Here is a 72089-nt window from a genome sequence, read left to right on the forward strand (position 1 = left end):
GAGAGCTTTCTAACTTTTTGATATGGGTATTTAGTGCTATAAACTTTCCTCTTTACATGGCTCTGAATGTGTCCTAGAGATTCTGTTACGTTGTGTCTTTTGTTCTCATTAGGTTCAAATAATTCCTTGATCTCTGTCTTAGTTTCGTTATTTGTCCAGAGTGCATTCAGGAAGAGTTTGTTTATTTCCATGTAATTGTATGGTTTTGAGTAATTTTCTTAGTATTGATTTTTTTATTGCACTGTTGTCTGAGCAAGGTTGGTCTGATTTCAGGTTTTTTTTTTTTCTTTAAATTTGCTCCAGATTGTTTTATGCCTGATTGTGTGCTTGATTTTATAGTATGTGCCATATGCAGGTAAGAAGACTGTATATTCTGTTCTTTTAGGTTAGAGAGGTCTATCAATGTTTATTAGGTCCATTTGTTCAAATATCCAGTTCAGTTCCTGAATATCTTTGTTTAGTTTTCTGCCTTGATGATCAGTCTATTTCTCTCAGTGTGGTGTTGAAGTCTCCCACTATTATTGGGTGGTTATCTAAGTCCCCTTGTCGGTCTCTAAGAGCTTGCTTTATAAATCTGGGTGCTTGTGTTGGGTGCATATGTATTTAGGACAATTAGGTCCTATAGTTTAGAATAACTCTTTGCTATTATGTGACATTATGTGATGCTTCACTTTGTCTTTTTTGATCTTTTGGTTTTGTTTTATTTAAAGTCTGTTTTGTCTGAAATTAGAATAGCCACCCCTGCCTTTTTATGATTTCCATTCACTTGACAGATTTTTCTCCATCCCTTTACTTTGAGTCTATGGGTGTCATTGCACGTGACATGGATCTCTTGAATACAGCATACCATTGGGTTTTGCTTCTTAATTCAACTTGCCATTCTGTGACCTTTATTTGGGGAGTTAAGCCCATTTATATTCAAAATTACTATTGATATGTCTGGATTTGATCCTGTCACCACTTTGTTAGCTGGTTATTATGCAGACTTGTTTGTGTGGCTGCTTTATGCTGTCACTGTTCTATGTTACTGTGTTTTTGTAGTGGCCACTAATGGTCTTTACTTTCCATATTTAGCACTCATTTTAGGACTGCTTGTAAGGCAGGTCTGGTGTTAACAATCCTCCTTAGCATTTTCTTGTCAGAAGAATCTGATTTCTCCTTTGCTTATGAAGCTTAGTTTGGCTAGATATGAAATTCTTCGTTGAAAATTCTTTCCCTTAGGAATTCTGAATATAGGCTCCCAGTCTCTTCTGGATTGCAGTTTCTGCCATTGGTCTGCTGTTAGCCTGATGGGGTTTTGTTTGTAAGTGACCTGCCTCTTCTGTCTAGTTGTCTTTAACATTTTTTTTCTTTCATTTCAACATTAAGAATTTGATGATTATGTCTCTTGGGGGTAGTCTTCTTCTGTAGTATCTGACAAGGTTTCTCTGCATTTCCTGAATTTGAGTGTTGGCCCCTCTACCCAAGTTGGGGAAATTTTCATAGCTGATATCTTGAAATATATTTTCCAAGGTGCTTGGTTTTTCTCCCTCTCTTTCAGGAACACCAATGAGTTACAGATTTACCTAAGTACATATTTCTCAGGGGTTTTGTTCATTCTTCTTTGTTGATTTTTAAAACTTTTTTTCTGACAAAGTTATTTCATACAGTCACTTTTCAAGTTCTGAAATTCTTTCCTCAGCTTGGTCAATTCTACTATCAATACTTGCAATTGGATTAAGATACTCTTCTAGTTTGTTTTTCAGCTCTGTCTGGTCATTTTGCTTCTTTCTTATAATAGCCATTTTGTCTATCAGCTTCTGTATTTTAAAATTTGAATCCTTACATAACACAGAGAGGGTCTGACTATCTCCTGCATCTCAATGATCTTCATTGCTATCAATATTCTGCATTGTATTTCTGTCGTATCAGTCATTTCAGCCTGGGTAAGAAACATTTCTGGTGAGCTCATGCAATTATTTGGAGGTAAGGAGATACTCTTGCTTTTTGAGTTGTCAGAGTTCTTACACTGGTTCTTTCTCATTTGTGTGGACCGCTGTTCCTTTAATCTTTGAAGTTGCCGTCCTTCGGAAATATTATGCTTTTATCGTTCTTCATGCCCTTGGGAATTTGATTATGGTATAAGGTGGGTGTGGTTCACTGACTTCTATTCTAGTCTGCTCCTGGGTCTTAGAGAAGCCCCCTCTGATTACTGTCTCCATGCTTGTGTTTCTATTGTAGGGTATTCTGGTCAATGAGGCTCCCTCAGGTAGGGGCTGCAGTTGGCATACAAATGGCATCCTTGCCAGGTCAGCCCCAATGTGCTGTCTGTGTTCTTCATAGGGAAACAAGGTCTGTGCCTGCCCACAGAGTTCAGGTTGAAGCAGGACTACTGAGGTAGAAGCCATAGCAGGTATGGCCCATCTGGGTATGAGAGGTGGGATGGCTAGAGTTGCCCCCACACCATCTGGGTATTTTTAGGGAAACAGGAGGTTTCACCCCTTGGCAAATGTAGGCAGAAGTAGCACCACGGGGCTAGAAACTCTAGCAGGTATAGCTTGCCTGGCTACCAGTGGTGGGATGGGTGGGGAGACCCACGCTGCCATCTGGGTGCTTCCTGGGAAAACAGGAAGCTCTAAGTCTTGTTTTAAATAACTACACATACTAAAAGCTACTAAGGATTAAATTTTAGCTTCCTATTCAGTGAATATTTTGAATAAAATTTTCAACTTTAAATAAATTTCAACTGAAATATAGGTGTTGCCTTACATAATGTTAAATACCACACATGGTTCTTTAGGTTGATTTATAAAATAGTTTTTCCAAGGACAGACATTTCTAAAATGTACCTGATAATGGGCATCAGAGTGCAAAATATCATCATATGCAGAATTTTGTTTTGTTTTGTACAAGAACTACGTAACTAAAATTTTGTATTTTAATTATATTCTGTCTGTATGTGTATGCATAAGTAAACTCAGATAACTACAAGTTCTATTTCAATTGGTAAAGTATGACAGCTAATAATAACCTTATGGTAGCATTCAGAGTAATGGCTAAGGTTTAGCCTTTGACAGAATAAATTTTTAATGACTTCACTTTGATTTCACAAATTGGATTTTAAAAATTAACCTATATCAGGATTCCACTGACTTTGTATTTGAAGTTATCTGATGACATAGATATACACTGGGATCATTTTATTATCTATGGAGTTCTGTTAGCATAGCCACGTGTTCATGGTTATTTGATTTTTTGTAGTGCATAGGAAGTGCATAGGAAAACTTGAAGATGAGTATAACGAAAACAATTTTGGAAAGAAATCTTTGAATGTAAATTTGGCTTTCATAGGGAGGTGTGTAAACACACTTTCAGCAGTTACTCTTGCTAAATTATTATATTTGGGCACACATTTTTTTCACATGTCAACTAGCTTTATACTGATTGTTCAACAAATTCAAGTCCCAGAGTTCTCTTGTGCTTCATTGTGTCACCAATGTGGATGGCAAACGTGCAAGATGAACATTTTGTGTGATTACATTTTTGATATCAACTATCCTAAACAATAGAAACTCAGAACTTATTTTTCCTTTGCACATGTACTTGTTTGGGCTTATTGCTGTTGAATTTTTTTTTTTAAATAATACAGAGCAACAAAGACAAATGCATGACAATATAACAAATGTAGAATTGTAGTTTTGAACCACAGATGACAAAAATGATCATTATAACAAAACATCTGGACTACTATGTGTTCTACTGCAGGATTACTCTTTGTATAATACGTGTATGTAAAATATAGCCAATAAAAATTGACAGAATTTCTCATTAACCCTGGTAGCTTTTGGTATCTTCTAACTTCAGCAAGGGTCGTGGCACACTGGCTGTTTTAAAGTGGCCAGGAAGGATAGCCACGTAGAAGAGTGTACCTCATTTTATTAGTTAGCATCCTGTCCTTAAATATGTTGGGTCTTTTGCTTCTGGAAAAGGTCCAGAAATTAAAATTGGGGTTTTGGTTGTCTTTCAGACCGAAATGTGTTAGAATTCAATTCTCTACCCATGAGTGTCTCACACAATACAATAGAGACACTATCAGAAGATGAAAGTAAAAATTAGAGATATGCCAAAACCATCCTAAATTAATCCATCCTAAATTAATGCAACTATTGATAATGATTTTAAACAACAAAAAATCAGAAACAACTGCTAAATGCACCATAAGGGTCTTGGGGACAATAAATATAACCTGGATATCTCCCAGGGAAACCAACATTTGGTCACACACAATATTGGGAAGTTCTTTACCATAGAACCACAACTAAAATGGTCACCTATTTAGAGTTCTGTTGATTATTCCCATTAGTTTGGGCAAGTTCATTTATTTCTATAAACTCATAAAGTTGATATGAAGATTGAGTTCTAGGACAGAGAAAAGCTCGAAGTCTGATAGCTAGAAATATTAAGAGTAAGTATCTAGATGGATTTTCAGTGACCATAAAAGTTAAATAATCTCATTTTTAGTCCAGTTACACTTAGGTACTTTGAGTGTATTTTAATAAATTTAATCTGAAATCACAACTAAAATTCTTATATCACAATGAACACACTTAAAAATGCTGAATGTATTTAAAAATAGAAAACACACTGAATTAAAGATTACTTGGATATTCAGTTGCTTGCTTAGTGATTGAGGTGTGAAAATGGAAAACTATGAGCAGTAACAGAGAGGTCCCTTTGCCATTAACATCTGTTACAGCCACAGTTATTAATATTGTTACCATTTTTCACAGCAGGAATGGTTTCCATCTCCATTTTACATTACAACAAATAATTTGGGAAATGATTAATGAGATTTTTAATTATAGATTGAGTTTATCTTAAAACAATCTGTGCCACTACAGCTGGAAAGGATCAGGCTTTAATTACAACCAGGAAAAACTCCACAGTGAAACCAAGCATGTCCATTTTAGGGTGCACAGACCTTCTCCATGCCTGCCTCACCTTCACACTTGACTGCTTACCTCCATTTTTTAACACATGGTGCTAATGAGGCCATGGCCATGTTTTCACTGCCCATATGTGCCAGTTAGCTTCACTGTTCCAGTGTTACAGATTGTTTTCGTAAACTTGGGCTGCCAACTCAACAATTTCTCCACTCATTCACCAGGGGATCTGGCAAAAAAAAAAAAAAAGAAAAAAGAAAAAAAAGAAAAAGAAAAAAGAAAAACAAAAGCATGGGTTATCTGTTGTAAAGTTCAAACAACAGCTGACTGCTTGGGGATAAGGTTAAGAAGGCTTCTCTTGAAAATCATAGTCTTCAAAATGTCATGTTAATTCAGAGGCTTCCTGTGACTTGATTACTTTTAGTTTAACTTTAAGAAATAACTATTTAAGGAAGGCAGCATAAAAATAACACTAGATCAGGAATTTGAAATCTGGATTTTATTCTGATCTCTTTTTCAAATAGATGCATGACCTTGAACTGCCATCAAATTAGCCTACGCTCATTATCTTTTGCAAAGTGTGAAGGTTGCCTCACATAATTGTCCACCGAGCAAGCTCTAATAGTTTATAACTCTATAATTCAAGATGCCAAGCATTGGAAGCATTGTTTGATGATGAGGCTTCAGGCTGGAAAGGGGAACTGATGCATCTTAAAAACTCGAACTGTGTCTCAGGCAGATGGTTGTTAGTTGTTAGTTGTCAGGATCTCTTGTTGAGCAAAGATGTGCTCCCACAGACTTACAGGTGCTTCTGTTTTGTAGCACTGGTTTTGCAGTTTTGTTACTTACAGGAGGAGTGCAAATCAGCCATCAGGTCAGGGGGAGAAATACATGATATTGGTCTTGATGAATTTGCTCACTAACTATCTTTCCTCTGTTTATCTCAGCAGACTTCTGCCCGGGGTGTGGAATGAGTACATTCTTCCCTGTCAAGTCCTGGCAATTATTTTCCACCATGAGCACAGTGCTCTTTTTAGCTTTGCATCACTGAGTAACGGTAAGGAGACAAGCACTCTGACAAGAAATATCCATCCTTAAAACCGTCTATTTATTTGTACCCAAAGATATGTTGTCGAGGGTAGAGGTTGGTGTCAAATCTTCTGATATATATGTGTGTATACACCCATACACACAGACACACACAATCTAGTAAAGTTCCTGTTTCCTAACTTAAAGAGGACTATAACTATATTTACAATAGGGTCTAACATAGGGACTTATTTCTTTTAACAAATATAGGCTAGATAAGAATTAGAACTAAGTTGGTAAAGCAACTCTTCTTGAGGGAATTAAATTATTATACCTAATAAGAAGCAAAGTATCCATTTTTACTATATCCATAGTAACTACAATGGGAGGGATAGAGTGGGAATGTTTTTATTTATGAATGAATAAAGTTGCATGGATTACAAGTTGAGAAATAACTCAAACTTGATGTTAAATATCAGTGCAAACAACCATACAGGCTTCAAAAAAAGTGTGCTAGAATTAATGAACGTGAAAAATAATTCAGCTAATCAGCAGTTTGATGGGTTTAGAGCAAAAATTAGAGAATGGAAGAAAGGGTAAAAGTATTGGAAAAACACAGTAAGGAATGTAAGTAGAGTGTGAAAACTGCTGCGGAACAGATTGCTGTTATAATTAGAGACAACATTTCACTCTCCTTTAAATACAAGTCCCTGGAAATTGCTCTGAGTGAAGGAAGGGGAGGCACAGCTGTTTGAGTGTACAGCTGGTGGGAAAGACAAAGACTAGAGTCAGTTAGACATAAACCAGTTAAAAAAGAAACTAGCTAAGTAACAGTAACACCTGGCTTGAGCATAACGACAAATATGCATTATTCTTAAGGAAATAAAACATAGAGGGTTTTTATGGAGAATAAGAAAATTTTCTTGCATGTAAGACTCTCTCCAACTAGTGGCTCATGCTTATAATCCCAGCACTTTGGGAGGCCAAGGTGGGTGGATCACCTGAGGTCAGGAGTTCGAGACCAGCCTGGCCAACATGGCAAAACTCTGTCTCTACTAAAAATACAAAAAATTAGCCTGGAGTGGTGGCACGTGCCTGTAATTCCAGCTACTCAGAAGGCTGAGGCAGGAGAATCGCTTGAACCTGGGAGGTGGAGGTTGCAGTGAGCAGAGATTGCACCATTACACTTCAGCCTGGGCAACAAGAGCGAGACACCATCTCCAAAATACATATATTTGGAGGGTCTCTCCAACTATTCATTGTACAAAGAGGTAAAATACCTAAATCTGAAAGAACAATATATATTGAAATATTATGAGACTAATAGCATTAATTGTAACGCTCACATTCAATTGTGTCCTTTGTTTTACATAAATCTTGAGAATAAGTGATCAAATACTTGGTGATTAATAAAAACTCTTCTCACTGTAATAGGCAAAAGAATATTCAGTAGGTGTCCTGGAAGGATACTCCACACACCCAATTACTGGTCTCACCCTTCCTCTGTGCATTCTTCAGAAACGTGCACAGACTCAACCTACTCATTTTGTCTTGCCATAAAAGTGCAAGACAAATGAGAAAAATGAATATGTACACTTTTGGTTTACAGCTGACCAAAATCTCAGAAACACCAGGATTGGACAGCTTGTTCTCTCATCTTTTAATGTTATCTAATATTAACATCTACATCAGATATTTTTTCGTAGTACACAGCAAACAATTCCTACCAGTGCCTTAGCTGCACAACTGTGCAAGCAGACCCATCCTGTAGATATTCTTAAAGAGGCTGCTATGATATTTGCCAAGAACACATTATCCTGTGAGTGAGGGTATTGTCTGAGATGAGATAGCAACTTTGTGAACTGACGCATAAGAATTCACAGACCATCTCTGTTTCACCTTCTTCTGATTATATTCACATGAAACCGAAGACATTTGATGATTCTTACCTCTTCAACACAGACAATTTTCCCTTTTCTAGTCTTCACCTCATTCTGCTAGGAAAAAAAAAAGAGATGTACAGAGAGGCAAGTTGTCTGATGAGATTCCAAATAGCCAAGATATCTTTCGTGTGTACCCCTTCCTCTCTAGTTAGTGCTCCGTGGAATATTTATACCTCATCATCATGAGAAAAGGAGCCAAATCTTTTCTGGTAAGTTAGAGATATTTTTAGTCAGAGTTTACGCTGTGTTTTACTAGCTCTGGTTTAATCAGTAGTTGTTGATAAATTTAGTGTGTAAAAGTAAGAGATGTAACAATCCTCATTGCATCACCCCTTTGCTTATATATAAAACAAGTATTTGTCATATCTAACTTTATATTTAAAGAGTCAATCATTTGTAAGAGTGTCTTGACTACCTATGCCAATCAATAAAGTGATTCTATTTTTATTTTGGAGGATATGGGTCACACGAGAAAGAATGAGACCAAATTTCTGATAACAAAGGTTAAGTATAATCTGAATACTGTTATTAGTTCAACAAGCAAGGTGACTCAAACAGTGTTTGCAAACAAAAAGCTTTTTGCTCATATTTCTTAGAAATTGTTTTACTCATTCATCAGAACAAAATTTTAGGTCAATTTCATAGTGGAACTTCTCTGAAGCCTTGGATTTGATATCATTATCTCCTATAATTTCCCATAATATTTCATATTTATTGATGACATGTAAGCATTTATTTAATAGCTATATTTCACATTAGAATATTTATGTAAAAACAGAGAAAATATCTATAGTGTCTGAAAGGACATGGCACATATTAAAAGCAAATAAATATTTACAGAGTATTGATTATTTTTTTATCCACCCATCATCTCCACAGATACTGCCTGAGCATCTGCCCTTGCACAACTTTCATTCTATGAGAAGGAGTGACAATAAAACATTTAAGTCAAATGTCCAGTTTGTAAGAAGAAAAGAAATGTTAAAGAAAAAAGAAAAAAAATAGAGCAGGGTGAGAAGGATTAGGACTGTTGGCATGGAGGGTGGGGTGGCCTAAGATAGGTTTATTGAGAGCATGTGATTAGAATAAGTCCGAAGGAGGTAAAGGAAATTTCCCTTGAATTTCTAACTGAAAACTGCTCCATACAGAAAAGAGTCAGGAAAATGCCTAGGATGTTCAAGAGACAGAAATTACTTTTGCTGAAACAGTACCAAGAATCCAGGTGCATTCTTATTTTATTTTCCCTTCCTAAGGAGTCATCGTATTTTTATTTTTTCAGAATGGCTTTACTGATTACCCATGAATTATTTTCACTGTTATGAAGACAAGAATCCAAATACTGTCTTTTGACACCACAGATCTGTTTTCCAACAGAGACATCCCTTCCTTCCATCTGAAATAACCATGGAGAAAATAGAGTTGAGATGTAATAGAGCTTAAAATCAACTTTATTAAATTGAATTTCTCCAGAATTGAGAAGACATCTCACTTTTCCTATAGCCTTCAGGTAAACACTTACAAAGAGGTATTTTAATAACCACTTAGGCACACAAGGACAGCTCTTCAGGTGGTCTCAGAGAGGATAAAAAATTGCATATGTCATCTGCCAGAACAGATACTAAATTACCTTGGCCTACAGAAACTTTCTATTTGCCTAGAAGGTATTTATTTTCCCACTTGAGGTGTTGGGAAAACAATAGCCTAAACTTCCTATGACAGAAAATACATCAGTGAAAACTCAGTGTCTCTTTAATCTTTTATTACATACTCTGTTACTGGTGGCCTAAACTTTTTGTGACAGAACATACATCAATGAAAACTCAGCATCACTTTAATCTTTTACTGTGTTGTCTGTTACTGTATCTCTGTGATTACTGTTAGCATATCATGATCATTTGTTCATTTTTCTTTGTATGCATGTTTTTTACGTTTCACACAGTATATTCAATCAAAATAATACGTAGATCACATAGGTTTAAATTGAATGCTTTCTGAAGCTTGTTTAGTCTGTACATTGAATGCTACCTTCATAAGTGCCTTATTTTTGGTAACATTTCAATATAATCAATCTATCAATATTTGTTAACATAATAGAAACTATTTGATTAACTGTAAGTATTATTTCACAACCATATCTCCCTTTGACTATTTGTGTTTTTGCCTTAGAAAATTTGTTGTAATTTATGCTAAAATAGGAAAAAATGAACACAACAGTATAAGCATTACCCAACTCCTTTTGAAATTTAATTCTTATGTATAATTTTATGTACATTTTATTTTACATAAAAATGTTATCTCCTGTAGTGACTTCTTGAATTAAGAGTGAATACAAAAGATTTAATATGCCTCTAAGATTTTTATACATTTTTACTGAATTGTGAATGCATTGAGCAATATTTACCATATCAATGTTAGAAATATCTTAACATTATGTTGAGGAATTGATATTCATACATAAAAAGAAAAATGAGAATATGTATAAATATGGTGTGTATACATGTTTGCATGTGTCTAGATTTGACCAAATATATTGTGAAATTAAAAATTATGAATACATTTGAGAAACAATCTGATAAAGAGAAAAAATACAGTGATAAGCCCCTGAACAATTTCAATTATTATGTTGAAATTTTCCTTTTCAGTGGATATAAAAGAGGCATTAAGCAAAATGTCTCCTCCTAAATTGTGTCAAATAAACCAAAGTTCACTTTGGGAGGAAAGGCAAGTATGGCCAACATCTTATTTAGTATTCAAACTGTGTATTAAACTGTGGTTTACGAACTTGTTTCATACGATGACTTGTTTTTTTTTCTTGAAACAAAGTCTCACTCTGTCTCCCAAGATGGAGTGCAGTGGCGTGACCTTGGCTCACTGTAATGTCTGCCTCCCAGGTTCAAGCAATTCTCCTACCTCAGTCTCCTGAGTAGCTGGGACTACAGGTGCCCACCACCACGCCTGGCTAATTTTTGTATTTTCAGTAGAGACAGGGTTTCACCATGTTGGCCAGGCTGGTCTCAAACTCCTGACCTCAAATGATCCACCCACCTTGGCCTCCCAAAGTACTGGGATTAGAGGCATGAGCCATGGTGGCCAGCCTCATATGTGACTTCTAATTAATTAATACGAACAAAATTTCTGTCTACAATTATTACATAAACATATAATTTATAAATGGAAAGACCTATAAGGGTGTAGCTATTTAAATGGTTTTTAAATATGTTTTTTTATTTGTCAGTTTATGTTATAAAATCTAGGAACTGACAAATTGTATAATTTAGCCCTACATATCCTGTTTGACTTCTGTCTTCAGCAAAAGTATGTGACTGTCTTCCTTCAGGGCCCATGTTAATAATAATTTAGAAGTGTTTTGTGCAGTTCTGATCCGAGCACCATGTATAGGTTCATTTCTTCTATAACACTTGAATTCAAATTTGAGAATCTTCAGAATTAATCAGGTAATATTTATAGAAATATCACTATAAAACCTCATACAGACATTTATTATATAAAATATATTTTTTTCTAAAAAGAATAAACAAACTGAATTATGACCAATAATCCTGGTGAGTTACTTTAAGTTGAATATGAACTGAATAAACACATAAAAGTAATTTTTCATATTTCAGCTTCATTGAATTAATGGTATTTCTTATCTGTTCTTGGAAAAATATATGTGTTTATAAAATTTACAAAATTAAAAGTCCATCAATATTTGTTAATATATAGAAGATTATTTTATTAAATGAAAATATTATTTCATGAATACATCTAACATTGAATAGCTATGTGTTTTTAATTTGGGACATACATAGTCATGTGTGGCAACATAGGAAAAAGTAGAACATGTATAACTTATACCTCCTTTCACCTTTGTGTTTTGTCATCTCAATTTCTAACTTCCATAATAAGTCAATAAATATCTGCAGTTGTCATATCAGTTAGAATTACTTTCAGTTGAATGAACCAGTAATTTGGCTACATCAGGATATTTTTTCTGTTCCATACGTAGTATTGAAGAGTATTGAGAGGAAGTATGGCAAGTCCATTATATCCTCAGTTACCTTAACTGTTTTTAACCTTCCATTCCACCTTCCTTAGCATGTAGCACTCATTCTCATTCTTGCAAAATGGCTTTTACATCTCTAGGCATCATACCTGTGCTCTAATTTGGAAGATGAAGCAAAGGAGAAAGGCAATAGGCAGAAGATACAAATGCATGTAATAGTTCTGCCAACTCTAACAAGCTAGAAGTGAGAGACAAAGCAAATTTTATTATATGAAAAGCATATACAAATACATATTTTAAAGTTTTGTCTATATATATAGGAAGATATTCTTTATACTATATATACCTTCTAGTTTCCTTTTGTGGTTAGAAACTGGAGATTAAATGTGGGTGATTAACAGCTGTTTAAGAGGAAGTGATAGTTTTTGCCAATAAGAGGATTACTGTAAAAATTTATTTTCCTCTTGGCTGGAGTCTTTTAGATTTACAATATTTTCAGATACTTTGTGGCATTCGAGTATATTCAAGTGCACTTTTTAATTTTAGTACTTGCTGTTTTTAGAAAAGTTTTAGATTCACAGCAAAAATAAGAGAGAGGCACAGAGATTTCTTATGTCTTCTCTGTTGTTACACATGTATACCCTCCCCCATTATCAACATTCTGCACCAGAGTGGTACACGTGTTGCAACTGATAAACCTACATTGACATATGATAATCACCCAAAGTTCATCGTTTGCATTAGGGTTCACTTTAGGTATTGTACAGTCTATGCAAGTGCACTTTGAAGAAAGCATGGGGTTGCTTACAGGATTCTATTAACATAATGAAGGGATTCCACTTGTGTAAATACAGCAGAGGGATATTACATTAGTCTCATTAACCCATTGAACCTCTTGGTGTTTCAACCCAACTGTAACAAGGCTTTTATGGAGTAGGGTAGACCGGAATGTTTGAGTGAAAATTAATTGGCAACACCAAAACATGCCAAGAGATTCTAAGTACATAAAACTAAATGTCTTTTGAAATGATTGTACATATGTCTAACTTTTTTTTGTTTACGTGCAACGGCAAACCTGTGAAGATATTTAAATTTTAATTTTATTGTTAATTTTTAGGAACACATAGTAGTTGTAAATATTTATAAGGTACATATGATATTTTGATACAAACCTATAAAGTATAATGATCAAATCTGGGTATTTGGAAGATTCATTTTCTCAAACGTTGATCATTTATTTATGATGGGGCATTTGAAATCTTTTCTAGCTATTTTGAAATATAAATACATTACTGTTAACTATATTTCCCTAATTGTGCTACCAAACACTAGATCCCTATCCTTCTATAAAACTTATTTAAATTCAATAGCTTATTGAAAATTCTAGAAAAATATCTGCTTTGTAGTAAACACTTGATGAAACGTAGTTCACTTATGAAACAAATAAATCATTTTCTTTAAACAACAGAATTCATTTATATACAGATTGTTTCTTTACAGTGTGGGTAGAAGCTGCCATTTTATAATTCACTGGTTTTCAAATTTTGGGAGCTCAAAACCCTTTCAAAATAATAATTTTATGCAGACCTCCAATGTAGCAAATGTTCCAAAAACTGCTGTAATTAAAACAGAATTCTCCAGAGCTCTGCTCCCTCTGCCTCTCAAGCCATCCCTTGAGACTTCTGAGGCAACTCTAAATTGCTGTAGAATTCTTGAAAGTGTATTGAATCTAGTAAAACAGGCCATGCAGATAGTTATACTTCTAGTTTAATATAACCTTTTCAATTTGGAATAAACTCATTTATCTATATTGTAGATTGTCAAATGATAATGAATTATGAACAATAGTTACTTTTTGTTCATTTTAAAAAGTAATTTTATTAAAGTTGCTCATTGTAATATGTTAAAACTTAAGAAAACTTTAACCTTGTGAGAAATAAGTTATTGAATGAGGCTATTAGTTTGAACCCCTCTGTCTTCTAAGTTATTACACTGTGCCATTCCCTACATTCTTTCTTTTGTGGTTACCTCTGTTTTCCTCATATACTAATCTGGGAATCAAAATGTCTTTATTTAATTATTTTAATTTGGATTTTTGTCCAACATTTAAAATCTAGATTAAGTGACAGAAACACATAACTTTGGATAATTTGGAATTTATGTCTGCGGCAATTTCAGCTATCAGAGTGCCAAAATAGCAGTAGTGGCTTCATTTGATCATAGTTCCTCTGGTATGACCTTAGTTCTTATACACTATCCAAGTTTGGCTTAATATTCCTCCCATTCTATAGGATCCCATTCTATTTTATCCCATTCTATAGGTTGTCTGTTGACTCTGTTGATAGTTTCTTTTGTTGTGGAGAAGCTTTTTAGTTTAATTAGGCCCTATTTGTCAACTTTGTTTTTGTTGCAATTGCTTTGGGTGTCTTTGTCATTAAATCTTTGTTAGGTCCTATGTCCAGGATTATAGTTCTTAGGTTATTTTTCAGGGTTTTTGCACTTAATCTTAGCCAAAAGACCAAGAAGCAATCTCCAGGGTTTTTGTAGTTTTAGGTTTTACATTAGTCTTTAATCCATCTTGAGTTGATATTTTTTAATATGGTATAAGGAGGGGGTCCAGTTGCAATGTTCTGCATATGGCTAGTTGGTTATCCCAGCATCATTTTTAAATAGAGAATCCTTTCCTCTTTGCTTGTTTTTCTTGACTTCATTGAATATTAGATGATTGTAGGTGTACAGAATTATTTTTGGGCTCTCTATTCTGTTCCAGTGGTCTATGTGTCTTTTTTTTCGTACCACTTCCATGCTGTTTTGGTTACTGCAACCTTGTAACATAGTCTGAAGTTAGGTAATGTGATGCCTCCAGCTTTGTTGGTTTTGCTTAGATTTCTCTTGGCTATTTATGCTCTTTTGTGGTTCCATATGAAGTTTAAAATAGTTTTTTCTAATTCTGTGAAGAATGTCATTGGTAGTTTGATAAGAGTAGCACTGAATTTGTACATTGCTTTGGGCAATATGGCCATTTTAACAATATTGATTCTTCCTGTTAATGAGCATGAAATGGTTTACCATTTGTTTGTGTCATCTCTGATCTCTTTGAATAGTGTTTCATAATTCTGAATGCAGAGGACTTTCACCTCGTTGGGTTAGTTGTATTCCTAGGTATTTTATTCTTATCATGGCTATTGTGAATGGCATTGCATTCTTGATTTGACCATCGGCTTGTAGGTTGTTGGTGTATAAAGGTGTTACTAATTTTTGTATATTGATTTTGTGTCCTGAAACTTTGCTGAAGTTATTTATCTGCGTAAGGAACTTTTGGGCAGAGACTGTGGCTTTTTCTAAGTATAGAATCATATTGTCTGTAAACAGGGATACTTTGACTTCCTCTCTTCCAATTTGGATGCCTTTTATTTCTTTACCTTGCCAGATAGATCTATCGAGAACTTCCAGTATTATGATGAATAGGAATGGTGAGAGGTCATTCTTGCCTTGATCTGGTTTTTAAAGAGAATGCTTCTTGCTTTTGCCTATTCAGTATGATGGTTATGGGCTTGTCATAGATGGTTCTCGTTGTTTTGAAATATGTTTCTTCCATGCCTATTTTGTTGTGGGTTTTTAATATGAAGGGATGTCAAATTTTATCAAAAGTCTTTCCTTCATTTATTGAAATAATTATATGGCTCTTGTTTTTAGTTCTCTTTATGTGATGAATCACATTTATTGATTTGTATATGTTGAATCAACTTTGCATCCCAGGGATAAAGCATACTTGATCATAAGGGATTGTGTTTTTGATGTGCAGGTAGATTCAGCTTGCTAGTATTCTGTTGAGGGTTTTGCATCTATGTTCATCAAGGATATTAGTCTGACATTTTCTTTTTCTGCCATGTCTTTCCCAGGTTTTGGTATCAGTATGATGTTGATCTCATAGAATGAGGTAGGGAGGAATTCATATTCTTTCATTTTTTTGGGATAGTTTCAGAATGGTACCAGCTCTTCTTTATACATCGGGTAATATTCGGCTATCTGATCCTGGGTTTTTCTGGTTGGTAGGCTTATTATTACTGATTCAATTTCAGGACTCATTTTTAACTTGTTCAGGGATTTAATTTCTTCCAGTTTAATCTTGGTGGTTGCATGTTTCCAAGAATGTATCCATTTCTTCTAGGTTTTGTGACTTGCATGCACTGAAGTGTTCCTAGTAATCTCTGAGGACTTTTTGTATTTCTGTGTGGTCAGTGTTAGTATCCCCTTTGTCATTTCTGATTGTGTTTATTTGAATCATCTCTCTCTTTTTTCTTTATTAGCCTATCTAGTTGTCTATTTATCTTATTGATTCTTTCAAAGAACCAGCTCCTGGATTTGTTAATCTTTTGTGTGGTTTTTTGCATCTCAGTTTCCTCCAATTCAGCTCTGATTTTGTTTTTGTTTTTGTTTTCCTTGTCTTCTCCTGGCTTTGGGATTGATTTGCTCTTGTATCTCCAGTTCCTCTCAGTATGATGTTAGATTGCTGATTTGAGATCTTACTTTTCAATGTGAGTGTTTAGCACTATAAATTTTCCTCTTAACACTGTTTTTGCTGTGTCCCAAAAATTCTAGTATGTTGTATCTTTGTTCTCATTAATTTCAATACATTTCTTGATTTCGACCTTAATTTTATTGTTTACCCAAAGGTCATACAGGAGCAGGTTAGTTAATTTCTATGTAATGGTATGGTTTTGTGTGGTTTTCTTAGTATTGATTAGTATTTTTATTATGCTGTGCTCTGAGAGTGTGTTTGGTAAACGAAACTCTGAGAGTTATTTTGCTTTTGCTGAGGATTGTTTTATGTATGATGATGTGATCAATTTTAGAGTATGTGTCATGTGCAGATGAGAAGAATGTATATTTTGTTGTTTTGGGGTGGAGAGTTGTGTAGATGTCTACTAGGTCCATATGGTCAAATGTCAAGTTCGGATTCTGAATGTCTTTGTTTAGTTTTCTGCCTCAGTGGTCTGTCTAATACTGTCGGTGGGGTGTTGAAGTTTCCTATTATTGTGTGGAAGTCTAAGCCTCTTCATAGGTCTCTAAGAGCTTGTTTTATGAATTGAATACCCCTATGTTGTGTGTGTGTGTGTGTGTGTGTGTATATATATATATATATATATATATATATATATATATATATATTCTGGTTTGTTGTCTTCTTGTTGAATTGAACTCTACCATTATGTAATACTCAACTTTTTATTTTTTAATCTTTGTTCATTTAAAGTTTGTTGTGTCTGAAATTAGAATAGTAACCACTGCTTTTTTATATTTTCCATTTGATTGGTAGATCTTTCTCCATTCCTATATTTTGAGTCTATGGGTATCATTGCATGTGAGATGGGTCTCCTGGAGACAGTATACCATCAGGTCTTGCTTCTTTGTCCAGTCTGCCACTGTTTGCCTTTTAATATTGGGGCATTAATTTTGTTTACAGTCAAGGCTAATATTGATATGTGCAGATTTGATCCTGTCATTATATTATCAGCTGGTTATTTTGCAGACACGTTTGTTTGATTGTTTTATAGTATCATTGATCTATGTACTTAAGTTTGTTTTTGTAGTGGTTGGTTGTAGTCTTTCCATATTTAGCACTTCTTTCAGTGCCTCTCTTATGACAGGTCTGGTAGTAACAAATTCCTCTAACATTTGCTGGTCTAAAATAATATTATTTCTCCTTTGCTTATGAAACTTAGTTTAGTTGTATATGAAATTCTTGCTTGGAGATTCTTTTCTTTAAGAATGCTGAATGTAGGCCTTCAATCTCTTCTGGCTTGTTGGGTTTCTGCTGAAACATTTCTTACATGCCATTTCTCTCTAGCTGTCTGTAACATTTCTTCTTTCACTTCAACCTTGGAGAATCTGATGAGTATGTATCTTGGGGATGGTCTTCTTGTGTAGTGTCTCATAGGGATTCTCTGCTATTCCTGAATTTGAATGTTGGCCTCTCCAGTGAGGTTAGGGAAATTTTCATGAACCATAACCTAAAATGTGTTTTCCAAATTTCTTTCTTTCTCCCCTTCTCTTTCAGGGATGCCAATGAGTTGGAGACATGGTCTCTGTATGTAATTCTATGTTTCTTGGAGATTTTGTTCTATTCTTTCTTAAAAATTTTTTTGCCTGATTGAGTTAGTTTAGATACCCAGTCTTCAAATTCTGAGATTCTTTCCTCAACTTGGTCTATTTTGCTGTTAATATTTGTGATTGCATTATGAAGTTTGTGTAGTGTGTTTTTCAGCTATCAGATCAGTTTTTTTTTTTTTTTTTTTTTTAATAATGGTCATTTTATTTACCAGTTCCCACATTGTTTTGTTGTAAACCTTAATTTCCTTGAATTGGGTTTCAGTTTACTCCTGAATCTAGATGTTCTTCATTCCTATCCATATTCTGAATTTGATTTCTGTCATTTTAGCCACTTCATTCTGGTTAAGAACTCTTGCTGGTGAAGTAGTGTGGTCATTTGGAGGTAAGAAGAAACTCTGGCTTTTTGAGTTACCAGAGTTCTTTCTCATTTGTATGGCTTGGTGCTCCTTTAACTGTGGTGTAATTTGAGTAACGTCAGTTGACTTCTTTTCTATATGTTTCCAGAGGGCCAAGGTTTTGTGCAAGTCTTTATCTGTAGCTGAATTCTCGTCCATGGTTTCACAGGAGAGTATGTTAGCATTTTTGGTATTGAAATTTGGATTTTGATCCAACAGATGGCATGTAAGCAAAGGATGTGTAGATAGACTTTTGCTCAGACACATGGCTCCTCTGTATTTCATCATGATTGCAGCCATTCTACTGCTCAATGCTCTGAAAGTGTATGCTCCTCTCCCATTTAAGTGCTGGCTGCAGTTCTCAACTTGGCACTCCTGGGCTTCACACTGCAGCACTGGGGCAAGCTGAGGCTTTATGTTCCCTTTCCAGCTAGGAGGCAGCAGGAGAAGGGACCATGGCAGTGCCTGAGGCAGAGGACCTTTTACTTGTCTCTTGGGGCTCCACCCCAGAGAGAGACGCAAAGTGGCTTTCCATTAGTGTGATTGACCTGTGGCGGGGCAGCTGTGTTCTGGACCAAAACCAGGGCACCTTACCTGATGATGAGCAGCAGCAGGAGCAGACAGACTTTCAGTTGCCTCTGGGATCTCCACCTCAGAAAAACACAGAGCCACTGCTACTGGAAATGGTCAGCAAGAGTCTGGGGCTGGTGCACTGCTGGCTCAGCTGTTGGTCCCGCTTGATGAAAAGCTTGTGGTTGAGGGCTCACAGTTAGGAGAGAGTGGGCAACTTTTCAGATGGTGACTGTGTTGTGTTGGAAATGAGTAAAGTCCACAGGCTCTTTGTTTCTTCTCCAGTCTTGGGGCAGCAGGGACGGAACTGCTGCAGGGACAGAGAACCTTGCCTTGCTTCTGGAAGTCACTCTCAGGGAAACACAGAGCCACTGGCAGTGGAAATGCTTGGCTGTGGGTAGGAGACAGCTGTTCTGTGTTCCCAAGCTGGGGGCCCTGACTGGTGAAGAGAGAGGGGTGGGGGCTCACAGGGAAGTGAGACTGAACTCCTTTCTGTATAGTAGCTGTGGTGTCCTGGTGACCTAGTGCAGTGATCAGGCCCTTTGTTCCTTTCCAGTTGTGAGGGCAGTAAACTCATTACCACTGTAGTTGCAATGGGAGAGGGGCTGTAGGTTGTTTCTAGGATTCCCTCCTCAGAAAAATGCATAGTTGTCACTGATTGAAGTGTCCAGATGGGGAAAATGTGGTTGTACTGGGGGTCAAGGTGGAGAAACACTGCCCAGTGAAGAGTAGTGGAGGGAAGGACCTGTGTGGAAAACAGTATGTCCACTTTCCCATAAGGTTGCTGCACTATGTCCCGGATCTTCATCAGTTGCCAATCACTGTGCTCCCTCCCATATCTGAGGGCAACAGGAGCAAGGGCTGCAAAGCAACAAAAATGTTGGCCTGCCTACTTCCTTTGGGAGCTCCATCCCAGGGAAATGCAGGGCTGCTGCTGGCCCGAGAGCCAAGGCAGGGGGTGACTGGAGTCCTGGGTCTGGAGGCTGTTCCTAGAGTGGAGTAGCGGGGGTGTGGGCCCACATGGCAAACAGCTATACTGTGCTGGGGGTCTGGATTAGTCCCTGATCACTGCACACCCTCTTATCCTGATGGCAACAGTAGTGGGAGCTGTGGAGCAGCAAAAATGGCCACCCGTCTCTCCTTCTGGGAGTCTCATCCCAGGGAAGTGCAGAGCTGCTATTGGCCTGAGAATTTAGGTAGGTGGTAGCGGTTCACTTTTTACAAATAATGAACTGGCATTGAGACATCATTATCACTAAAAGTCCATCGTTTACATTAGAGTCACTCTTGGTGTTGCATGTTTTATGGCTTTTGAGAAATGTATAAGAATATGTATCTACTATTGTAATACCGTACAGAATACCCTCACTGCCCTAAAAATGATCTGTTCCCCACCTATTTATTCTTCCCTCCTCCCTTACCCCCTGTTAACCACTGACCTTTTTACAGTTTCCATAGTTATGCCTTTTCCAGAATGCCAGAGTTGGAATCATACAGTGATTCTATGGTCTTCAGATTTGCTTTGTTCATTTAGTAACACGCATTTAAGGATTTCCCATATCTTTTCTTGGCATGAGAGCTCATTTTTCTTTGCAGTGAATAATAATTAATTCATTGTATGGATGTACCATTGTTTATTTATTCAGTAACCTATTGAAAGACTTCTTGGTTGCTTCTAGGTTTTGGCAATCTTGAATAAAACTGTGAACATCAATGTGCAGGTATTTGTGTGGACATACATTTTTAGCAGATTTGGGTAGATACCAAAAAGATCAAGATAAGATTGCTGAGTCATATGGTAAGAGTATGTTTGGTTTTGTACGAAACTGAAAATATCTTCCAAATTAGCTGTTCTGTTTTGCATTCTCAGCAGTAATGAATGAGAGATGCTGATGCAGCATTTGGTATTATTAGTGCTTTGGATTTTAGTCATTCTACTCTTGTCATCTATATTTAATTATGCTGCTTTTCAGATGTCTTGCTGTTATTTTTCTTGATATTTTCATTTGTGCTTCATAAATGTGTGTCCACAGATAATATCTAATCATAAAATAGGTGATATTTCATGAACACATCAAATATGACAGTGATTTGCCCAAAGAATTTCATAGTGATTTATTTTCTTTGGATATTCTGAATCTCCTTATTGCTCCTTCCCCTGAACAGAGCAATAATTGTGCTTTTCCTCACATTGTGTTCAATTAAATTATCTTCTTTATTGAAAATACACTCCCATTCCTCCTTTGGGTAATTAGATTTTATCTTTTTCTAAACACTTTAACAATTTCCTTCTTAGCATATATATTTTCCTTATTGCAGCAGACACTGTTTGTCACTTTTCTGTCATTCTCATTTCTTCACCAGTGGATTCCTGATTTTTCTTAGATGTAAAAGTGGTCCCAGAGTAAGAATTTATGTAATTGCAACAATCTGTTTCCATTTTTTCCTCTGACAGGCATAGTAGAACTTGGGCTACTCCGTTCTACTCAACTAGACAGAAAAGATGTCATCTGTGATGTCATGGAACAACGTTTAGTTTCTTGACAATAATAGAGAGAAGTGAAAGGAAATCTCCTTGGCTTCCTTCTTCCCTTCTTAATAAATGTGGGAAGATATAATCATTGCAGTTATGGCAGCTATCCTATGATTATAAAGGAAGAATTACCATGATGAAAATGCAGATGGAAAAATGAAAAGAGCCAAGGATTGGATCTGTGTGATAATTTTCACTCATAAAACCACCTACAGTACCACCTCCCTTTTAATAAGACACTCAGCTGATATTTCCTTACTTGAGCCAAATGTATCCTGATACCCTCCTAGAAATAGATTTAGTGTCAATGACCATGCCCACATCTTTGAAACATTATCAATAGTATTTATATCAGAAAAAGGTGTCAGCTATTTGTATTTCAGCCCTATTTAGGCCTAAAGATCTCAGGTGCAGGGTATTAGTTAATCAGATATTTTGTCTGTTCTTAAAATTCATATTTGAAATATAAGAAATTTAAGGCAATGTTTTAATTGCTTATGTGCGTCTTCACCATATTTCATGACACTTTGGAAAGAAAATCAATAAATGCGTTGTATTACATATGCCATCTGTCAATATGTAGAAAATATGACCACTAACCTTTATAACAGTTCTGGGTAAAATTTTTAGTATCATTTTTTATTTTCCTTTTTATTTGCCTTACAATTTTTTTTTCTTTTGAGATTGGAGTGGAGCTAAATGGGCTGCACAACCCCTTCTTGATGACAAGCAATTTTCTTCCCACTCTACCAAATAACTCTCACACTAAACTTACATTTTACATAACGTTTTCCTGTATTTTATTCTTTGTTTTTTATTTGTTTTTTTGGAGATTTGAGAGCATTAACTAACAGTTAAGCCCACCTTTTGATTAAAATTCTCATTTTCTTCCATTAGTACTTGAAATGAAATCCAAAGTTATCACTGGAAATGCTGTTAACACTCTTTCTAGCTGTATCTTTATAAATCTCCCCGCCAACAGTGACACAGTTGCTAAAGTTTGCCAACATTTTTCCAAACACAGGCCCTAGACCTTTCCAAGCAAGGGTCTGGGGTCCTCTTCTAGAGAGCTTTACTTCCCATCACTTAGCCTTCACTGTAAATATTACCAACTCAGACAGACTAGCTCTGTTCACCTCTCTTAAGGTTCTGCATTTAGCTGCTCAACTCATGGTTACTTTTATTGATTATTTTATATTGTCTTTCTCATTCTGAGTATATATTTTAATCTATTTTTCTGCTTCTTAATCACTGTCAAGCCTTCTCCCCCACCACCATCACAAGTTACAACCATGACAGTGTGGATCTTTAAAATTTCACCTTTATGGATCATCATGTTTGGCAAACAATTACTTTGAAACATAATTTGAAATAAATAGGTAGATAAATAAATACATAATTATCTATAATTATGATAAATAAAAAATGTTTTTAGGACTCATTTTCCTTCCTTCATTCCCTTCCAATAACTTGAGCTTTAGTCCACTCAACAAGTGGGTTTACCTTTTCTCTTCTCTTTCTACTGCCCCTTCTCTAACTTCCTTTGAATTTCTTTTTATTCTGCTGAGAAATTAACTTAGGACGTGAGTATCTTCTTCCATCCACAGAGTTGACATGAAAGCTTCTATTCCCCCAAAAGCCTATTTGGTTATTTTTCTAAACAAATACAAACTTTCTTGAAAGCCTACTGGTTAAAATAATATTTTAATGCCTCAACAAATTGGGTAACCCGTGTCTTTACTTCATTTAAATAGAGACAAAAGCAATTTTTGCCATTCATCCCATTGAGTTATTATTGAATTGTTTTTGTGACATTTTAAAAATTAAAAGTCTAGACATTTTATACTCTTGCATCAAATATTATATTTTTCATATTCTTAATAAATTACCTGTAACACTGATTGTGCTTTTTCTGAAAAAAATCTCTTCATTCTTCTTTCATGACCATTAAATTAACAAATAAAATTTGTTTACTAGATTCCATTTTTCAGAAAGTTTGTAAGTATCATTGAGCATAGTCGATTTTAAGAAATATGACAAATACAGAAGCAATATTGTAACAACGTAGAGTCACCCTTTAGTTTTAGAAAAAAAGTAGAGTGAACTTTTTTTATATTCACATATTTCCTTGTTTCCATAAATCTATTATAGATATGGACACACATACAATCTCATCAGATATGCATTTAAGATAATTCTACATACTTTTTAATATTATGTTCTAAATATTTAAGCTATTTTGGATACTTAACTGAAATAACTGATTAATTTTATTGAACTGATCTACATGGCTAATTAAAATAATTAATTTCCCAGTATTGGAATTAGACCAATATATATGCAAACATTATTTCTGCAGAATACTAATGTGATTGTGGAAAAGCTATTTGTTTCTTAGAGCTACAAATTTCTCATTTTTAAACAGAGAAAATGTCTAAATTTAGGGAAGTCACAGAGATGAAATTAGATAAGCAATATATTATATACACTAAATATCATATATGTAATTGTGATGATATATATTATATAATTAGTAAAATGTAGTTGTCATTTTCAGCAGTTTTTCACGTTGCCTATTACAAAATACCCAATTTATATTCCTGACTGAATTTTATTTAATTATTTTAATGTATTTTATTAAACTATTTTCATATTTTAGGCTACTTGCTTTTTTCTGATTCCAAATGATAAGTACTTTAGAACCTACTTCTATTAATACATAGTTGTAATATTAAAATCGATTTATAAATTAACAGAGATTAGGACAGAAACTTTCTTCTTAGTTCTCTAATATTAGCCCTGCTTATATTGAGGCACTTTTTCATAATGGCTCCCCTTTCTAAGACAGAAAATAGCTTTAGAATGCATGTACTTTAAACTCCTGACCTCGTGATCCACTCGCCTCGGCCTCCCAAAGTGCTGGGATTACAGGCGTGAGCCACCGCGCCCGGCCCAAGATCAGCCTGGCCAAGATGGTGAAACCCCGTCTCTACTAAAAATACAAAAATTAGCCGGGCGTGGTGGCGAGCACCTGCAATCCCAGCTACTCAGGAGACTGAGGCTGAGAATTGCTTGAACCAGGAGGCAGAGGTTGCAGCGAGTCAGGAGACGGTGAGACTCTGTCTCAAAAATAAAAATAAAAAAGAAGAAGAATGCATGTACTTTAGAAAGCATTTATTGGAGCCACTTAAAACTTTTTGTGAATACAAGATGCATATTATATATTTAAAAAATTGTATCATAAAGACGTATGCTCCCTCTGGATCACTGTTTATCAACAGAGCACGGTAGATCTGTTTTCCTGCCTTCTCCCTCTCCAGTCTGCACAAAAGGTTTGGAAATAGGCAGGCAGCAGCTTCCATGAAAGTCTCAGTGATTGAGGTTGGCACGTGCACTTAATTTTGAGCACAGCAGAACTGGTAAACATCATGATGTTCTACACAAAGGGAGTTATCCTTTTAAAAATACCAAAAACAACCTTATTTTAAATACTGGAAGACAAATTCATGATATCTACATGGTACTAATATTTATGAATTTGGAGTGCTAAATGCTACCACATGCCTTAAAAACAATAGTATCAGCATCCTCTACTTTTAATTAAAAGAAAATTTATCTAATAGGTATATTTCATTTGTTTTCTTAGATTTTCTTGTTATGTCATATTATCTTATGTAACCATATGTAAGTCACAAGACATGATAAATTGATCTAACCCTTTCCAAAAATTCCTTTTACCGCTTTCTAATTTTCACATGGTTGGCTTTAGCCAGAAATTTCAAAACAAAATGACAAACAGAAAATTTTATACTGATTATTCTCATTTGTCACTTCTGGTAATACTTGTAAAAATTAGAAGTTCTTTATGATAATTTCTGACATTTTTATAAGATTTTACATGTGTTATGATTTTATTATTTAAGACTTTATCTTAAGGTCTTTTAAAATTGTTAGCTATAATCTGATTTTTTTTCATAGTTTTAACTAATTTTTTTAGTAATTAAAATAGAATACCTTCAGTGTTATATTCCTCAGTTTTGTAAAAATTCAAATAATACATATGACTACATAGACACTATTTTTCAGGTTTTTTAAAGGGAATTATGCTTCTCTTAAAAGTTTATCTGGGAATACAAACCCATTTCTTTAAATTATGGCAAACTATCATGATATACATATATTATATATATATAAAGTATGTTTTATCATTTTTATACATCTTAAATTTCAATTAAATTGTAGCGGACAGATTCTTTAATTATCTAATCCTCCAATAAGATAAATTATTGCTGTTCTTATAGGTCTTTTCCCTCTTTTGTTTAGTTAAGCTGCCTTGGTGATCTCTGGTAACTTGTTGGTCTATGTCCTCAAATCTGTATTACTTTCTTTCTCAAACTATTTCGAATTTGCTCTCTAATTCCATCTGGTCAATTTAATCAAGTTGAACATTTACCATCTGCGTATGCTCTGTTTAATACAACTGAAGGAAGACAAGGACCCTCATTAGACATCCCAAACCTCTGACTTCAACCACCCCTATACTAGACATGTCAAACTCCATATTCTAGAAGCACTCACTGGCCTCAAGTTTACTTTCATTTTCAAGGTAGTAATCTTTCTCCATAAACATCAATTCTTCATCTTTGTATTTCTTCTTTTTAATATCTAAATTTGGATGACTGCATTTCCAGCTCTTGTGCTGTATTACCTAATTCTCTCAACCTCTGGTCAAATGAGCAAAACTACTTACCTGATGTGATTTAGGAGGATAGTAAATAAAGCAATTTAAATGAAATCCATAGCACTGTGCCTGGTAAACAAAGTGTGATCAGCAAATGTTAGCAATTCTTATTGTTTAATTATTATAATTACCAAACTTTCTCGAAATGATTTTTCTGTTTTATCAATGACCACTAGTGGCATTGGAAAATCATTTTTATCAAAATATTATTGATACATGAGTAGATTTTTTTTAGGAAATATATTCTAATCCCTTAAAACTAAGGTCTAAATAAAATATTTATTACATGTTAAAAATCAAAATCATAGAAGTCAAGATTTGGAAAAGATTTAAGATTTTCTTCATTTTAAGGTCATCATTTAATTGTGAAGCCAGAAAATTATGACTTGCCCAAGGGACTCTCATCAATACTTTCGCAGAAGTAATTAATCTCAGGGGAAATCGATTTTGGTACTTGTTAAAAATCTGTTTTCTTATTTTCAAATTGTAATTATTAATCATGAGATTATCAGAAATAAGACTATCAGTCTTTTATTATTTTCAGTTATCATTTTTAATATAGTCAGTATATATTTTAAACTGTAACTTCAGTTCTGGATTCACCATCATTGATTTATTAATTTTATTTATATATAGAAGAGTATCTAATGTATACAATCATTATGCTAAGTATTTTACAAGTAATATGTAATGTAAGCCTCATGTAACTATGGTGCTTCTATTATTCTCATTATATATAGAAAGATTTGACAGAGTAAATTGTTTCTTTCAGACAAACATTGGTCCCAACATCTTGTATGCTGAGTTTATTCCTATCTTACAGTTTCCTAGTCAGAGTGTGTTTATCGGGTTGATCAGACCCTCTCCTTCTAAGAGTAATCTGGTGCAATGCGATCAAATGATGTACATGAGTTGAAAGCTAGTTTCCTAACTTTTATCTTTAGGTTTTCCAAAATGGTTATCTAAATGTATATATACAAGGTATTTGTAAAGTAATTCTTTTCAAAGTTCCACATCTGTTTTATTTCCAGGTGACATCCTTGAAGGAAACCTCATATACGTCTAATAATTGTAAAAATACATTCAAGAATTCATGAGTCATGATACATTAAACAGGGATTTCTTGATTAGTCAGATTTATTAACGTTATACATGTATTATAGTATCTGCAAGCATAATCCTTTCAGTCTCCTGCTAAACTTTTAAGTATTTAAAACTGCCTAATAGCATAGCAGAGTTGAGGTATTAATAGCATATATTTCTAATTCAGACTTTTGGTTCTGTTTCTTAAATTTTTTTGTCTCCCTTTCTATTGATTTTCTTTACTAGAAAGTGTGTGCTCAGGTTTTAAAATAGGCAAGAGATTAAGTTGGCTCATTCACTGATTCCCATTTTATTGCAGGATATATGAAACATGTATCTTCTTGTTATATACATCCCATATTATAGCTTTGTGCAATACCTAAGTTTTAGATTTGCATTTCAAAAAGAGAATTACAAGCTTGCTTAAGAGTAATGTTACCTATCTGATGCTTTCATTGAAAACAAAGTTTAAATTTCATCTCATTGGCAAGGTCAACTCTAAAGCTTACTACACAAATTTGGAATTTAGAGCGGTTATATTCAGAGGCTTTTATTTTGTGATTCAGTTTATGCTTATCTCTTTTTATCTTACTGCTATTATAGAAGTAATAGGAATAGTTAAAATGGTGTATTCAGTAAACTTTTTGGAAATAGATATCATGAAAAGCATTGTTCCTATCTGGGTACATGAATCATATTAGAATTAATGCAGAACTAAGATATTTAGAAAAGATTGTAAGTAGTCACAAATCTTTTCTTCCTAGGAATACTTGTCATTTTCTTTATTGAATTTAGATCATTTAAACCTCTTTCATATCCTCAGATCTATGATAAGTTCTAAAAATCTGATTTTCAGCTTATTCAGCTTGTTCTAATTTTAGGATAGACCTGTAAGAATATAATGACCAGTTTAACCATAGTGATATATTCATTTCCAAATAATTCTTTATAATATAAATGTTTCTAAATTTTGCAATATAAATATAAATAACATGTTCTGTTCCTATTTAGAGGGAGGGCTATATACATATTTGTAGTTTAATGTAAGGGTCATAGTGGATATTCCTCATGCAGTAGAAATATAGTTGGTAAGAGGGAATCTATCCTATTTAGAAGCAAAAAATAGCTTTCATAAGAAGTAATGAGCAAGCTGAAAGATAATGAGGAGACTGAGAGTTCCTCCCTGGGGCTGGGGCTGGTGAAGAGGGCCTTCCATAGTATGGACATACCACAGTGTGCTCATCTATTTACTAATTAATGGACATTTGAGTTATTTCTAGTTTTGAGTAATAACAAATAAGGCTATTATGAACATTCATGTACAAGTCATTATAGAAACATAAATTTCATTTCTCTTAAATACATAGTAGTGTATCAGGTCAGTATAGTCCATGTATGTTTAAGTTTTTAGGAAACTGCCAACCTGTGGTCCAAAATGGTTATGTCATTTTACATTCCCACCATTAGTGTATGAGAATTTCTGTTCTTCCACATACTTGCCAAAATTTGGTATGGTCAGTCTTTTTGCTTTTAGCCGTTCTAATATGTATGCAGTAACAATGAGTTGTGCTTTTAACTTGTATTTTATGAATGACTAATCATATTGAGCATCTTTTCATGTGCATATTTCACAAGCTTATTGGCGATGTCATTCTTGATGAATTATCGGTTCCAATCACCTCTCGTTTTGTATATTGGATTGCTGGTTTCTAAGTTATGGGCCTTGAAAGTTATTTTCTATTTTGGATTCAAGTATTTTATCATGTATATGATTTGTAAATGTTTATTTCATACAGTACATATTTTGCATGTGGTCTTAGCAATATATGTCAAAGACTAGAAGCTTTCATTTTGATGAAAGAAGTTTATCATTTTTTTTCTTTGATAGATTTTGGCTTTGGTGTTGTATCTAAGAAATTGTTTCATTTGAAGTGATGAAGGTTTTATCTTATGTTTTCTTCTAGGAGTTTTATAGTTTTATGTTTCACATTTGTGCCTATGATCCATGTTGGGTTAATATTCTAATATGGTATGAAGTATAAAAAATATTCTTAAAAACTGAAAATGGAAAACAACATATGGATATACAATTGTTCCAACGTAATTTCTGAAAACACTATGCTTTCTCCCCTGAATTGCTTTTGCCCCTTTATCAAAAATCTATTGTTTATGTAGGTCAACTCTAGTTTCTAATCTAAAGTCTATTTTGTTCCAAGGAGCTATTTTTATGCCAAAACTTGAAATCAAGTATTGTTAGTTCTTCAACTACAATCATTTTCAAGATTGTTTTGAATGTTGTTTTGTGTATTTCTGGGTCCTTTGCATTTCCATATGAATTTTATGATCATCTTACAAGTTTCTGAAAACACGCTAGGTGGGATTTTGATAGGAATTGTATCCATCTGTAGATAAATTTGAGGAGTATTGCCATTTTAACAGTATTAATTCTCTGATTAATGTTCATTGGATGCTTTTCATTTAGATGGAGCTCCTTTAATTTCTCTCAGCAAAGTACAGGTCTTTCACGTGTTTCAGATTTATCCTTAAGTATTTCACATATTGATCCTGTGGTAAACATTTTCATCTCAATTTTTAATCGGTCATTGCTAGTGTTCAAAATGCAATTGATTTTGTCCATTGCTCTTTTATTCTGCAACCTTGTTGAACTCATTTATTAGTTCTAGTAGCTCTTTTTATGGATTTCATTAGAATTTCTTTATGAATGATCATGTCATCTGTACATAATGACAGTTTTACTTCCTTGCTTTTCATTTTAGATGTCTTTTATTTCTCATGTTTTAGTTTGTTGATATGGCGAATTACACTGACTGCATTTCAAATGTTTAACCAAACTTGTATTTGTAAGATAAGCTGCATTTAGTACAAGAATTATTAATATAGATAGACAGATTAATTGCACAGATAGATTCAATTTTTATTTAAAACAAATTTCATCTAGATTTATGAGGAATACTTGTTTTTTTTTTTTTTTTTTTTTGCAGTGTCTTTGTCTTGCATTGATAGTGCAGTAATGCTAACCTAACAGGATAGGTTATAACTATTCACTCTGTTTTTGTTTTGTTTTTTTTTTTTTCCTGATGAATTTGTGTAGAATTGGTATTGTTTCTTCCTTAAATATTTGGCTGATTCTAGCTGTAAAGCCATCAGAACTGGGAAAATTCCTTGGGGTAACTGTCTTAACTAGTAACTCAATTTCCTTAACATCCTATATTTTTCCTGATGCTTATATCTTTTGTTCTCCCTTTTTTTTTTTTTCTGATGTATCTGGATAGAGGTTTATCAATTTTATTGATCTTCTCAAGGAACTAGCTCTTGGCTTCATTGATTTTTCTATTGTTTTCCAGTTGACTGATTTCCACTCTAATTCTTTTTTTTCTTCTTCTCCTCCTTACATTGAATTTTGTTTTTCTTTCTTTCTTTAAGCTTTTCTGTTTTTCTGGTGGTTGCTGAGGTGAAGACTTTAAGACACTTCTGCTTTTCTAAGGTAGAAATTCACCACTATAAGTTAATTACTCCCTAATGTCCTTACTGCTTCTGCAGTATCCTACATATTTCGAAGTGTTTTCACTTCCAAATATTCCAGTTAAAACTGCTTAACTTACATTTATATTTTCTCTTTTTATTTCTTCTTTGGATAATGGGTTATTTAGAAGTGCATTATTTGGCTGCTAGATATTTTGTGATTTTATAGATTGTTATTGATGCCATTATTAGTAGAAAAGATATTTTTAAATTGATTGATATTTGTTTTATGGCTCAGATTAATTCTATGTCCAAAAGTACTCCACGTATACCTAAATAGTATGGGTTTTCTATTTTTGTTGGATGCAGGCTTCTATAGATATTACTGCAGTCCAGTTGGCCAGTGTATTCTTACTGATCTTTGTATACTTGTTCTATCAATTACTGTGAGTTCCTTTGAAATCTCAAACTGCCATTATGGCATTATCTATATCTCTTGCAGTTTTATTAGTGGTTGCTTCATTTATTTTAGATGTGCAAATGTAATTGTTTACATATAAGCATAATTGTAACCATATGTTGCTCTTATGATAAATTAACCCTTTTATCATTTTGATAATATTGGGGTTTTTTGTTTTAAAATTTGCTTTGCATTATTGTAATGTACTCATATCAGCTTTTTATATTTAGCTTGACTTATTTCTCATTTATTCACTTTTAACCGATTTGTTTCTTTATTCAAAGTACATTTCTTTGAGACAGCATATAGTCAGATCTTTTCAAAATCTCTGTCTTTTAATTTGAGTGTCTAAACTATTTACATTTTATGTGGTAATTGCTATAACAAAGTTTAGCTCTATTATATTCCTGTTTGCCTTTTTGTATAGCCTATTTGTCTCTTTTTCCTGTCTTTCTTTTTTATTTTAGAGTAGTTATATCATTTTATGATTTCATTTTCTCTTACGTTGCTTATTATGTATAACGCTTTGACTTATGATTTCAGTGGTTGCATTAGGTTTCTTAGTGTACATCTTTAATGTAATAATTGTATTCCTTATCTTTTACTTAGACTTTCTTTTTATGGTAAATAAGAATAAAGCTTCACAGAAAAATTAAGCAAAACATATGAAGTTCTTACACACCTCCTCCGCCTACACACACGCAGCCTCCACCATTGATGTTCCCCTCTATAATAGTACATTTGTTGCAATCAATGGACAAACATTAACCCATCATTATCAACCAAAGTCCATAGTTCCTACAGGGTTGACTCTTTATTCTTGCTGCTGTACATTTTGTGGGTTTGGGCAAATGTATAATGACTATTCATATATGTATTATATGTCTATAATGACTATTCATATATATATTATGTGTCTACTATGATGGTATCACATGGAAGCATTTCTTTGTCCTAAAAATTCCCTGTGCTTCACCTATTCATCATCTTCTCCCCCATTACCTCAGCAATCACTAATCATTTTCTTTTTTTCATCATTTTGACTTCTCTAGGATGTCATATACTTGGAATCATATAGTATATATTTTATTTTAGATTGACTTATTTCACCTAGTATGCATTTAAGTTTTCTCCATATGTTTTCATTGCTTGGTAGCTCAGTTCTTTTTAGTAGTGAATAATATTCAATTGTCAGAATGTACCACAGTTTACTTATCAATTCAAATAGTAAAGGGCATCATGGTTTTGTCAATTATGAAGAAAACTGTTGTAAACATCCATGTGCATTTTTGTGTGTGTGGACATAAATTTTCAATGAACTTAAGTAAATGGCAAAAAGATTAATTTGTGGGTCATATAGTTAGAGAGTGTTTGGTTTTGTAAGAAACTGCTAGAATGTTTTCCAAAGTGGCAGTGCCATTTTTCATTTTTACCAAAATCTTATTGCCTCAAAATCCTCATCAGAGTTTGTTGTTGCCAGTGTTTGAGACTTTAGTCATTCTACTAAATAGCTAGTGGTATCTTATTGTTTCAATTTGCAATTCCTAAATGACATATGTTGTTCATCATCTTTGTGTATGCTTATTTACCATATGTATATCTTCTTTGGTGAAGTGTCTGTTCAGATATTTTGACCACTTTTAATTAAGTTTTTATTTTCTTGTTTTATTTACCTTATTTTATTTATTTATTTAATTTTTGGAGGTAGAATTGCCCAGGCTGGACTTGAATTCCTGGGCTTAAGTAATCCTCCTACCTCAGCTTGCCGAGTAGCTGGGACTGCAGCCACAGCCTGTTTGTTCATTTCCTTATTGCTGAGTTTTAAGAGTAGTTTGAATATTAAAGACAACAGTATTTTATTAAATATTTCTTTCCAAATATTCTTTCAACATTTGTGACTTGTCTTCTTATTCTCTAGACAGTGTCTTTCGCAGAGCAAATGTTTTTAATTTGAATGGAATCCAACTTATCATATATCCCAATATACTCCGGAGAAAAACATCAAACAAATTCCTGTAAAGCACATCCTACAATAGTACTTCTCAAAATGTCAAGATCATCAAAAACAAGGTAAGTCTTAATGACTATTATTGCCAAGAGGAACCTAAAAGGCACGGCAACTAATTTGATTGCATCCTGAGACAGGAAAGGGATATCAGATTAAAACCAAGAGAATATAAATATTCTATGGACTTTAATAAAATGAAAGGTATTGGTGTGGTCTGAATGTTTGGGTTCCTAACAATTCACAAATTGAAACCTAACCAACAATGTAATGGTATTAGGGGAGGTGATTAGGTCATAGGGCTCAAGCCTCATGAATGCAATAAATGCCCTTAGAAACGAGGCCCCAGAAATATACCTTCCCCCTTCTGCTATATGAAAATGCAGCAAGAAGGCACCATCTATGAAGAAGGGCCCTCCCCAAACACCAAATCTGCTGGTGCCTTGATCTTGGACTTTGAAGTTTCCAGAACTGTGAATAATAAATTTCTGTTGTTTATGAATTATCTAGTCTATGGTATTTTGTTATAGAAACCCAAACGAACTAAGATAGTATCAGTATTCTTTCATTCGTTGCAGCAATGAGTCATGCAAATATAAGATAATAATAAGGGAAGGTGGGTGCAGAATGTATGGAGATTTTCTGTACTATCTCAGCGAACTTTCTGTTAAATCTAAACTATTTAAAATTTGTCTATTGTAAAAATGAGGTTTGACCCAAACAGAAAATGTCAGGTACCCTCCAAGTTTTCTGTATTAGTGAGAGTTTAGACTTAGTTGTGCATACAAAGAAATTCCAATACTATGTGATTTATTTTTCTCTTACGTAAGTTAGAATCCCACAGATAGACAGCCAGTCAAATAAATCTGGCAGCCTTTCTTGGGGCCCTCCAGGAACCTAGTCAGATGCTCAATACTAATAGTAACCTAGAAAATGCAAGTTAAAACTCCAGGGTAGAACCACATTTCAAACACAGTATGTTGGCAAAATGTTTAAATGTTCGACAATATGAAAGTGGCAAAATTTGTAGCAAAGGGGACATTCATACATTATTACTGAGTATAATATTTGATACAACTACTATATTCTACTAGATCACATCAGGTACAATTTTACTAAAATTGCATGTTCTACTAGATCACATTAAATACAATTTATATTTTCAAAACTATTTACTAAAATTGATAATAAATACTAAATACCAAACATTAATCACTAAAATTGGACATATATGGATACAAAGACCAAATCTTAGCCATTGGCATATCTGTTTAAAAAAATCATAAATATATGTACCCGGAAACAATGTTCACAGTAACATTATTTGTAATAATTTAAACCCCTACACAATCAACATGTCAATAATAGCATGAAAGATTTTACCTATGAAATTAAATACGATGATAATTTTTTAAAAACCCAAAATGAGTTTCGGAGTAATAGTCATCATCGTATCAGGCTTTACAATTTCAAGAGTCTTGAAACCTTTTAAAATTAAAAATAAACAACCACACAGAGTTAAATTAACTTTGAAAAAATAAGGGTCACAATGAAGTCCTTTCCCTATGAGGCTTTAGCATGTGTGTTGTAAAGACATTATGATAAGGGCAGTATGATAATGGATTAGGAATAGACAATCAGACAAAGACATACACAATTTGGAGAGATTTATAAGTGTTTTATGTAGAAAATATATGGTCTCACAAGTCAAAGGGTGAAGAGTTTAACTATTTATAATGTAGTGTTAGGAAAATGGGTTTGCTGCATGAAAGAGAGAAAAACTAAAATTATGCTGTTTAAAATGTCTGACCTAGGATTAATGTAAAACTTGTATAAAAGCAAATTAAAAACATGATGTATAGAAATATACAAAATATTTTTATGTCTTAGGAAGGGTTAAGCCCTACACTAAACATGTCAAAATAAATCACAAATCATACAGGAATAAATAATAAATTTGAATTAATCATACTAAGGTTTCACTGTCTAAGTCTAGAGTTTCTGTTCAATAAAATCCAACTTGTGCAAATGTAACAGAGATTTAACATATTAGAATATATTTGCAAAACATAAAATCAATGGTGAAAGAGTATCTATGATACAAAAGAAGTCCTAATTAAAATGGACAAAAAGGCAAAAGAAACAATAGAAAAATGGACAAAGTCAATTTGTAGAAAAGCAAAAGTAAATCATTAACAATTAAAGAGACAGTCAACTTCTTTAGTGTGTAGAATAAGTAAAACATTAGTAAAGTGCTGCTCTACATATATCAGTGTGGAAAAAAGTTAGTAAGGTTGAAACAGAGAAGTTTTCTGAAAGCAGAAAACCATCTTGGCCTTCCTGCAGAAATGTACACAGGTGCAACCCTACTGGCAGTATTAGATAGTTTAAGTATTAGCATTCATGGCTCAAAAATCCTAGAAAGATTCTTATAAATTTCCCAAACAAGCCAAGAGTGAGATTTTAATTGCAATGGTACCTGGTGGTAAGGAGTAGAAGGCAGTGTAGGGGCACATTATTGAGGGATAGATGAAATACAAACAGTGAAATAGTCTCAGGAGTCAAAAGCCAAAAAGACTACTTGTATGGTAAGCAGTGTGAATAGGTCTTTAAACAATGCTGAGTAAAAAATCACGACAGGAAATATCTATAGCAACGTGTCATTTACATTAGTCAAACACACACACAATCTACATATTTTAAAAGAATATATATAATTTAAAGATACATTCTATTGGGTACAAGGCTTAATACCTAGGTGACAAAATAATCTGTATAACAAGCCCCCATGACACAAAGTTTACCTATACAACAAACCTGCACATAGAACCCTGAACTTAAAACAAAAGTTACATTAAAATATATATATATTCTAAGCACTCAGAACATCAGGGAACATAACTAGGAAATAGGCATAAGAGAAAATGAATAGATGCATAAATAATTTAATCTGAAAAGTGAAATTAAATCATTTACTGCTATAATGCAAAAATTTTAAAAATACAGAAGTTAAAATTTATCATAAAATCTAAAATTGCACAGAACCAAGCATACATAATATTTTTTAAAAATTTACTGCATTCCATCCGGGAAATAAACCTTTCTTGAACCTAGTATTTGTAAGCCAACATGTGTATCTGTGAGATTATTGTTTATTGCCTTCTAGAGTACACTCATATTAATTAGCACAAAAATCAGCTCATTAAAAATTAATAAAGAAATATGTTTAACTGCCATATGTTTCTATTAGTTAATGCATGCCATTGCAATTATCCGTAATTGCTAAGCAAAGATCAGACAATTACTGACCCTAATCAATATCACAAAGTTAGACTTTACAATTAATTGAAGTGTATGAGGATTTTGAGCTTGGATTCCAGTCATGTCCACAGAGTTTATAAAATAACCTATGCTAATCATTCACACCCAATACCTCTGAGAAGAAATAAAACTCTGGTAGTAAATCCAAGACTCAAATGCAATGTTCCCTGAACTTGAATTGAACTCTGATAACTATTTGTTGGGTGGATTTGGACGTCAAAAACTCAACTAAAGCTTTGTTTGAGAAGCCAAGCAGTCAGAAACACTGACTGCATCTTGGGGATGCCATTCCCATCACAGTCTCATAGACTTGAGTATTTATTATGACAGTTCTTGGCTAATGGTAGTAAATTATTCATAAAATGGGGTGACATTCTGATTATTTTAGAGGTGACATTCGGGTCAGCTGAGGTTTTAAGAACAGTATCACTAGTTTCAAAGAGGTGTGAAGGTGATTTCCTCTTTTGCTACTATCTTCCTCAATTCAACTCATCTTCCTCTATTATTTTATTCGTGATAAAAGAGAGACCTTTTGCCCTGTCTCCTGCTAATCCAATATCTATGTCATACAGGTTATCTATTACTACTCTTTAAAAGATAGGCTGTACCGCCTCATGCTTAGCCTTTTCTTCATACAACAAAATATTTCCAGTGGGAGTCACCTCGAACCAAATATAAAAACAAGCCCATAAATCATAAATACCAAAAATCTAGAAACAATTATGTAAGTAAAATAATTTGTATGCAGTTTACATTGAATTTTATGAATTTTATCTCTTGTTTACCCCAAGCCCTCCAGCACAGAGTCCTAGTTTTGTCTGTGTGTGTGCGTATGCATGTGTAGTGTATTGTTGTATTCTGAATACTGAGTTATCTCATTGGTTTTGCCAAAACACTTATGATACATATTTCTGTCACTATGGAGGAACAGTTAGCTTTTTGAGTAATTGTGTCAGGGATGCCCAGGACCATTGTCGGGTTCAAAGATTCACCACAGCGACTCACTGAAATCAGCAAAGCTGTTACACTCATGGTAATAGTTTATTGCAGTTAAAAGATACAGCTTAAAAATAGCAAGAGAAAAGACACTTTTGGCAGATGGTCCAAGAGAGAACAGGAACAAGTTTCCAGTTGTCCTTTCTCACTGGAATCACTGAAACAGTGCTTAATTCTCCGAGCAACGATGTGTGACAGCACATGTAAAATGGTGCCAATGAGAGAAGTTCACCTGAACCATGGTTCCCAGGCTTTTTGACTTACATGACTTGTAGGTTTTTTACCTATATGACTTAAAGTTAAATCTATAGGCATGTGGCTCTCATTTGACTCACCCTAGCTACTCCGACCCAGAACCCCCAGAATTCAAACTGGTACAGTGTGACCCAAAGTCTAGGAATAGAAAACAAGCATCTACCATTAATTACATTGTTAGCATAAACTGGCATTCCCAAGGTCTCAAATCTACAAAAGCACTCTTTGTATTTCAAAAGATTCCAGGAGTTCAGAGGTTATCTTTCAGGAACTGATCAAAGGCTGGTCCTGAAGACCTTTGGAATCTGCAGTTTGGGCAAGCTAGACCTGCTGAGTTAACCCTCTGCTGCACAATAATATTGAAGAGTATAGGCATCTGGAATAGCTACTTTTTCTCCATTTTTCTCAGTGGCACCTGTATGAAAGGGTAAGGCAGTGGTAATTGGTAAAAAGGGCTCTCAAGGAAGCTTTCTTGAAAACTACTATTTTTCTTAAGTTGCACATATACTTAGAAGGATGACAACTGCAATCAATCACACTCTATCCAGCTGCCCTTTAGCTACCTCTCTTGCCGTAACAACTTCTGAAGAAAAATTCAGTGGAAACTTCTAGAAGGACAGACACTCTAGAGTATGCTCCTTGCTTTCTCATTGGCCCACTTAGTCTTGAATCTCATGTTACCCAGTGGTCTACATGGCATCATTTTCTCACTGAGTGCCTGCTCTTGGCACCATAACTGTGTTTGCTGAATCTGCTTTCACTCCCTGGCACCCCTCCACTAACAATTTGGATGTAATGGTGTAGTGTGCTTTGCTCAATTTGATGGCAAGTTTACAAGTGAGGCTGCTGATTATTGCATCACAGTTCAACAACTCTGGGTGATAGTGCACAAAAGCATAGCCTTTCCATCATGGCCATGGCATCTGGTGGGGTACACAGGCACAGACAAGCCATTGGCGGGAGGACTTATTATTAGTCATGGCTGATCCTGAGAATCTAGAGCCCAGAGTGTGGGCAAAGCATTTCTTTCCTTTGCTCTCCTGTCACGTTTCAGTCTACACACAGCCTCCTTTTAGTGGATTCCTTAAATCTCCTTATTCTTGGACCTCCCCTCCGTTCTTTTACCTTTCTGGGTTCTGCAGAGATCCCAGGATTTACCCTTATAACTATTTCAGTTGAGATTATTGAGCTAGGTTTGCTCTTTATATCTGAGACCAGGGATATCAAGTGATTGTTCATTGGCTAGATTAGAGACCTATTTATGACTTTATTATTATTTTTTAACCTAGGAGCACTATAAAAGATCTTTACCTTCAAGAAATTACAAGGAAAGAAACATCTTCAGCTAATGTTGATGATCTCTTAGTGAAGGAGCAAGATAATAGTGCTCTGTTTTATATGTTTTTACTGTTATGTATCTACTCTTTTATTTGTAAACAAGTATCATGCCTGTGTTTACATATGCACGAATTTGTATGACTGTATATTTGTACACATAAATTAGAAACTCTGGAGGTGGCTCCCAACAATTTGTGTTTTGACATGTCCTTCAGGTGCTTCTGAAGCACACTCAAATGTAAGAACCACTACACATATGAGTTTAAAAATTAGGCATTGTAGATTAATATTATTGTGATGTTTTATGCTTGAGAAATAGATACACAAGTAATAGAGATAACTTGTGATTCTGATACAAGAGATAACTTGTGATTTCTGAATATCTAGAAATCAATGAATGATAGCTACAGATAATATTGTCCCCATCTTTCAGTTTAAGCAGAGGAATGTTTCTTGCTCTCACCAAAATTTCTTCCTTGTGTCAAATAACGCAGTTGATCCATGAATAGTTGGTTTTGATTGGGGAGGGTGACGATTTCCTTCAGCAGACCTGATGACAGAGCAGCTCTGTCCCCACATTTTTTCTAGATGCAAATAATGTGTAAAAATGTCAATGAAAATATGTTTCTGCTTCAGATATAACAGATTCAACTCTCTAGATAGATGGAAACTAGGCAAAGTCAATGTATCTACTGTTTTATCCCTGCACCAAGTACTAAAAATAACTGGACTCAATATCAAGAGAACATGTATGAGCACCACAGAATATTTTTCAATAAATAATCTTTCTAGTCTTAAAAAGTATCAGATAGTAAGCTAAAATTGCTCTTATATATATTATATCTGATCTGTATATATCCAGTCTATCAACTTGCCTATCTCATCGTCAGTTTATGGGATAGAATGAAAAATATGATCCCTAAGGAAATTCAGGTCTTAATCCTCAAAATCTGTGAATATGTTATCTTATGCCCAAATGGGGAGAGAAGACTTGGCAAATGTGATTAAGGTTATGAACCTTGAGAGTGGGAGATTATTTTGGATTATCTGTGTGAATCCAGTCTAATCACATGGCTCCTTTAAAGTGGAGTAACTGTCCTGGCTGTAGTCAGAGAGATCTGTGACTGTGGAAGCAGCCCCAAGAGATGCGATATGAGAACCACATGATGTCAGTTTCTGGTTCTGCCATGTCGGGGCTATGCTCAAGGGCTAGAGAAAGTCCTCTAGAAGTTAAGAGTGTCTCTGAACTGATAACTAGAGCCAACAAGAAAATACAGACCTCAGTCTCTGCATTTGTGTTATTAGACAGTTTTCACCAGTGTTACAGTATATAATTCTATAGTAAGCCACGATATTTATTATGTGGAATTTTCACTTCTTTCTTCTTCAGAATTGACATCTTTGTTCTTGGCTTTTCATTTTAATATACATTATAATATTAATTGTTTACTCATACCGAATGGGTTAAAAATAAAACAGGGGCATTTTGATTGAAAATACATTGCCTTAGCAGGGCATGGTGGCTCACACCTGTAATCCCAGCACTTTGGAAGGCCTAGGCAGACAGATCACGAGGTCAGGAGATCAAGACCATCTTGGCCAACATGGTAAAACCCCATCTCTACTAAAAATACGAAAATTATCTGGACGTGGTGGTGCATGCCTATAGTCCCAGCTACTCGGGAGGCTGAGGCAGGAGAATCCCTTGAACCCGGGAGGTGGAGGTTGCAGTGAGCCAAGCTCGTGTCACCTCACTCCAGCCTTGCAATGGAGCAAGACTCCATCTCAAAAAAAAAAAAGAAAAAAAAGAATGCATTGCCTTTGTAGGTTGATGTAGGTATAACTGGCATGCACCTTTTCACAGTGTATCATCCTCAAGAGAAACATGGTGAACTTATTCATTTACCTAGGCCTTTCAAAGATCTTTCAATCAATTTTATATTTTTCTTCATGAATTTCTTTACACATTATTTTTGTTGGATCATGCATTTCTTGAACATTGTTTTTGTAAAATATGAAATTATTATTCATTTTGTTTTATAAAAGCAAGTAAAGCATAAATTTCTGTCTGAATACCATTAAGCTTCCATCGGAATTCAGTATCTGCACCCATTAATTACCCTTGCTTCCCTCTATTATCAAAATATTTAAAATATTTGATATTTAAAATTGTCAAAATATTTAAAAAACAATTTTAAAAATTATGTAAAAATTATGTGAAATTTGTATTGCAGAGACTTCTTGCTTTGTGATTGTTTGGCTTGTGGGTTTCTGACTTTATGATAGTTTTATCAAGGTGTTAAATGTGTTTTCAGCTTACATTTTTGACTTAAAATGGGTTTATCAGGTCTTAACCCCATCATAAGTTGAGGAGCATCTGTATTTTATTATTTTAACTTAACTTCCTTTTTAAATGTGTATTTGTAAATTTTAAGTGTATTGAATCTTTTGGTATTTAAAGCAATGAAGTATACTTAAATTTTAAATTAAAAACTGTAAATAGCATAACTGGGAAAATATTCCAACACAACTTATCATTGACATTAAGAAACATGAGACACCTGAATTTAATAAAAATTGGCAAACATATGTATGATTACCTATCAAAAGAGGAATTAGTGATCCATATTATTCAATTGGTAATGTCAGTGCTAAATGAGTATGTATTAATTTGGTTCATTGGAAAGTTTCAGGGAGATACTGGCCAAACAACTTGAAACATCTAATGTTAAATTTTCATTTCAAGTACAAGAAAACTCCTAAAATACTCCATAGAAATATTCTACTGTAGTAAATCAGATGATCTGAATTGAGGGAAATGGCAAACTATTGACTAAAATCTATTTCAGGAAAAAACAGCTGTTGAAGTCAGCTGTTCTGGTATAAATAAAACAAGTTAAACCATAAGGGCAGAATCTTAGAAATTTGGAAACATAATTATGCCATCTGGAAATAAATAGACTAATCAGAGAATAGAGATTTGGAGAAAATAAAATTTAAAATAACTTGAAATACAATAACAAATATGTGTTATCTATACTCGAAGTCCAATTTGCTTACCGCTTATCAGATTACTATGTTTCTGTAACTGTATTGTACTGTATCCCCGTTATCTGTATTTGTCAATTTATTTATAGTATACATATGGTGGTTTTCTAAGCTATATGTTCCATGCATAAACTAAGTTACATTTTATTACATGACCCAGGTTTACTGTTCATAAATCAAGTCATAGAAATGAAAGATCTCAGAAATTTTTTATGTGGTGATCAGAATGTTGATATGTTTGTGTGTGTAGAGAGAGATACAGGGAGGGTGAGAGTGTATGTGTGTATGTGAGAGAGAGAGAGAGAGAAAAGAGAGAGGGAAAGAGAGGGAGAGAGAGAACAATCTGCATTGTTCTCTTACTCCATGCTAAAGTGTTTTTGAAAACATACTTGATCTTCAGGATCAACATTACTAAGCAAGAAAAGACCAAGAAATGATGAAGACAATTATTCCTACTGTGACAAACAAGCATGTCATACAAAAATGAGACTGTGCCTTTAAATTATTTATCTATTTCTGTGTGAGTACCTTATGTCATCTTCTCAGAATGGACTGCCCTGATTATCTTACCTAGAGCAGCTGCTGCTGTACTGTCCAAACTCCTCAACAAACAATACATTCTATACCTAGGGCACAATTGTGTGTTGTAAGATAAATAATCATAGAATCATATTAGAAGTTGTATAATTGCCTATGTAATAAAATTAATTTGAATGTCATTTACATTTCAGTAACCTATTATTTTTTATTACAAGGTCAGAAAAACATTTCACTTGTAAAAAACATAAGAGATATGAACATAAGAGATATGAGTATAAATCTAAAATTTCTCTGTCTCATACATTTACTTTAACAAATAATCGACATTTCTGTTATATTAATAAGGACAATATTAAATACAGCACACTAAAAAATGTGTGGCAGTAGTAAACATGATTTCAGTCAATTTAACAGAATTGAAAATGCATAAATTGACATTCTTATGAATACTGATTACACACATATATGACTAGAAATGGGCATGATTTTCAGATCACATAAAAACTTTGAAGTTTCAAATTATATTCTGTGTATACCTAATGATGTTTTCCATTTGCAAGACAGAGAAAGCCAGACAAAGAGAGAGGAAGAAAGAGAAACAGAAGAGAGATCATTTGGTTCAAGTCTCTAACTCATTGTTCAAAAATAGGACTGCCATAAACATTCAGAGAGAATTTCTAGTCAGAATTAAACCAATAATGACAGTATTCTATAGTCATTTCAGCTCCTAATAAATCCCTTCTCCATGAATTCTCATAATTCAAGTCTGCTGGTATTAAAATACAGAGCTAAATGTTTTCAAAGAATATTACCATTATTTTTGTTACATTTGAAAAAATGCTGTATTTCAATTTGAAGAATGCAAAAGATAAAGCTCTTAAATGTTGTCTTTCAGATATGTAGCAGATCTGACGCATAGTCCAGCATTAATAATATTGCTTCACAACTAACTATATTTTAATAATTTCTAAAAGCAATAATTATAAATATATTTTCCCCCAGAAAGAATCTATGACTGAACATTTTACCCATCTTATAACGTTGAAATACTTTGCTAAATCTAATTCAAGTAAATATTGCTTTAGTAGGCACCAAATTGATACATTTCCTCCTTCTAGCCTAAGTAGATCATACATATTTGAACAACAGCATCCAAAATAAGTTGAAAAGAAAAATCTTTGATCAAGATTATGAAACTACTGTTTTTTGTCTAGTGAAGTTATGGAGATTAGCACACAATTTTACTTTCTATTCTTTAACCATTTTTTTTGCCCTTATTGTTCTAGGATAATTTATGTTCAGCTGTTGGATTAAATTATATACATTTTTTTCTTTTAAATTTATGATTTGAGATCCCTTGTGCTGTGTTGTCTATTTTTTATTGTGATTATTAATATACAGTTCAGAAAGGTGACTCCAGAAATAGCAAAATGATGGTATAACAATGTATGTACTTAAGTTACTTCATGCCATGAGAGTAAAAGCTGAGAAATTATCAAGGCCTGATATTTGAAGAAGTTTGCTTAATTACTAGTGGAAAAGGTTAGGATTTTATTTATTAAAGTGAGTTACACAAAAATTTAAATTCTAATTAATTATTTATTGAACATTTACTAAGTATTATGTGTTGTGTAAAATGCTCTTCATGCGTACTTTAATTTCATTCTCACAGTGACCAGCAAAATATGGTGGAATGGCATAGAAGAGAAAACTGCAGTTTTACGGAATAAGTAGCCCGACAAAGATGGCTGGACTTTGGCCCAAGTATTCCAGGCAAGGTATTAATTATAACTCTAGAATTTATGCTAAGAAAGTAACTTTGCATCAGTCTGAATATTTTTTTTCTTTATAAGAAAATAGACCTTAGTCTTCAGAGATTTACTTGGTCCTTTATATCAACAATAAACACTAGCGAAATAACCATCAATTTCTTCCCAAAAAGTACATGTAGAACATACCTTTGGTACAGCAGTGATATGATCAGAGAAGTGCCTCATGCCACAACAACATTTTCTTCTAGGAAGTCCAGTAAGCTCCTCTTGCCTTTAGGAGGGCTTTGAGGCAAAATGATCCTTAGGAAGTGCTTTTGGTGGAGGGACTACTTCTGATCCCACAGAGCTTCTTATGAAATACTTATACAAAGATAGATGTTTCAGGATAAATAAAACCCTTATCTCTTCTACATAACTGACATTCTATTTAAAAAAATCCTTTGTCACTTCAACGATTGCAAAGACTAACAAAGGCACTGTTATATTTTGAAGAGTGGCCATGCATTATAATTCAGTATTGTTTCTTATTCTAACATCAATAAAATAATTTATAATGAAAATTTAGAAGATGAAAACAGTTCAGCAGTCTCAACTATCAAAGGTAAATCTTGGTAGTGATGTCAGCAAGATAGTCAAACAGGAAATCTCAGGCTCTACTTGGCCCACAGAAGGTTTAACTAGCAACTATCCACGAACTAGAATATCCTTTGAAAACCCCTACACCTGGAAACCAGCCGGAAATACCAGCATGGGATGTAGAATCGAATGAAATCTGAATCTGAAGGGTAAGAAGAATGTTCTTACTGTACCTGGGCCTCCCCATTCCTTCTCCTCAAATTGGCACAGCAAATGGAGATGGTTTCCCTGCATCACAGTTTCTCCCAGGAAGAAAGAGAATAAGAGGCAATCATTCAGTTAGTCCACTCTGGTTTCACCTCATGGAGAATACTAGGGGAAATGGCATGGCTTGACTGCCCTAGGGTCAAGTGGAAACACAAAAAGTTACTGGTGCACAGATCTTGGTGGTACCTCTGTTTTCCTGACAGCTGTGCTTCCCTATCAGGGATATCAGCCAATCTCACGACACAACCACAAAGTTAATCCGGTTCTGGTTCCCTTCAGAAGCACAGTGGGAATACAATTTAACTTGAGCCCCTAGACTGCTGGTCTCTGGGCTCAGCCTTAGAACTCACACGAACAACTCTGCCCCGTCAGGGAAACACAGCTTCACCTATTTGTGAGAAGCGAAGATGTAGACTGGGCCTGACCAGGGAAAATAAGTAGCAGCTCCACACAGCCAAAAAACCCACACAATGACTAACCAGGAAGGAATATGTCCACCTTTCTATATTTTGGAGAAACACAAGGGCTAGTCTTACATTATCCGGGAAGTCAATGAGACAATAAACTCAGCTAGAAGCCCACTTCATGGCTCCACCCAGTTAGGGAGAAAAAATCTTCAGTTTTATATAAGTAGTGTATTGTAGCCTCAGGTCTTACCTGTGCAGGGTTGTGACCCTGCCTAACTTCAGAGTCTAACTTGCAATCTTGTCTAACTGTAGATTTCAAATAGCAGAATTTTCCAGCCAGGAATACATCTTATGACTGAATTGACCAGAAGCCATTGTATTATCCAGCCAGTAGTTTCATCTGACAGAAAAGCCCAGACAGTGGTCTCGTTGGTCAGTAAAGCCAATCAATAGCCCGTTCTGACATCAGAGCAAAGACAGTGGATCAGCCAACTAGAGAACTCAGCAATTTCTACCTGCCTAGGGTTTTCACTATCTAGCCCTTCCAGAATCACAGGCTAGACCAAGTATGTGAAGCTCTGGGCTGGGCGTGGTGGATCATGCCTATAATCCTTGCCCTTTTGGAGGCAGAGGAGGGAGAATTGCTTGAAGCCGGGAGTTTAAGATAAGCCTGGGCAATAAGATAAGACTCTGTCTCTACAAAAAAGAAAAAGAAAAAACAAAATTAGTCAGACACAGTGGTGTGCACTTGCAGTCCCAGCTAGGAGTACTCAGCTGTGCAGTGCAGTACTCAGGAGGCTTAGGAGAGTACATTGCTTGAGCCCCAGAAGTTTGAGGCTGTGAGATATGATTGCCACTGTACTCCAGCCTGGATGTCACAGCAAGACCCCGTCTCAAAAATGAAAATAACAAAATAGTGATGCTTTGTTCCTGCCAAAGAACTCCTGTAAAGGCCAGAAAACAAAGCTATCTCCTAAAATGTGCAGATAACAACATAAAAACACAAGGATTACGAAACATCAAGGAATCATGACACCTCAATAAAAAATAAATAGGCTCTAATCATGAAGCCCAAAGAAATGAAAATTTGTGAAATAACTGAAAAGAATCAGAATAATACTCATAAAGTAGTTCAGTGAATGACAAGAATATGCAGATATACAATTTAGTAAAATTTGGCAAACAATACAAGAAAGAAGATAGAAGATCAACAAAAAGTAGAAACAATAAAAAGAGCCAGCTAGGAATTCTAGAGATGAAAAACACAATGACTGAACTAAAAATTTCAACACAAAACTTCAAGAGAAGACTGAGTTGATCAGTCAGAAGAAACAGTGAGCTGGACAGAAAGAACATCCAGTCACTGGAGAAAAAATACAAAATAGAGAAAAAGAATGAAGAAAGCCTGTGGGAATTATGGGACACAATCAAAAGACTAAAGCTTTGCATAATAGAATTTGTAGAATGAGAACAAAGAGAAAAAGGGCCAGAAAGCACATGTGAAGGAATAATGGCCAAATAGTTCTTTAATCAGAGAGTAGGTGCCAACATTAAAGTATAGGAAGCACAATGATCTCCAGTAAAATCCACCCGAAAGAGAAGTACACCAAGACATAATAATCAAACTACTAGAAATCAAAGACAAATAAAAAATTCTGAATGCAGCAAGAGACAAGAAACATATCAGATACAAGAAAGTCCCAACACGACTGTCAGCAGAATTCTCAGCAGAAATCTTATAGGCCAGTAGAGAGTGGCATGATATATATGAAGCGCTGAAGGAAACCTCTCAACTAAGAATACTTTATCCAACAATTTTTTTTTAGAAAGAAAGCAAACAAAGATTTTTACAGAAAAACAAAATTTAAGGGAGTTTAGTTGATCATTACTAGACCTGTGTTACAAGAAATGATAAAGACAGTTCTTCATGCTGAAATAAAATATCCTATTGGTTTAAAAAATTTAAAAAGTATAAAACTTACTTGTAACAGTAAGTACTCAGTCAGATTCAGAATAATACTGTAACAATTATGTGTTAACTACATATATCTTTAGCTATGTTGGAAAACAGTAGGGAGGCACATCAAAAAACTAAAAATAGAATTGCCATATGTTCTAGCAATGTCACTACTGGGTATATATTCAAAGGAGTCAAAATCAATATGGCCAAGAGATACCTGTGCTTTTATCTTGCTTGCAGCATTATTCACAATTGCAGATATTTGGAAATAATCTAAGTGTCTATCCATGGATGAATATATTTTTAAAATGTATATAGGTACAATAAAATATTATATAGTCTTAAAAACACAGGAAATTCTGTCATTTGTGACAACAACAATAAACCTGGAGGACATTGTGTTAAATGAAATGAGCTACGCACAGAAAGACAAATACTATATGATCTCACTCATATGTGAAATCTAAACAAAACTGAACTCATAGTAGTAGAGAATAGAATGGTGGTTACCAGAAGCTGGGAAGCTAGGTGGAAGGGCGAAGGGTAGGTGATAGTGAGTACAAAGTTATAATTAAATAGGAGGAATAAATCTGGAATTCTCATGGCAAAGAAGAGTGACAGATAAAAATCATGAATTGTATATTTCAGAATAGCTATAGAAGGGGATTTTGAATGTTCTCACCACAAAGAAATGATAAATGTTCGAAGTGACAAATACACTAATTAACATGATTTGATGATTATAAAATATATACACGTATGAAAACATCATATTGTATTCCAAATACGTACAATCAGTATTTTTCCATCAAAAATAAAATAAAATCAAAAAGTTTGAAGTAAAACATTAAGATTTGATTTATTATTATTTTTAAATTTTATTTTTCATGGATGAATACTAATAGTATATATTATAGTCTACATCAAGGACATGCAGTGGGTGGAAAAACTATGCCAGAGAGCAATTTTCTATAAATTAGAACCCAGTAATAACTTGCATACTTGTGTATTTTTTTTTACATGCATTCTCCACACAGCGGAAGCAACAGACTGAAATTCAGTTTTTGAATAATACATGCTTTTCAAAGAACTTCCAAACAATGCAGCAAAAAGGCATGAAATTAAAGTTGTTTACCAAATGAGAGCATACAGTTTGCATCTGTTTTATATTCCTTGAGTATTTTAATTTTGAAGCTATACATATACAATAGTTAATTACAGATGGTAAAACCTAATCAATCAGCCAGCTGTTTTGATTGTACTGTGCCAGGTAGCTGCTTTCACTGATTTGTGTTCCACTTAATTTAAAAGGCTTATGTAAACAGATATAAATATATGCTTTGTGAATGTATGTGTGTGGATATGTGCTTTTTTTATTATTATTATTTCTTTTTTTTTTAAACGGAGTCTCCCTCAGTCGACCAGGCTGGAGTGCGGTGGCACAATCTCGGCTCACTGCAAGCTCCGCCTCCCGGGTTCACTCCATTCTCCTGCCTCAGCCTCCTGCCTAGCTGAGACCACAGGTGCCTGCCGCCACGCCCCGCTAAGTTTTTTGTATTTTTAGTAGAGATGGGCTTTCACCGTGTTAGCCAGGATGGTCTCCATCTCCTGACCTCGTGATCCTCCCGTCTGGGCCTCCCAAAGTGCTGGGATTACAGGCGTGAGCCACGGCGCCAGGGCCTGGATATGTGCTTTAACTTGACAAGGGACTAAAGGTGTTATCACAGCCTTAGACTAAACAATGTGTTTCAAAAACGAAACATTTAGAAACATTTCTTAACTTGTATAATTAAAAATAACCGCTCTGATTGAATTATTATGATTCTCCTAGTACTGTTGATTAATTTAGCTATTGTTTGGTAATATTGCTAAATATAGTTCAGATGACTGGGTCTGAGGCTGTGCTGATGACATAAGTTAAGAAGTGGGAGCCAGGCGTGGTGGCTCAGGCCTGTAATCCCAGCACTTTGGGAGATGGAGGCGGGTGGATCACGAGGTCACGAGATCGAGACCATCCTGGCTAACATGGTGAAACCTCATCTCTACTAAAAATAAAAAAAAATTAGCCGGGCACAGTGGTGGGCGCCTGTAGTCCCAGCTACTCCGGAGGCTGAGGCAGGAGAATGGCGTGAACCTGGGAGGGGGAGGTTGCAGTGAGCTGAGATTGCTCCACTGCACTCCAGCCTGGGCAACAGAGGGAGATTCCATCTCAAAAAAAAAAAAAAAAGAAAAAAAGAAAAAAAAAAGTGGGAAGAAACAACTTATTTGTTTCCATTTTCACTTCATTTTACAAAGGATTTTTAGCTATTATACATTAAACATATATTAACTGATGCAATAAATTATTATAAATATATATGGATTATATGTTTTTACATAAATATAAACTATATAGAACAGTTTTATAAAACATATTAAACAAAATAATGAATCAAGACAGAAAAATCCAATGGAAATTACAGAGTTGTAAGGGGGTGAATATGCAATTAAATCACATTGGCAAACTTTTCACTGTTTCATGGTTTTATTTTAAAAACTGTGGCCATGTTTTCTGGTGCACGTTACAAGAAACATATTTTTTGGAGGGCTCTATATTCTGAAAGAAATTTTTCACATAGCACTTTATACAGAGGCATGAGCAATTTATTTCATGGGGCTCTTTCTAGATCCGTTATATGACAAAAATCTGATTGGAAAATGTTGGAAATGATTATTTTAATTGACCAGTCCTTCTTAAAAATTAAAGCAAATACACCAGCACTTCAAGGAATTAGCGGAGTCCTACACCTGTTCAGTGGTTTACTTGAAACGGCAAGATACCTAGTGTATGAACAATAAATAGAACCCAGATTTGGTAATCCACGTTCTGTGCTTTCCTTGATTTAGTGTATGAGACAGTGTAGAATCTTAGAACAAACATAGACTCTGGATGCACAGGCAAGAAATAAAACCCTTTACTTGTATAGCATCTTGCCCTATTTTTTTTTTTTTTTTTTTTTTTTTTTTTTTTTTTGATGCGATGGGGTTTTGCTCTTGTTGCCCAGGCTGGAGTGCAATGGCACGATCTCAGCTCACCACAACCTCGGCCTCGGTTCAAGCGATTCTCCTGCCTCAGCCTCCCAAGTAGCTGGGATTATAGGTATGCACCACCACGCCCAGCTAATTTTGTATTTTCAGTAGAGATGGGTTTCTCCATGTTGATCAGGTTGGTCTCAGACTCCCGACCTCAGGAGATCTGCCTGCCATGGCTTCCCAAAGTGTTGGGATTACAGCTGTGAGCCACCATGCCCAGCCCCGTCTTGCCTGATTTTTTAAAGTTTTGGGTTTTCCCTTAAAAAGTTTTTATAATATCTGTTTCTGTATTAGTCTATTTTCACACCACTACATATATACCACCTGAGACTAGGTAAGCTATAGACAAAGGAAGTTTAATTGACTCACAGTTCCACATGGCTGAGATGGCCTCAGGAAACTTACAATCATGGTGGAAGGGGAAGCAGGCACCCTCTTCACAAGGTAGCACGAGAGCAAGAGCAAGTGAAGGAGGAACTGTTAAATGCTTATACAACCATCAGATCTTGTGAGAACTCACTCACTATCACAAGAACAGCATGGGGAAACCACTCCCACGATCCAGTCACTTCCTTCCGTCAACACATGGGGATTACAAGTCCTTCCCTCCACAAGCGGGGATTACCATTTGAGATGAGATTTGGGTGTGGATACAGAGCCAAACCATATCAATCTCATAGGAGTTTTTATAATGAGTAAATAATACAGTTTGCACTAAAGAACTAGCATGTGCCTGATAAGAGGAACTGCCATTATTTTTTTAAAAGAATATGAATATTTAATAGATTGAGAGAGATGGACAGGTTATAAACACATTTTTGTAGAACTTAATATTATGTTTTGAAACTCAATATCATAGATAGTTGTTGTAGACGGTGTTCATCCTAGCAACATGCCTCTATTACTAAAAATGATTACCTGAATCACATGCTTGACTTTTGTTTCTATTCAATCAAATGCTTCCTGTTTGTGTCATGGAGATAAATGGAGGTCTGCTCTCCAAGACGTGATTGTGGTCACTTAGTTTATGTGACAGGCTTCTGGAAGGAAATGAAGGAAGAAAATGGCAGAAGGAAGAAGAGAAGTTTCTTCAGTCTCTGCTTTCTGTCTTCCTCTTTCTTCCCAGATTGTTCAGCAGGTCAGTGCCTAGATTCCCAGTGATATATTCATATAATTAAACTTGTTTGCCTTAGAATGGGTCATTAATGATCTTGTATAGCTCCATAAAAGATTAGTAAAGTAAAGGTAAAAAAAAAAAAATTTGAAATGAAGTAAATGCATTGAGAGCAGTCATGTAAAACCAAGTTTTTAAATATGTTTAGATTGACTTTTTTCCTTTGTTTTGCTCCCGTTATTGAAATATTTGCTTTCAACCCTGATGGCCTAGCTAAATATGTGTAAAAAAAACAAAACAAACAAAAAAAAAACAAAAAAACAAAAAAAAAACAGAGAGACTAAAGCAAAAGCAAACTATTCACTTTACTGGCTACCACTCTGGTATCATTCTCCTACTTAAAATTGGGTCAGCCGTCAGTGTCCAGCAAATTAAAACAGCCCTTTAAAATCCAAAAGCCTCTTCGATTTTCTGAAATGAAAATCAAGTAAACTCTTCCGTGGCTTAATGTGAAAATTAAGAATATCTTATCACTGTCTTTGGTGTTTTTGTTTTTGTTTTTGAGACGGAGTCTCGCTCTGTCACCAGGCTGGAGTGCGGTGGCGTGATCTCAGCTCACGGCGACCTCTGCCTGTGGGGTTCAAGCAATTCTCCTGCCTCAGCCTCCTGAGTTGCTGGGATTACAGGCCTGCACTACCATGCCCAGCTAATTTTTGTATTTTTAGTAGAGACGGGGTTTCATCATGTTGGCTGGGATTGTCTCGATCTCCTGACCTCATGATCCACCCACCTCAGCCTCCCAAAGTGCTGGGATTACAGGAGTGAGCCACCACACCTGGCCTTATCACTGTCTTTGAATTTTTTTCCTCCTTATTCACATAGGTATAGTCTTTGGAAATTCTAAAAATATGCATATATAGGCAGTATTAGTTTAACCTAATTGCATTTTGTATACACATAAATTACCTATTCCTGCATAGCAAATTACTTGAAATCAGTGGCTTAAAATAGCACATGTTTATTACTCATAGTTTCTGGGGATCAGGTATTCAAGAGCAGTTAAATTGGGAAGCTCTTGCTCATGGGCTCTCATGAACTTCAAATCAAACTGTTGGTCAGAGCTGCAATCTTTTCATGGCTTGAGTGGGGCAAGACCCACTTCCAAGGTCACACAAATCCTGACAAGCCCCAGTTCCTTGCCTTGCTTCTCTGTAAGCTGCCTGAGGATCCTCACACGATGGCAACTGGCTTCCCCCAGAGCGAGACATTGAGACGGGAAGAGAGAGAGAGAAATCAACATGAGAAACTATAGTATTTTTAGAATCCCATCATTAGAATATTCTCTTCTCTAGAGTAAGTCACTGAAACCAGTCTACCCTCAAGTGGAAGCGAGTTAAGTTCCATGTGTTGAGGAAAGAAGTATCTGAGAGTCTGTGGACATATCTTTAAAACTACCATGATGTATGGATCTGAAGAATTTATTCACCTGTATATTCTATATATTTATAAAAAGATAATAAAATTATGTAAGCACTGTTACTAAAACCTACAGAATGAGAGATTTGTTATAGAATGCAAAGTTAAAGCTAGACGGAAGGAATAAGTTTCAGTGTTCTATAGCACTGTAAGATGACTATAGTTAATAGTAATATATAGTTTCCAGTAGCTATAGGATGACAATGAACATTCTCAACACAGACAAATATTATAAGTTTGAGATGATTGATATGCTAATTACTCTCATCTGATCACTATACTTTATACGTTTGGAAATATCACTATGTACTCCATGAATATGTACAATTATAATTTGTGTCAATTTAAGAAGTATAATTTTAAAAAAAGTCAAAATAAAATGAAACCCAAACCAGTACATTGCTTTCAATATAGTACTGTAAGGAATTAAAACAGCCTGAATTCAACAATGTCCTGATTATCTAATAAACCTTGTGCTAGCTTATTTATTAGCACTATCTGTCCAATGACTCATAGATATAAAGAACTCAGATGTTATGCTAACTATGTTCGTATATGCACCAAACCAAGAAGTATCTGAGCCAAAACTTCTCCCTTCCCACCCCAATTTTTGAGAACATTGTTCTTTAAAGTAATAGATAATTTCCCCTAGTTTTCTGGTACCAATGTTTTCATTAATTATCTATATAATTGGATAACTCATTTACTATCCATTCCTGCCTTAAGTATCTGTGAAACATTCATTTTAGAAGTACAAGTAGTGGAGGTATAAGAGGTCACTTCTCCTTATCTTCCATATTGGAGCAAATATTCAGGACTGATAGGGACACAGATACTCATAGTAGCCAAATGCACCAACACCCTTTTCTGCCTTTTGTTCTCAACTTTTTTTCATTCTATGTGAAGGAGCCTGATGTTTACATTTTTGTGTTACATTCAAATGTTTATGGGGAAAAAAACTTTAATATTCTTGGATCTCCTCTATTTGCAACTTCTTAGACTTTCTCTTTTTGAGTAGCTATACTGTGTTTGACACAAAAGCCTGGCTAATTCTCTTTATAATGGTTGAATAAAGCTCAAAGTATTCACATCAATTTCCTATTGCCACAGAGTGATCTAGGTCATGACAAACCACAAGCCAAGTTACTAGACCATTACTAAACTACCATCACATAAGGATAAGTTAGCAAGTTTGACCTTTTAAATCAAACTGCGAAATGTTCTTTCGATTAAAGTCTACAACAGTCCCCTGAGATCTCTAGTGCTGAATGTTAGGGATTTAACACAACACTGAGATTTTGGCAGATAAATGTACCTTTTCCTCATAAGCTTTCCAACTCACACACAGTTTTAAATTCCCTTGTTCTATAGAATTACCATTCTATGCTTAGTTTTATTTTGAAGGCAGTTGCATTTCTTTCCAAGGTGCGGACTCATGACCAGGAAGCCAATTTACCAGGCGAAAGTAAAAGTTTTATTCTTTCTGAGAAAATTAGCTATTTAAGGATAAATACTCTAATTTGTCCTTTCAACCTAGGTTTATGGGTAATTCTCAGTTTCTTTTAAACGCCTTTCTAATTTCTCCCTTGGATACTCCTCTTTTTATTTCAGTTTTTTTTTTTTTTTTTTCCTATTCAATAGTGCAGTAAACCTTTCATCATTCTAATTTTTTGTACACTGTCATACCTAGTATTTACTTCTAATTTGGTCCATATATTTTTGCCCACTTTTTCTATAATGCTGGCTGTAACACAAATCTAAATCACACACTGCAAATTATAAGTTTGATGTACATACATGTGAATATTTTTGTTCACATTTTTATTTCTGGCCTGAAAAATATATTATAGCACTAGAAAGTACACGTGAGTAGCCTTTCAGTTATTTTATACTCATTGAAAAGAGTATAAAAGTGCAAATAAATTCCTTAATTCTTCCTAACTTGGGAGACTGAGTCCTCCCAGTTCCTTTTCAGACTTTAATAGCACTAGTTCTTCAGAAATAATGAAAAACTTTAGGGAACCTTGGTTGATATGTAGGCAAAATCATGTTATGGATTTTACCCCTGGGATTTTTTTTCCCCATGTGACACTTTCTTTAATGCATTTATATCAGAGAAAATGATCTAAATGCAAAATTATTTTTATTCATATGTGAAACACAAATTAGGAGATATTTATTGAATTATCATTTAACGTTTACTGATAATATTTTAGTTTTCTTTAAAATTCTAGTAGTCTTTTCTGATTTATGTTTCTGCCAAAATTACCTATATTCATTTTTATAACTGAGTTTATTTTATCTCAGGAGTCTTCCTGATTCACTGGAATTACATACTTTGCAAACTGTACTATTCCATATGTCAGGAGATCCTCGGAAGTTCTTAGGAGGTACTTAATTAAACACACAAATTCTAGGATCATAGCCTAACATTAAGCTTAGTATTTCTTCTTTTATCAGCTTTGTGTGTATGTCATCAGTATAGGTTTTCATTTGAAAGAGTTATGTTCAAACATATTTTATAACCATTGCCCTAATGCATCAGGGAAAGTTTCTCTTGGACATTAAATATTCAATATGTAAATATCTGGTTCATGTTTTTCCCACTGCTCACTTCAGATTTTCTCTAAAGCTAACCATGTTCACCTTGGTTCTCCATCTTTCCATAGTTCATAAGATTTTCTCATCTGTAATATCAGCACTTTGGGAGGCTGAGGCGGATAGATCACTTGAGGTCAGGAGTTCTAGACCAGCCTGACCAAAATGGCAAAAATACCATCTCTACTAAAAAAGCAATAATTAGTTGGGAATGGTGGTGGGTGCCTGTAATCACAGCTACTTGGGAGATTGAGGCAGGAGAGTTGCTTGAACCAAGGAGGCGGGTGCTGCACTGAGCTGAAATCACACCAAAGATTGGTATTTTGATTTAGTTGGCCAATTTATTCCTGATTACCTTGGTAGGTATATTCACCAGAGAAAAATGAATAAGAAAAGTTTTGCTAATTCTGAAATTATTTTTAAAAAGGTGAAAAAATATGTATTTTTGCAAAGGCAGCATTTAGAAGATCACCTAAAGGGGTTATTACAAGCTGAGATGGTTCTAATGCTTTGGTTGCTCTCCTGAAAGCATCACAGAAAAAGCATCACTGTTAATGGTGTTTTAAAATTTGAGTGGGTTTTTGTAATTATTAAATAATATGATTTGACAAATCTTGCAGCAGCTAGTGTTAATTAGTAACATATTGCAGAGCTATCTATGAATAAATATTTCCTATTGCACATTTCTCTGATGTTTCTATATTTAAAATAAGCCTTTTTTTTTTTTTCTAGAGTAGTATGACTTTTAGATAGCTTCTTCTCAGGTATCCATTTATCCTCTTCAGTTCAGTTTACTTTTGTTCATGTTAAAACCTTAAGCTCCTGAAATGTCAGTGAAAGATGAAAAAGCAATTTTAAAACATAAGATAAATGTAAATAAAACACCCCTTAATTCAATCAATTAATTAGTGCATTTGCTTTTTTATTTTTCTGTATGGAATATTATCTTAGGTTGAAAAAGAATTAGTAAGAAAAAACAGACATTCTTGTTTTCAGAGAGCTCATATCTATTTTGAGAGACAGTATGTGCATATTAAATTAAATTTAAAATTACAATGCATGATAAATTAACCTTCATATAAGTAGTATAGATTATTACTTTTCAGAGTTCTCAGGTAGAGAGGTTTTCATACAGCCATGTGTGTTTGTCTGAAATAAAATTTTGATTAATGGAAAGGAGAGCGAGGCATTGTTGTTTGCCAGCTCAATGTCCATCCTCCCCAACCGTTTCTCCAAAACAAACCCCAGTGCTGTCCAAGTGTCCACTGTCATCCAAGGAAACCCACTCCAAATCATAAGATATGAGTTTTGGTTATTCTAAGCCAATCAAAGTGTTCCATTTCTTTTGCTATAACTTGATTTAATGATGGCCATGTGATTTAAATCTGACCAGCAACATGCTAGAAAAATATAGATAATCTTTGAGGCCTCTTCACACTTAATTAAGAAAAAAGGAGTGCTGTGGTTTGGCTGTGCCCCCACTTAAATCTCATCTTGAGCTGTAGATCCCATAATCCCCAAGTGTTGTGGGAGGGACCCATAATCCCCAAGTGCAAAGTAATTGAGTCATGGGAGTGATTAATTTCATGCTGTTCTCGTCATAGTGAATGAGTTCTCACAAGATCTGATGGTTTTATAAGAGGACTCCCAACCCCCTGACCACTTTGCTCCACACTTCTCTCTCCTGCCACCATGAAAAGAAGGACGTGTTTGCTTCCCTTTCTGCCGTAATTATAAGTTTCCTGAGACCTCCCCAGCCTTGTGAAGTCATGAGTTAATTAAACCCCTTTCTTTTTAAAATTACCCAGTCTCAAATATGTCTTTATTAGCAGCATGAGAATGGACTAATACAGTATATTGGTGCCAGGAGTGTGGCATTGCTATAAAGATGCCTAAAAATGTGGAAGCGACTTTGGAACTGGATAACAGGCAGAGGTTGGAGGGCTCAGAAGAAGACAAGAAAATGTTGAAAAGTTTGGGACTTCCTAGAGAGTTGGAGGGCTCAGAAGACAGGAAGATGTAGAAAAGTTTGGAACTTCCTAGAGACTTGTTGAATGACTTTGACCAAAATGCTGATAGTTATATGGACAATAAAATCAAGGCTGAGGTGGTCTCAGATGGAGATGAGGAATTTGTTGGGAACTGGAACAAAGGTGACTCTTGTTATGCTTTAGTAAAGAGACTGGGAGCATTTTGCCCCTGTCTAGAGATCTGTGGAACTTTGAACTTGTGAGAGATGATTTAGGGTATCAGGTGGAAGAAATTTCTAAGCGGCAAACTGTTCAAGAGGAAGCAGAGCATAAAAGTTTAGAAAATTTGCAGCCTGACAATGAGATAGAAAACAAACCCCCATTTTCTGGGGAGAAATTCAAGCCTGCTACAGAAATTTGCTTAAGTAACAAGGCAGCAAATGTTAATCACAAAGATAATGGGGAAAATGTTTCCAGAACTTATCAGAGACCTTCACAGCAGCCCTTCCCATCACAGACATGGAGGCCTAGGAGGTAAAAATGGTTTCCAGGTCTGGGTCCAGCCTTGGGACTTGGTGCCCTGTGTCTCAGCCACTTCAGCCATGGTTAACAGTGTCCGAGGTACAGCTCATGCTATTGCTTCAGAGGGTGCAAGCCCCAAGCCTTGGCAGCTTCCAAGTAATGTTGGTCCTGGAGGTGCACAGAAGACAAGAATTTAGGTTTGGGAACCTCCACCTGGATTTCAAAGGATGTAGGGAAATGCCTAGATGTCCAGGCAGAAATATGCTGCAGGGCGGAGCCCTAATGGAAAACCTCTGCTGTGGCAGTGAGGAAGGAAAATGTAGTGTTGGAGCCCACACACAGAGTCCCCACTGGGGCACTGCCTAGTGTAGCTGTGAGAAAAGGGCCACCATCCCCCAGACCCCAGAGTGTTAGATCCACCTACTGCTTGCACCATGCACCTGGAAAAGCCACAGAAACTCAATGCCAGCCATGAAAACAGCCAGGAGGGGTGCTGTACGCTGCAAAGATACAAGGGTGGAACTGCCTAAGGCCATGGGAGCCCACCTCTTGCAACAGCGAGGCCTGAGTGTGAGATATGGAGTCAAAGGAGATCATTTTGGAGATTTGAGATTTGACTGCCCTGCTGGAATTTGGACTTGGATGGAACCTATATCCCCTTTGTTGTGACCAATTTCTCCCATTTGGAATGGGTGTATAGACTTTGGATTTGGACTTGGACTTTTGAGTTAATGCTGAAATGAGTTAAGACTTTCCAGGACACTTGGGAAGGCATGAGTGTGTTTTAAAGTGTGAGGACATGAGATTTGGGAGGGGCCAAGATGAAATGATATGGTTTGCCAGTGTTCCTCATTTTGAATGGTAGTTTCCATAATCTCTATGTGTCATGGGAGGAACCCAGTGGGTCCCTCAATGAGGACAGTTACCTCCATACTGTTTTCTTGATGGTGAGTTAGTTCTCATAATATCTGATAGTTGTATAAGTGTTTCCCCCAACCTACACTCTGTATTTCTCTCTCCTGCCACCATGTGAATAAGGATGTGTTTGCTTCCCTTCTGCCATAATTATAAGTTTCCTGAGGCCTCCCCAGTCCTGTGGAACTGTGAGTCAATTAAACCTCTTTCCATTATAAATTACTCAGTCTCAGGTATGTCTTTAATAGTAGCATGAGAATGGACTAATACAAGGAGATATAAGGAATAGGTGAAATAATTTACTGTGTTCATCTCCTGGAACTGTTGTAGGCATTTTGTGAACCTAATACATCACTGGAGGAAAAACTCTTATACCAAGTATAGTATAGTAAAAAAATAAGAAAGAAAACTTTGAGATTGCAAATATTTTGAGTGACTGAATGTCTCTTCTAAAGAGCGCCTATATTTGTACTAGTGATTAAGAAAGCCAACAATGGCCGAGTATGGTGGCTCACACATCTAATCCCAGCACTTTGGGAGACTGAGATGGGTGGATCACCTGAGGTCAGGAGTTCAAGACAAGCCTAATGTGGAGAAACCCCGTCTCTACTAAATACAAAATATTATCTGGAAATGGTGGCATATGCCTGTAATCCCAGCTACTTAGAAGGCTGAGAAAGGAGAATTGTTTGAACCTGGGAGGTGGAGATCACAGTGAGCAGAGATGACACCATTGTACTCCAGCCTGGGCAAAAAGAGTAAAACTCAGTCTCAAAAAAGAAAAGAAAAAGAAAGCCAACAATTACCCTCGTTGTCATAACTATTAAACCAGCCTTTTCCACTACCTGCATTTCCTAATATATATTTTACACTAAGAAGAATGGGAAGCATGAATCATGCTAGAGAGACAGTGAAGGTCACGTTGGCTCATTTATAAGCTACAGCTTTTAACTTAGCTTAGGCAAAGTACATTCAAAAGGTGTAGGCTAGTATAAGTTTTAAAATTTAGGCAAGAGGTAAACCACCTTAAAATTAGCAAGAGCCAATGTAAATGGATGTAATTTACATATTTTTAATGACTACTGTTTTTAAAGTATTGTTTTAGAGATGCTTGGCATATTGCCAGCTTTCTATATTTTCAGAGGTAAAACAGAAGACAACACAGGTGTTTGGATAATGGGGGAGGGGCTAAAATTTAGCAAATAACACAACCAAGGGCCTATGGGCAGTGGTTGTGTTACCTGAAGAGGCCTGTGGCCAAAGCATATTAAATATTACACTTAACAAATTGACAGTTGGGAAAAGGCATGATAAATGTGATATGTTGAGGATTTAATTCTTCCTTGTGCTTTGTTATTGGTCCTGTTTGATATGTACTCTGGTGTTGGTAGGAGATCAGATATTTAAAGTTCAGAAAGGTTTATGACCTAATTTCATCTTACAGCGGCAGTCACTGTAGCTAGGCCTGGATGTTTTCTTGCAGAGTTAATGCTAATCTTCTGTAATTCTGACCAAAAGGCCAGAAAATACAGACATACACTAACACACTGTGACAGGTTAAAATGCCCACTATGCGCATTGCCACAGGTTTTCTTTCATTTCCAGTTAATATCCTCTGGGCCTCTCAAACAGAGGCAGGGAAAACAAGGTTCATGTGTTATCTCTCCACCTTCTTGCAAAGTAGCAGAATTTTTCTGTTTCAGCGGTTGAAGTATACACTAGCCATCAAAACTGATTGAGCTTCATCTATCACATTTTCAGTGGAAATATTTCCATATTTCAGGAATAGCTTGACTATCAGACTTAGTTTCCAAAGGTATTGCAGTTTTATATTTTTGTTTTCTGTGAAAAAGGATAGATCTAAAACTTATTCAGAGGCTACTTTAAATTAGAACTTCTAGGGCCTTTTTCCTTAAGTTGAAGTGATGCAAATCTAACTTTATGTAAGAGTAAAACACCTAAGGGAGAAAGAGTTATGGTGGATATTGGAAAAAGCGAGGTCAAAAGAGGAAAAATTAGGCTTGAATAGTAACAAAGGCATTTCATGTGAGACACAAATAATATAGGAGTTGATAAGTTTAAAGAGATAGACTTACAGTTTGAAAATATGGCAGATTGGATAGTTCTTGCTTAAGGCCCTTATTCTCAAAAGTGGAAATTAAGGTACTCTATTTTCATCAAAAGGAGGATAAAATGTTGAGCTTGGAGAAAATGTAAAAATTTGTTCTATGTGAAGTTATTCATGAAATCAGCAGGATGAAAACACAAAGTTTACAAAAGATGAATGAAAAGGCAGATGAAGTTCGTCAGGAAAAACCTGTTTTGGGTCAGGCAAAAAATGCTCACTAATCATTTTTAGTTAATTAAAATATAGAGTGGAGATGTGAGAGGATTTGATGCTGTGTATTGTCGAGACAAGGGACAGGAAAGGTGATTTGTGTTTGGGAAAAAAGTACGCTGGTTATGGTCTTTATTGTCTGTTGTATCGTTGGCTCTATTTTAATGACTTTAATAATGGGTGGATAGTGATTTTTCTATTTAGCTTTTTGAGAACATAATGTGGATGCAATAGCAAACTAGCAGTAGATCTCACAGGGAATAATGACAAAAGCAAAAAAGCCTTTTATGGTTGTAACTTTTTATCACTTGCTATTGCTAATTCTCTTTTATCATATTATTATGATGCCCATTTATAAGTCATTACTTGTTTCATCTACTTAGTTTCTCAGGAATCATAACCTTTAACAGGATTGGTCATTTTTTTATTGAGCTTTTAGAACATAAAACTTTTAGTACTTTAGTTTTCTATGATTTCAAATTCGAAATAACAACTCGATATATTTAAGTATCATACAGGCAATTATATGTTGCAGAGTAAATTGTACTTTATGAATTTTCAGATTTTTGTGACACTGTATCTTTCAGAAAGGACTTTTGTGATAATGTACTGTAGAGAGCTACTGAAAGCAAAAAATTATGGTTACAATTCCAATGAAAGGAAATAAGTGATTTCTATAATTCTGAATCTATCTGGGGGGAGGAAAACACCAGTATGCTGAATGTCTGATTTGATGATAACAATTTTTTGCACTTATGTAGTGTTTTATACTGCTTAAAATATTGTAATTTACACAATTTTATTTCAACATCACTAAATTCGTAGACAGTAGTAAAGGTAGCTCATATAAATCCAACTTGGTCACTATTTTATGCCAGCACCTTTTGACTAACAAAAACCAAGACCAAATCTATGTATTTATTGCCTTGAATCCATTTAGTAACAATGCCTCTACCTCAATTCAGTTCCTTTTATTCTGTGATGATTTCCTCAGAATGAATCACAATATGTTCAGGATATATTACTCTGCCATAACACATCTGATATTCCTGTTTTAGTTTTCAAGAGTTATGTGACTTGAATAGTGATCTGCAAATTCTAAAAACTGATGAGAAATAAACTGTTTTCTATTTTTTGCCTTACATAATTCTAACTTACCTCTCGTTCATCTCTTTAAGGAGAGAGCTATGCTAGAATAAAGCAAGAATCATTAATCACAGTAGCACAGTTAAGGCGTAGACCTTTTCTCAGATAACTTATTTGGGTCATCCCAACTGACTTTTTTTTATCATTAGAAATAGTGATTTTGCTTGTGATAACTAATGGAATATTTCTTCTGCACTGTATTCTAAGCAGCGTCCCAGTTTTGCACTATTTTTAGCAATTCAGACTCTGAAAGGCATACTGCCAGCTCAGATGCAAACATTCTTGCTTGATAAACTGGACCTGCAACAATATTTGTCTCATTCTGTCCCCCAAATGTTTAGACAAGTAACATTTTGTCATTATTAGTTTATTTTCTTCCATTCTAAATAAACCTAGAATTTTCCTTTCAAAATGCACAATGTTACTAAATGCAAAATCAGAAGACAAAGCAAAATAAATACATTTGCCAGATTTTCCTTAACTGTGTAATTAATTTTCTCTCCAGATGCACTAGCATTGGTTCCTTATAACAGTCATTGAACGAATATCACTGGAGGTCAATATACAGATAGGCTTGAATATAAGACAGACCTAGGTCCTAATCCTAGATTAGCCGCTACCTCTGAAGCTATGTGTCTAAACTCAGTAAATGTCAGTTACCTCAAATAAAGGAGCAAAGAGCAAAATATACTAATAGGTGTACCCAAAAGGATTGTTATAAGAATTAAATATATTGAATGCATACAAAATGCCTTTATAATATTTGTGGAATGAAAACATTAGTGTAGCTTTCAAAACATTAACTAAAATTAGTTTTGTATATGATTAATTTTTAATATATAATTTTAAATGTAATTAAAATTTAATAGAATCTATAATTAATTCATCCTTGTATTAGTGTTCTGTGCTGTGTAACAAATCACCAAACTTAGTGATTTGAAACAAGCTCATTTATTATCACATACTTTCTATAGGCTAAGAGTCTGACCTTGGCTCAACTGAGTTCTTGGCTCAAGGTCTCATGGGCTGAAATCAAGGTTCTGACTGAGCTGTGGTCTCATCTGGAGGCTTGACCAGGGCAACTCCTCAGATTTTTGACAGATGTCATAAGTCTGTGGCTGTAGAATTCATAGCAGCTGGCTTCTTAAAATATATTACTAGAGAGAGAGAGCTTCTGATACTTCAATTGTCTAACTACAGGAAAGGACTGCACTCTCTTCTAAAGGGATAACCTGATTAGTACAGGCCTGCTCAAAGCAATACTCCTTTTGATGAACTCAAAGTCAGCTGATGAGTGACTTAATTACATCTGCAAATATTTTTATTTGTGCCATATTCTATTAGTTAGAAGTAATCTGTAGGTTCTGCCGTTTTAAAAAAGTGTATTTTGTATATTTTATACTTTATGTCTTTATATTATATTCAAAGACAGAGAATTTTACAAGAATGTGGCTTATTGGAGATCACCTTAGAGTATGTCTACCACTATCCCTTTTAGCAAAAAAAAAAAAAAAAAAAAAAAAAAAAATTGTGTATAACATAAATAGAAGCATGTATGAGAATAGAAATAAGAATGGATGGAAAGAAAGGAATAAATGGAAGTTTTGGAATTGCTTACCTTCATTAAGATTTAATACTTTCCTTTACCTTCTTGCATGTCACTAAAGGTGGAATACTACTAAAGCTTGTACTTTGAATTGCAGAGGCAGCTTGGAGTAAAACCTTAAAATATTATCTCTAAGCTTTTTTTCTTTTTATTTTTTGAGACAGAGTCACTCTGATACCTAGGCTACAGTGTAGTGGCGTGATATTGGCTCACTGAAACCTCTGCCTCCTGGGCTCAAGCAGCCCTACCACCTCACCTACTCCCACCTAACCCTCCCAAGTAGCTGGGACTACAAACCTGAGCTGCCACACCAGGCTATTTTTTATATGTTTTGGTAGAGATGGATTTCCCCATGTTGCCGAGGCTGGTCTCAAACTCCTGGGCTTAAGAAATCCACCCTCCTTGGCCTCCTAAAGTGCTGGGGTTACAGGTGTGAGCTACCATGTCCAGCCCTCCAAGCCTTTTTTGACAAAGGGTGTCCAATCTTTTGGCTTCCCTGGGCCACACTGGTAGAAAAAAAATTGGGGGGGGGGGGGGGGGGGGGGGGGGGGCGCGTGGGTCACACATAAAATACACTAACACTAATGATAGCTGATGAGCTAAAAGAAAATCTCAAAAAAATCTCATAAAGTTTTAAGTAAGTTTACAAATTTGTGCTGGTCTGCATTCCATGCAGCCTGAGGGTTGTAGGTTAGAGAAGCTTGACTAGACTTTAAGTGTTTCATGGAAACTATTATGGTGTTTCTGGCGTGTGATTTTAAGACTTTTTGGGAGTCATATAACATAGCCCGAGTAAAACACTTAGAAGAAAAATGCAAATTTTCCAAAAAATTTTCTTTTGAACTCAGAGTTTGAGGGTATCTAAAAAGATTTGTCTTTCTCTTCTTTGTACTTGATAAAAATTAATCCTTTTACAAACTCTTCTGAAGATTGTAGGCAAAATTGTGTATTGGTTAGTTTTCTCTTAATACATGGTAAAAATTTGACTGTACTTTTATTTTCATAACCAAATGGTTTCTGCTTATTTTAAAATATTTGGAAAACAATTATAAGAATAATAAGCATTCAACACATTCTAGTCATTCATTGGCAAAATCCTTGTGTGTCTGTGTGCATTTCAAGTTAGTTTCATGTATATTTTTGCGGTGAGATATTTTGTTTTATATATATATGGTCACATTAAACATGTAATTAATTTTTGTGAAGATATTTATATCGCTTTGCAATATAAACCTTTTTAGGACATCAAAAAGCATTTATTGTATCTTTATTAGACATAAGTATGCTGCTAGGAGCTAGACAGAGAAAAATTAACTAGCATTCAGAGATGAGTTTTCTAGAAACAGTAACATATGTCTAAAAACATACAGGATATTTATCATAGATTAATTAATTCTCCCTTAAGTTAGAAATGTTAGCTATTATAATTATTTTTCTACACTGGATTGCTGAATAATGAATACGTCAAATTTTATGTAAATGATTTTTTCAGAATTAGTATTATTATACAGGAGATATAATTGCTTGACCAACGTTATGTTGGAATTTATTTATGTCTCTGTTGTGCTTCACGAATATTTCTGAAGACATGCCCAAGATGCTCAATTGACCATACTCTCACTAGCTCTCAAGAGCCACCCAAGAATATCTACTACTTTTATATGAATAATAGTTTGTTACATTTTTCTTTTCTATCTTATTCTTTTGCCACAGTCAAGCTCTTCTCCATTTTCTGCACCCCAAAGTTTCTCAGAGCTTCCACTCAGAATTTATTTCTTACTGTGTTACCTGACATTGTCAAGAGTGATATGGATTAGGTTGCAGAGTTCATCTCATCATTGCTTCCTGCAATCTTCTTAATCTCCTCCTAAGTATATTGACCTTACTCTGAGGATGTTTAAAAAAATAATAATAATATCAAAATAATTTTTATGATGTGTCTAAAAATAGATTTAGGACTTAAATAATTATACCTTGATTACTCAGTATATAAAACTAAGAAATATACTTCATACACTTAGGCATATACTTTTGCTTTAACAGGCATACTGTTGTTTTTCTTCAAGGACTTTGTAACCCTGGCTTATCTTCCTAGACTATTAAAATTATTTTTTGTGTATGTGCAGGTAACACATACTTACTCCTCAAAGTTTTCTTGATTGCTTGGCCTTTTCCCTCTCTGATATATTTCCTTGAGTTGTTGATAATTTAAATGATCCTTTTAAAATAGTGATGTAAGTATTCCTTCAACTAGTAATTAAAAGCCTTCTATATAACTAACACCATTCTAATACATAATTTCCCCATGATTTTGTTCTCAAGGAGATTATAGTATAGCGTAAAATAATCTATACTAAGTTATCTACTATAATAGATACCTGGAAAAAGGTATCTATTATACCTTTTTTTCTGTGTGGGAACACAGAGGAAGAAAAACTCAGTCGCGAATGCTCTTCAAAAAACATGGACTTTTGCTGAATCTTCATCTCAAAATTTTAAGATCCTATCAAGAGAATTAAGAAATTAAACAATGGTGGAGGTTGCAGTAAGCGGAGATCACTTCATTGCAGTCCAGCCTGGGCAACAAGAGCAAAACTCCATCTCAAAAAAAAAGGAAAAAAAACAAAAAGAAATTAAACAATGAAAAGGCATTCTGTTAGTCCAGGAAAAGGCTGAGAAGAGCTTACATTAAAGAGGTAGCAATTAGGGGGAAGGGAACTAGCAGTTTAAGAGCTATTGAATATGTGGAATCAAAGTAAAATACAAAACAAATAGATCAGGTCTAAAACAAGATAGGAAATAAAGAATATCTTGAGAATAACATAATTATTTGTGTCATTTTAAACTGGAACTGTTATAAGAAAGTTGGAGAAAAGTTTACAAAGGGCAATTGGAAAGTATCAGTTACTATTTAAAACCCTAGAGTAGATGAGACGGTTTTAAGTGAGAGAAGAGTCTAGAACTGCTGTCCAATGCAATACCCACTGACCATCTAGTTATACAGTAGAATTTAAAATAAAGATCCTCAACTGTATCAGTTGCAATTGAAGAGCTTAATGGAAACATGTGTCCAATGACTATGTACTGGAGGGCACAGAAAAACATTTCTATCATTACAGAAAATTCTGTTGAACAGCTCTGGTCTAAAAACTATAGATTATCAATGTTACAGAGCAACCTAGAGTGGTTAGAGAGATAAGAGGATATAATTATTAAAGTCTGGCATTATAAAATCAAAGAGAAGAAATGTCATCTTTTAAGTGATACTCATCCACATACTTCAGCAGCACATCAAAAACCTTATCCACCATGATCAAGTGGGCTTCATCCCTGGGACACAAGGCTGGTCCAACATATGCAAATCAATAAACATAATCCATCATGTAAACAGAACCAAGACAAAAATCACATGATTATCTCAATAGATGCAGAAAAGGTCTTTGACAAAATTCAACAGCCCTTCATGCTTTTGCTTATGACTTCTTAAAAGTTTTTCCATAGTTAGAAAATAGACATTTATTCTATGTTCTCTGTAATGTTAAATCTAATATTTTTAAAATCTTCTGTATTCTGATAGAGCATTTTAAGGTTATTCTTCTTATTACTCATTACATGTCATTGTCATTTCCGTTCTTCTTTCTAAAAACCGTGCTTTAAAATTATCTATCAGTCTTCTGCATGCTTTAATGGTATGTCATTACACTTTTAATACAAACTCATTATGGTAGAATGAATGTTTATTATTTTGGCTGTTTAGAATCTTTATCAATGTACCAATAATTTGTGCTAGTATCAACCATTCAATATTTTCAGTTGTCCATTTGTCTACTCTAGGCTTCATGAGAAGAACGTCTGACCAAATGCTGGCAAAACAGGATTTCCCAAATCCTCACAAACCATATTTCATGAAGGGCAATGTTACAAGTTTGTTTAATCAGAGTGAAACCTAGGAGTTTTGCAGGAAATATAAAGAGAAGCTCTGTATTGTACTTGAACATGGATGAGTGTAGATCCAGATCTGCTGAAACTCCAGGTACAATTCATTTAAGATGAAACAGGCATCAGTATTAACAAATCTCAGGTTTAAGAAAAATACCCTGTTTCTTACAAGGTTTCTCTGTAAAGCTAGGCTTTAATCATGCTCTATTTCAGGACTTCTTGAGTTATGTGAGTTAATATACTATACTCTTTTCATCTTAAACCAATTTTTATTGAACATTTCTTCCACTAATAATCTAAGTCTCTAGTCAATAAACAAGGTCTTTAAACTCCTTAAGGCTATTCTAGAGTCATTGCTGATTTTTTTGTTCGTTGTTTGTTTCTTTTTGTTTTTGCTCTTTTCAAGGTACACTGATCTTTAAACATTTCCAATCTAGAAGGAGGTGACTGTGTTCCGTGAGCCTGAGCCTCTAAAACAGAGGCTCTGAGCCTGGTGTGATGGCTCAAGCCTGTAATCCCAGCAATTGGGGAGGCCAAGGTGGGCAGATGACTGGAGGCCAGGAGTTTGAGACTAGTCTAGCCAACATGGCACAACACCATCTCTACTAAAAATACAAAAATTATCTGGGCATACTCAGGAGGCTGAGGCAGGAGAATTACTTGATCCCAGGAGGCAGAAATTACAGTGAGTCGAGATAGCTCCACTGCACTCCAGCCTGGGAGACAGAGCGAGACTCCATCTCAAAACAAAGCAAATAAACAAACAAAAAATCAAAGGATCTGAGATTCTTTTAGAGAAAGAATATGGATCTTCACCTTTTGTGGGTGAAATAATAGAATAGGCGTTTGAATCTGAAGGGGATTTTATGAGATAGAGTGGTTGGCTAGACTTAAGTTTAAAACCCAGGCTGTTCACATGACATTTAAGAGTCTCAGAGGACCAGTAATATATAATTCTCCAAGCCTCCAGCTCTACTCCTTACTAGGTATTGGAGTAAGTATCACAATTACTGCGCATCCCCAGTCAGATAGGAGGAGATGGTAGCACATTGAAAACCTGCATTTCAAATTCAGTAATTCAGTAATAGCAAGGGACAAAGATACAAAAAATATAATAAAACTTATAGTCCAGAAGTTGCAAAGTTTATATCATGCTTTGGGCAAGGGGTGAACTACATATTTCTTTAAATTGAAGCCTCAAGAATCACTGTTTATACAAAGAAGCAGAGTCAGAAAAACATGTCTTTATTCCTGTTGAATCCTGTAAGGTAACTGCTGCCCAACACCACAGAAAGCTGACTCAAGGCTCTTGATATTAATTTGCCTTCCATATGAAGAACTGAAACACAAACTTAAGTTCGTATTTCAAAATGTTAAAATGCATATTATATATATTTCTTTGGAATGATATTCTAAGGTTGCATTGAAAGAAAGGTTCACAGAGAAACCTTGACAAGAGGGACTAGGACAATTATGGATCTGTCCGATTATGGGAGCAGGGAATAATCAAAATAGTTAAAGTAGAAAAATAAAGTGGAATGATGGTGGATTTTGCAATGAGATTGCTACCAGACCATTTGCGATTGAGAGGACATCAGTGCTTTGGAAGAATAAACCTAGGAACCTATTTTAAGTAATCTGCTTTTTGTTCTCAACAAAAAATTAATAAAACATGAAACAGGAAACAAGTATTAACTTGTATATTATGAAACAAGTATAATATAACAAGTATATTATGAAAAGGTTACAGATAGAAATGGAACTAAATAAGACCAAGTAAGATGACATGAAAACTAGAAACCTGATAGAGAATTTTAAAGCACAGTTTTTAGAAAGAAGAACAAAAATGACAATGACATATAATGAGTAATGAGAAGAATAACCTTAAAATGCTCTATCAGAATACAGAAGATTTTAAAAATATCAGATTTAACATTACAGAGAACATAGAATAAATGTCTATTTTGTAAAAACAGAACTTTTAAGAAGTCATAAGCAAAAGAGATACTTAAGAAGTACCTGAAACATAAGTGGAAAGTATTTTAGGAAAATACACTGGGAAATACTAAGAAATAAGGAAGGAGGATGAAGATATAAAGGTAGTTTTAATTTTCTTTTTGATATTAAAGAAAAAAAAAATCTCTACAGGCCCAGATTTCACAATAATAAGGAGAAGAAAATAAGGTCATATCAATTACAGCCCATCAACTAATACTGAGTATTCCTAAAATAGTTAACTTAGGATGGATTTCATCTGTGATGAGCTTCTCTCCATACCTATGTGATACTGTTCTGGAGTCAGTAGATTCCCACACTAGTTGACACGCTTCCTCTTCTCCTATAGCAACCCCCTTTACTCTTCTAGGTATACATACCTACGCCTATCTATCTTCCAACATTTCTTATCTAAGGTCTACCAAGTTGCCAGATTTCTGGTATCAGCCCCAGTTTGTAATTTAATTTGAGGATATTCGTTAAAGATTTTCTTTTACATGTTCTTTTGGTCAGCAACCGTAATACATAATCTAACAGTTAAGTGGGAAAATACATGCTACTATCACAAGCATATTGAAACCGAATTGTTGGTATATTGTTGCTCAGTCAGTTTTACTGGCATCCTGGTAATCAGTCATGAGTTGAATGAATAATCATATATATATGGCAGAATTTCAAGATCATCCAGCACACGAAGGGTCAGTACAGCTGTCAGCTGCTTGCCAATGACCTGATGGAAGATACCATATAGCTCTCTCCTTGCTATAGTTAGAGGCTTGGCTAGCTGAACAAAACCAATCTTCTTGCTTTTTAAAAATTTTTGTTGTCATACTTTAAGTTCTAGAGTACACGTGCACAACTTGCAGGTCTGTTACATAGGTATACACGTGCCATGTTGGTTTGCTGCAACCATCAACTTGTCATTTTCATTAGATATTTGTTCTAATGCTATCCCTCCTCCAGCCCCCGACACCCCAACAGGCCCTGGTGTGTGATGTTCCCCTCCCTGTGTCCATGTGTTCTCATTGTTCCACTCCCACCTATGAGTGAGAACATGCGGTGTTTGGTTTTCTGTCCTTGTGATAGTTTGCTTAGAATGATGGTTTCCAGCTGAATCCATGTCCCTGCAAGAGACATTAACTCATCCTTTTTCACGGCTGCATAGTATTCCATGGTGCATATGTGCCACATTTACTGAATCCAGTCTATCATTGATGGACATTTGGGTTGGTTCCAAGTCTTTGCTATTGTGAATGGTGCCACAATAAACATATGTGTGCATGTGTCTTTATAGTAGCATGATTTATAATTCTTTGGGTATATATCGGGTAATGGAATCACTGGGTCAAATGATGTTTCTAGTTCTAGATCCTTGAGGAATCGCCAGACTGTCCTCCACAATGGTTGAACGAATTTACACTCCCACCAACAGTGTAAAGGCGTTCCTATTTCTCCACATCTTCTCCAGCATCTGTTGTTTCCTGACATTTTAATGATTGCCATTCTAACTGGCATGAGATGGTATCTCATTGTGGTTTTGATTTGCATTTCTCTGATGACCAGTGATGATGAGCATTTTTTCATATGTCTGTTGGCTGAATAAATGTCTTCTTTTGAGAAGTGTCTGTTCATAT

At 34.9% G+C, this 72089-nt stretch overlaps 1 long non-coding RNA gene across 1 annotated transcript; it reads right to left on the reverse strand.

The window, feature by feature from the left end:
* Positions 1–5406: 5406 nt before the first annotated feature.
* On the reverse strand, positions 5407–46185 carry LOC111551796. Its single transcript, XR_002734465.2, has 6 exons — positions 46055–46185; positions 42813–42868; positions 25895–25979; positions 11956–12056; positions 7901–7945; positions 5407–5994 (listed from the first exon to the last, which is right to left on the reverse strand). It is a non-coding gene; the product is annotated as an uncharacterized LOC111551796 (long non-coding RNA).
* Positions 46186–72089: the final 25904 nt, after the last annotated feature.

This window comes from Piliocolobus tephrosceles, chromosome X, assembly GCF_002776525.5.
Source record: "Piliocolobus tephrosceles isolate RC106 chromosome X, ASM277652v3, whole genome shotgun sequence".
NCBI classification, from domain to species: Eukaryota; Metazoa; Chordata; class Mammalia; order Primates; family Cercopithecidae; genus Piliocolobus; species Piliocolobus tephrosceles.